This window comes from Budorcas taxicolor, chromosome 11 (assembly GCF_023091745.1).
Source record: "Budorcas taxicolor isolate Tak-1 chromosome 11, Takin1.1, whole genome shotgun sequence".
In the NCBI taxonomy this organism is placed as follows: Eukaryota; Metazoa; Chordata; class Mammalia; order Artiodactyla; family Bovidae; genus Budorcas; species Budorcas taxicolor.
Genome location: NC_068920.1, coordinates 38827461 through 38890557, shown reverse-complemented (window position 1 = coordinate 38890557; position 63097 = coordinate 38827461). Strand labels below are relative to the sequence as shown.

The 63097-nt window shown below is 41.9% G+C and overlaps 1 protein-coding gene across 1 annotated transcript; it reads left to right on the top strand.

Annotated features, from left to right (window-relative positions):
* The first annotated feature begins 23130 nt into the window (after window positions 1-23130).
* OPN5 (opsin 5) lies at window positions 23131-55818 on the top strand. Its single transcript, XM_052649690.1, has 6 exons — window positions 23131-23260; window positions 27254-27373; window positions 33407-33577; window positions 36884-37218; window positions 52049-52290; window positions 55755-55818. Exons 1-6 carry the CDS (start codon window positions 23131-23133, stop codon window positions 55816-55818), a joined length of 1062 nt encoding a protein of 353 aa, XP_052505650.1.
* The last annotated feature ends 7279 nt before the right edge of the window (window positions 55819-63097 follow it).

Below are 63097 nucleotides of genomic sequence, written 5' to 3'. Positions count from 1 at the left end.
ATCAAACTCTCGATTTTTGTCTTTGATTATGGGATATTTGAAAGGCATTTCTTTTGTTTCAAGAACATTTTGAACTGGAGTTAGCATACAATAAATACTCATAAAAATCTTCACAAATTCAACCAATGGACATTCGCAAAGAATACAAGAAAATTAAACTCATTGGTTTTTATTTCTTTCATTAAATCCACAAATTGGTGATGCATTCTGGCATTGGAATATATATAATAACTGTGTCTATGATACTTTTTATAGAGACTATTTCCAAAAAGTGAGGAAAAATATTTTCAATATTTATCACACGTTGGAATGAAGCAGTGAGGAAAGCACGAGCACCTTGTTTATGTTTAATTTCAATAAACATGGATTTTATGCTTATGTTTAATTACAATAAACATAGATTTTGATCTAAAACATCCAGAGCACTGTCTGTTGCGGCAGAAACCAATTTTTCATATCTGGTAGAAATTTTTCTTTGACATATGGGAAAGATTTGAGAAAACCTGTGTCACCAGCTCAAATTTTTTAAGCTGTGGATTTCCAATGCTTTTTTGATAAATTGGTTAAGTCTTTTGAGACAATGCATACCCAAAATATTCATTGGGCAGAGTCTGTTAAACTGTATGACTCATCTAAAGCTAAAGAGAAGTATTGCATTTCCACGATATTGCCATACAAATCCTTGTTTAACAAATCCTTCGCCTCCTGTTGGATTTATGCATTATCCTCTGGTTTTGGCAGGATGCTGAGCTTACAAAACAATGATTTAAAAAAGAACTTTACATGGGACTTCCCTGGAGGTCCAGTGGTTAAGAATCCATCTTCCAATGAAAGGGATATGGGTTCCATCCATGGTTGGGGAACTAAGATCCCACATGCCGAGAGGCAACTAAGGCCAAGTACTCTGAAGCCTGCACACCTCAACAACTGAGCCCACACACTCTGGAGCCCCTGAGCTGCAAGGTAAGATCCTGCGTACTGCAGCAGAGATCCTGTGTGCCACAAAGACCCAACAGAACCACACCCTCCCCCGCCCCGCTCAAATCTTTACAGTTTAGAATAGCAACTAGAAACAAAGAAGGTTCAGTAAGGATATATTATAGTCTTTTTAATAATGTAAATGTCATGATCTGTACATGAGTTGGGAAAGAATTTCCAGACATGAAGCAGAATAAAAGGAGAATAAAGTTTATTAGAGCAGTGGAGGAAAGGGGGTAGCTGCCAGTAAAGCAAGGAAACTTCCTGATAGCCAAAGAGAGCCGACCCCTCAAATGTGGGTCCTTGGTCTGTTTTTATAGCTAGGGGACAAGGAGCAGGATAGAGGTCTTGCAAGATATTTCCTGATTGGATGAGGTACATATACATTCCCTACACAGGATGGGAAAAGAGTAAGGCAAAAACGTTTTTCTCAAATGGGGTAGGAGCAGAGATAGACCATGCTACTCAGGAAGGCTTAAAAATTCTGCAATGGTTACAACATTGGCAGGAAGGGCAATAAGGGTCTGTTTTTCTTCTGCTCCTGCATTTCAAGACCCTTCTTTCTCATCTGGTCTTTGGTCTTTGTGTGTTAATCACTTAGTTGTGTCTGACTCTTTGCAGTCCACCAGGTTCCTCTGTCCATGGAATTCTGGAGTGGGTTCCCTTCTCCAAGGGATCTTCTGGACCCAGGGATCAAACCCAGGTCTCCTGCTTTGCAGGCAGATTCTTTACCATACGAGCCACCAAGGAAACTTTCATCCTTGGGGCTCCACAATAGTTGTTTTAGTTTCAAAAGAATAAAAAAATGCCAGTAAGATACCAGTAGAGCAGACATAAAAAAGACTCAGGCACTTAATTTAATTGGACTCTCATTAAAATGATAATTTTGACTTGTGATATTGTGATTTATACTAAGAAACAGATATTTGTTTTTTTCCTTCATTTCTGGCATAAAACTCCTAAGACACTTGGAATTTCCTAAGTGATAAGAGCAAGAAAGGTGCCTTTTGCTATGTTAATGATCAATTTGGAGAAAACACCTAAGGATGGGGGCTGGTTGCCTGTGGAATCAATCTGTGATTAGATGGTTAGTCCATTCAGTCCCACCCTTCAACCTCTGGGGAGAGCAGATGGGCTAGAGGTTGAATCAGTTTCCAGTGGCCAGTGATTCAACTGCACTCATCTCACATGCTAAGAAAGTAATGCTCAAAATTCTCCAAGCTAAGCTTCAACAGTACGTGAACTGAGAAATTTCAGATGTTCAAGGTGGATTTATAAAAGGTAGAGAAACCAGAGATCAAATTGCCAACATTCACTGTATCATAGAAAAAGCAAGAGAATTCCAGAAATGCATCTACTTCTGCTTCAGTGACTACACCAAAGCCTTTGACTGTGTGGATCACAACAAACTGTGGAAAATTCTTCAAGAGATGGGAATAACAGACCAGCTGACCTGCCTCTTGAGCAATCTGTATGCAGGTCAAAAAGCAACAGTTAGAACCAGACACGGAACAACTGACTTAAAATTTGTATATTGTCACCCTGCTTATTTAACTTATATGTAGACTACATCATGTGAAATGCTGGGCTTGATGAAGGACAAGCTGGAAGCAAGGTTCCCAGGAGAAATATCAATAACCTCAGATATGCAGGTGACACCACCCGTATGTCAGAAAGCGAAGAGAAACTGAAGAGTCTCTTGATGAAAGTGAAAGAGGAGAGTGAAAAAGCTGGCTTAAAACTCAGCATTCAAAAAACAAAGATCATGGCATCTGGTCCCATCACTTCATGGCAAATAGATGCGGTAACAGTGGAAACAGTGACACTTTGTTCTCTTGGGCTCCAAATTCACTGCAGATGGTGACTGTAGCCATGATATTAAAAGACGCTTACTCCTTGGAAGAAAAGCTATGACAAACCTAGACAGCATATTAAAAAGCAGAGATATTACTTTACCAACAAAGGCCTTTATAGTCAAAGCTGTGGTTTTTCCAGTAGTCATGCATGGATGTGAGAGTTGGACTATGAAGAAAGCTCAGTGCCGTAGACTTGATGTTTTCAAATTGTGGTATTGGAAAAGACTCTTGAGAGTCCCTTGGGCTGCAAGGAGATCAAACCAATCAATCTTAAAGAAAATCAGTCCTGAATATTCCTTGGAAGGACTGAAACTGAAGCTGAAGTTCCAGTACTTTGGCCACCTGATGCGAAGAACTGACTCACTGGCAAAGACCCTGATGCTGGGAAAGACTGAAGGGAGGAAGAGAAGCGGATGACAGAAAAGATGGTTGGATGGCATGAGTCTGAGCAATCTCTGGGAGCTGGTGATGGACAGGAAAGCCTGGCATGCTGCAGTTCATGGGCTCACAGAGTCAGACACAACTGACAGACTGAACTGAACTGAACTAATGATTCAACCAATCATGCCTGTGTAATGAAAGAAAGTGAAAGTGTTAGTTGCTCAGTGGTGTCAGATTCTTTGCAACCCCAGACTCCTCTGTCAATGGAATTCTCCAGGCAAGAATGCTGGAATGGATTGCCATTTTCCCCTCCAGGGGATCTTCCTGACCTAGGAATTGAACCCGGGTCTGCTGCATTGCAGGAAGATTCTTTACTGTCTGACCCACAAGGGGAATCCCCATGTAATGAACCCTCCATAAAAACCCCCCAACAGGACAGGGTACGGAGAACTTCAGTCTGGTGAACATGTGGAAATTTGGGGAGAGGGGCAAGCTTGCCCTAAGCATCTTTCCCATTTGGCTGTTCCCCAGTTGCATCCTTTTACAATAAATCAGTGATTTAGTAACGAAAATATTTATCTGAGTTCTGAGTGCTGGTCTAGCAAATTAATCCAGCCTGAAAAAAGGTCATTAGAACTTCCAATTTATAGGCAGTTGGTCACAAGTACAGAATAACCATCTGGACTTGCAGTTGGTATTCTGAGCTAGGGTGGGTCTGGAGCCTCCAGTTTGTAGTCAGTTGATCAGAAACAGATAACAACCTGGGCTTGCAACTGGCTGGTATTTGAAGTGGGGGGTGGAGGATAAATGACCTTCTTCTTCCTTGACCTGTGGGATCTGAAGCTCTCTTCAGATTGATAGTGTCAGAACTGAGTTGAATTGCAGGACATCCTGTTGCTGCCTGGAAAATTAATTACTTGCTGGTGTGTGTGTGTGTGTGTGTGTGTGTGTGTGTGTGTGTGTGCATGCATGTGCACACTGGAATTGGTCTCAGAACCAAAGGAGACTAAATAGCTTATGTGATCTTAGTAGCCATTGCCTTCTTCAGGGAATCTTCTGGACCCAAGGATTGAATCCAGGTCTCCTGCATTTCAGGCTGATTCTTTACTGCCTAAGCCATCAGGGAAGCCCTTTTAATGCAAAGTTCCCTCTAATCTTTGATCAGTTTATTTAGGAAACAATAATTATTTGAGGATGAATGAGGACAGTGAAAAGTCAGTCCTTTCCAAGATCATTGCCCACATATATAATAAGGAGCTTCGGATTTTGACCTTTAAATGCAGATTGGTGACGAGAATGAGCAATAGTACTTTCCAGGAATGTTTCCCCTAGGACATCATGCTCATAGTTATCTCAGGGGGCTAAGGGTTCTAAATTAAAAGTGGGGTTGGACAACAAATGCTAACTTTCAATTTTGTACAGTTGATGAATCAGAAAAGTGCAATCAGAGTAAAATTCTTTAAAGGACATCTGATCAATCCAGTCTTTAACATTCTTACTCTGACCATGAATTTCTAATATACATATAAGACATAGATGTCAATGATGAAGGTTCAGAGATGGGGTGGAAGGGAAACAAAGACCCTGGTGTTTTTCATAGTGTGAAATGATCAATAACAACGACTGTTTACTCAGTATGCTTTTTTGGAATGTTTACTATGAAGCAGACAAGCTGAAGGTATGAGGTATACAAAGATAATGAGCAAAACACAGTCTGTGTATTTAAGAATTATGCAGAGGAAATAGTCAAGGGCACAGGGGATTAACTAAGGTACAATGGGATGTATGCTATCATAGTCAGTATAATAGTGGTCAATATAGCTAGTGAGCAATTAGTGGTTCTCTGCACTGGAATGTGATGGTGAGAATGGAATGGTACATATAGTGACATTTAGCTGATCTTGGAGGCGTGAGGAAAAGTGTTCCAGAAAGCAGAGTAAGAGGCAGAGAAAGATCATCTCTTTGACAAAAGTCACCTTCTAGCTAGACAAAAAGCCATGAGGCTTGTGATACTATTCAGACTTGAAAATAGGTAAGTATGACCTGTCTGGGAATGCAGGAACCATAAGAGACATGGATTCGATTCCTGGGTCAAGAAGATCCCCTGGAGAAGGGCATGGTAACCCACTCCAGTATTCTTGCCTGGAGAATCTCATAGACAAAGAAGCCTGGTGGGCGTAGGGTCGCAAAGAGTCAGACATGACTGAAGTGACTTGGCACAGTAAAAGTATGGTTTAAAAGACTTTTAATAATGCAGTTGCAATCAAAGAGATTTTCTTCCTTGACAAGCTTAGTTGTTCAGTCGTGGTCAACTCTTTGCAACCCTATGGTCTGTAGCCTGCCAGGCTTCTCTGTTGACAGGATTTTCTTGGCAAGAATATTGGAGTGGCTTGCCATTTCCTCCTCCAGGGGATCATCCCAACCCAAGGAGCAAACCCTTGTCTCCTTTGTCTCCTGCACTGCAGGTGGATTCTTTACCACTGAGCCATCAGGAAAGCCCTTTTCTTTCTTTAGTTAGACAGAAAATTCTTAACAATTTTGTCATTAGGAAAGACCCTAATGTTAGGAAAGATGAAGGCAAAAAGAGAAGAGGGTGGCAGAGGATGAGATGGTTAGGTAGTCTCACTGACTCAAAGGACATGAATTTCAGCAATCTCCAGGAGACAGTGAAGAACAAGATAGCCTGGCTTGCTGCAGTCTATGGGGTTGAAAAGAGTTGGACATGACTTAGCTACTGAACAACAATATTTATCTTCTGGATCCATACATCTATCGATGGACACTGAGTTTACTTCCTTATGTTGGATATTGTAAATATACCCACATAGAAGTACATGTATTTTTTCAAATCAGTGCTTTTGTTTTCTTTGGAAAAATACCCAAACGTGAGTGAGATTGCTGGACTTATTAACCTCCATAGGCATGTGAGTCAATTTCTTCTAATAAATCTCTCCCTCTTCATACACACACACACACACACACACACACACACACACACACACACACATACACACAGCCCTCTTGATTTTCTTTCTCTGGAGAACCCTGACAAAGACATCATCTAATCTCTGTTCTTCCTTCCTTTTTTACTTGTATGATATCATCTTATTTCCTTTGTTGGCTTATTAGCTACAACTCTTTGTTTTGTGATTTTAGTGGTTGCCTTAGAAATTATTACACACATAACTGATCACAGTCTACCTTTAAAGGATAGGCACTCTGCATATAACATAAGAACCACATGGTATTATATTTATTTTTCTTCACTTCTAATCTTTGTAATGTTTTCATTCACTTTACTTTTATATAAACTATATATCCTGCACTACATTTAAATAATAAGAGAAAATTACATATATAAAATTATATTTTTTCTGTTTGTTTCATTTATGAGTTTCTATTGCTTTTTCTTCAAATTCACCATCTTTTCTGATCTAATACTATCGTGCAGAGTATTTTTTTTAATCTCAGGCTTTGCAGTTTTCATGTTCAGAAGTTTGATTAGGGACGTTTTTATACTTTCCATGTCTCTAGTTAAGTTTTGAGTATACATATATAATAGAGTTATAATAATTGTTTTCATGTCTTTGTTAATTCGAACATCTGTGTCAAGTCTGGGTCAGTTTTGATTGGATGACATATGGCTCCATTAGAGATGATATTTTCCTACCTTTCTAAACTCCCTATTCAGTCTCTTCAACTCAGAGTGTTTGGATTCTTCCTCCCTGAGTTATATCTGGAAGGTATATCTACCTTTCTCCCAAGGTAGAAAGCTGGGCATTTTTATATAGTTGACCAGGGAAGAAACACACTGTAAAAAGGTCATTGGAGTAGGATATGAAGGAAGTGAGAGAGTAGATATCTAGAATACCTAGAATGGAACCATCCAGCCAAAGAAAGGAGAAAAGCTCTGAAGAGGGAATAAAGAAAATTTTAAAAAATAGTCACCTATAATAAAACTTAAGTATTGCACTAGTGTATTTGTTACAGGGCAGGGATGCTCAAAATAGTAATTGCACATTCCTTAAGATGACTTAGATTTGAGTTTATTCTCAGCTAAGATGGAAGTAGTCCTTTAAAAGTGTGGAACCAGGGAGCTGGATGCAGGCTACTATTCTGGAAAAAATGCCACTAGATACATTATTCATAGTAGCTCAGTTGACAAGTCGGATTATTTCAGTTGAGATACATAGGTTTTTTTGCTTCCTGTGTGGGAAAAACATTCATTGAGATGGATTTTTTTTTTAATGGTGATTGCTTTCCTGATATAAAAGGAGACATAAATCTGCATTTCCCCTAATGCCCAAGTTTATATGTTAAATTCCAGGGAAGCAGCATTAACTTACAACCATCTGCTTGAGTATTATTGGTGTTAAGTCAAAATGACAGACAAAGAAGATTAAGGACAAATAAGTGGATGAGAAAATCTTCCTTTATCAATATCTGGGGCCCAAGAGCTTATAACTGAAACGTTGCACTAGAGGATCTGAAAAATAGCACCATGACTAATAATCAGAACAATTCAGAAGCAAGAGAGAAGGGATAAATGTCAACTCAAACTCTTACTCTATTTTCTTCAAGAGGGAACAGGGGGACAGTCAACATGGTCCAGTCTCGCTGTGCAAGACCTCTGCTGTGTCCACCCTGACTCCTTGCCTTTTGGTTTCAGTTCTAACATGGAACAGCTCCCTCTTCATTGATTGATTCACTCAAAAAACAGTTACTGAGTGCCTACTAAATATGCTTCTGATGGTGTGCTTGGTCCTGGGGGCACCCTTGGTCACCAAGAGTCACAGTTCCTGGAGCCATGAATTTTTCTGTCAGGCGGAAGAGACATGCATTAAGAAGGGAGCTCTATGAAAGAGAAGTTCCAGATTACCTGGGAATGTATAACAGAGAACACAGGCTTCCCAGGTGGCTCAGCGGTAAAGAACACTGTCAATATTCATACAGCCAGTGCAGGAGAAGCAAGAGACAAAGTTTTGATCCCTGGAGGAGGAAATGGCAGCCCACTCCAGGATTCTTGCCTGGAGAATCCCATGACAGAAGAGCCTGACAGGTTACAGTCCACAGGGTCACAAAGAGGTGGACACAACTGAAGCAGAAAGTATACACACACAGACACACACCAGAGAACGCAACTCAGTGGACGAGGTGCTGGATACTGTTGTCCTGGGGGCGGTACTGAGACCTTTTCAGCTGAGACCCAGAGAAGAGTGAGATGTGCACCTCAAAGGTTCTTGTCTTGGGTTGGATATCAGGAGGACCCCTGGCAGAGGCTAAGTGCTGGATCTGATAAATGACAGCTTGTCTTGCATCTGAGGCTTTTCACTACCCCAGTACCTTATCAAGGCACATCTGTTACTGAAAGGTGTTGGATCTGGCTGCCTGCCACTCAAATGCCAATAAACCAGCCAGATTGGTGGAAAGTAAATTTTGCTTTATTTCAGATGCTGGCAACTGGAGCGGAGGGCAGACCTCTGTCCAAAGGCCAACTCCCCCCATTGACAATCAGAGGGGAAGAAATTTATAGACAGAGGGAGAGGGCTACATGCAAAAACAGCATAGTCATCTCTGGCAGACATTTTGAAATTGATCCTCAATGGTCAGACCAGCATCATCTTGGTTGTTTTCAGTTCAGTTCAGTTCAGTCGCTCAGTTGTGTCCGACTCTTTGCGACCCCATGAATTGCAGCACACCAGGCCTCCCTGTCCATCACCAACTCCACAGCTAATCTTCAGTTCCAGGGTCGGTTTGTTTCCATTTCTTTGAGGCCAGTTTTTGGAACTGCGGCAGCTTAAGTCACGGCTATAGTCTGGTCATCATGTAATTATTAATGACTTCTTCCACCTGGTGGGGGATTTCAGTATCTATAAGGTAGCTCATAGGAAATGGCTCAGAATATTATCTATAGCCCTTGTGAAGGAACTAAATGTGCTTAACTATGTTTGATGACTACATTATCATCATTTAGTTTCCTTGGAATGTTTCCCTGGACTGTTTCCCTTTGTTTCTGCATGTTCTTATTTCTCTGATTAAACTTATTCTTTGATTAAAGCTTTCCACAGATGAAAGGAGGCAGAGGACATAGATGGAGGACCATAGGGTCCTGCTGTTTCATACTCACTTCCCCTGGCCCACCTCTAAAATAGGGACTTCCCACCACATGACTTTAGACACTTGTAATTTCTATTAATGCTTACCGAATAAGTGCTTATCTCAACAGTAATTAAATACATTTTTGTAGTGATCTTGTGCCTCCGTTAAAATGGAAACTCCATGAAAGAAGGAACAAGCTTTGTTGTTTTACTGTTTTACTCCCAGAACCGATTAGATCTGCATGGTAGAAGAACAGATATTCTTTAATTTTAGAAATAGATAATACCACCCAAATAGTTTTATGGACACTACTATATTGCATAGAAGGTGTCACTCTCTTCTAAACCATTCATGTCTTCCTTCTTGGAATCCAGCATTTGGGACTCTCCTTGGACACTTAACTCTGATTCTCTGTGGTCATTAGTTACCTTTTTATATCAACAATAAGCATAACTAAAGAGCTTCCCAGATGGCACTAGTGGTAAAGAACCTCCCCGCCAATGCAGGAGATGGTAGAGATGCGGGTTCTATCCCTGGGTCAAGAAGATCCCCTGGAGGAGGATATGGCATCCTACTCTAGTATTCTTTCCTAGAGAATCCCAAGGGCAGAGGAGCCTGGCAGGCTGCAGTCCATAGGGTCACAAAGAGTCAGACGTGACTGAAGTGATTTAGCACACATCTAAGTAAAACTAATCCTGGATCTTGGGTCTCTTGAATCCACACAGAGATTTCATTTTGTGGCAAGAATGAATCTACACAAAAGACATGGCCTGGCATTGGTAGAGAATCCACACACAAATTTAAAAATCAATGTCTTTGTACTGTTTCTCCCCTCCCTCCATTTAAGCCATCCTTTCATTACTTTTCTCATTCCAACATCTATCTTTGGAGAGACATAATGATTTGTAAATTTCAAAAAGTAAATAACTGGGAATTTTCTGGTTGGTCAGCAGATGGGAATCTGTGTATTCACTGCCCAGTGCCCAGGTTTGATCTCTGATTGGGGAACTAGGATCCTACAAGCTGTGCAGTGCAATCAAATTTTAAAAAATAAAATAAATCACATGTCTTCAATAAAGATAGATTGGTCCTTCAGGTCCAGGTTTTGAAAAACAAGGTATCTGACCTTCAGAAGGGGGGTGAGTGGGTGATGGGAAATGAGACATGTTTATGGTGAGAACATTTTCAAAAGTGAGATTACAACAGTAGTCAAGAGATGGTAGCAATCAAAGTATCCATCAAAAGTTGAATGGATAAAAAGGATGTGTAAATATGCACAACAGAATATTATTCAGCTGTGAGAAAGAAGGAAATCCTTTTGTGCTAACATGAAGGGACATTGAGGGGTCAGAGGAGACAACGTGGCGGAGTAGAAGGACGTGCGCTCATCTGCGAGGACTTCAAAATTACAACTTGCCACTGAGCAACCACAGACAGGAGAATGTTGGACCCCACCAAAACCAGATATCCCACGTCCAAGGGCAAAGGAGAAGCCCCAGCAAAATGGTAGGAGGGGAGAAATCATGTCTAGAATCAAACCCCATACCCACAGAGAGGCTTGGAGGGCTCAAACAAAACCTTGTGTGCACCAGGAGACCCCACAGAGACTGAGTCAGACCTGCCTTTGAGTGTTTGAGTGTGTTCTGTGGAGGTCCAGGTCAACAGTGGCCTGACTCAGGGGCAGGAGCTCTGGGTGAAGCAGTTCTGTGTGTGGCATAAGACCTCTCGGAGGATGTCGTCGATAACCCCACTATAGAGCTGCCAAAACTTACACAGGACTGGGGAAACAGACTCTTGGAGGACACAAACAAAACCTTGTGTGCACCAGGACCCAGGACAAAGGAGTAGTGATCCCACAAGAGACTGACCCAAACTTGCCTATGAGTGTCCAGGAGTCTCCAACAGCAGTGTGGATTGGTGGTGGCCTGCTGTAGGGTCAGGGGCACTGAGTACAGCAGTGTGTGCATGGGACCTTCTGTAGGAGGTTGCCATTATCTTCAGTACCTCCACCATAGTTTGGCCTGGGTAAACAGGGAGGAAACACAGCTCCATCCATCAACAAAAAGTTGGATTAAAGATTTAGTGAGCATGGCCCTGCCCATCAGAACAAGACCCAGTTTCCTCCACTGTCAGTCTCTTCCATCAGGAAGCTCCCATAAGCCTCTTATCCTTATCCCTCAGAGGGCAGATAGAATGAAAACCACAATCACAGAAAACTAGTTAAACTGATCATATGGACCACAGCCTGTTTAACTCAATGAAACTATGAGCCATGCTGTGTAGGGCCACCCAAGACGGGAGGGCCATGGTGGATAGTTCTGACAAAATGTGATCCACTGGAGAAGGGAATGGTAAACCACTTCAGTATTCTTGCCTTGAGAACCCCATGAACAGTATGAAAAGGCAAAGAGATAAGACACTGAAAAATGAACTCCTCAGGTTGGTAGGTGCCCGATATGCGACTGGAAAAGAGTGGAGAAACAACTCCAGAAAGAATAAAGAGATGGAGCCAAAGCAAAAACACCACCCCATTGTGGATTTGACTGGTGATGGAAGTAGTCTGATGTTATAAAGAACAATATTGCATAGGAACCTGGAACGTTAGGTCCATGAATCAAGGTAAATTGGAAGTGGTCAAACAGGAGATGGCAAGAGTGAACATTGAACTAAAATGGACTGGAATGGGGGATTTTAACTCAGATGACCATTACTTCTACCACTGTGGGTACGAATCCCTTAGAAGAAATGGAGTAGCCCTCATAGCCAATGAAAGAGTCTGAAATACAATTCTTGGGTGCAGTCTCAAAAATGACAGAGTGATCTCTGTTCGTTTCCAAGGCAAACCATTCAATATCACAGTAATCCAAGTCTATGCCCCAACTAGTAATGCTGAAGAAGCTGAAGTTGAACAGTTCTATGAAGACCTACAAGACCTTCTAGAACCAACATCCCAATAAGATGTCTTTTTCATTATAGGGGACTGGAGTGCAAAAGTAGGAAATCAAGAGATACCTGGAGTTAACAGGCAAGTTTGGCCTTGGAGTACAAAATGAAGCAGGGCAAAGGCTAACAAAGTTTTGCCAAGAGAAGGCACTGGTCATAGCAAACACCCTCTTCCAACAACACAAGAGAAGACTTTACACATGGACATCACCAGATGGTCAATATTGAAATCAGATTGATTGTATTCTGTGCAGCCAAAGATGGAGAAGCTCCATACAGTCAGCAGAAACAAGACCGGGAGCTGACTGTGGCTCAAATCATGAACTCCTTATTGCCAAATTCAGACTTAAATTGAAGAAAGTAGGGAAAACCACTAGGCCATTCAGGTATGACCTAAATCAAATCCCTTATGATTATACAGTGGAAGGGACAAACAGAGTCAAGGGATTAGATCTGATTGACAGAGTGTCTGAAGAACTATGGATGGAGGTTCATGGCATTGTATAGGACACAGTGATCAAGACCATCCCCCAGAAAAAGAAATGCAAAGTGGTTGTCTGAGGAGGCCTTACAAATAGCTGAGAAAAGAAAAGAAGCTAAAGGCAAAGGAGAAAGGAAAGATATATCCATCTGAATGCAGAGTACCAAAGAATAGCAAGGAGAGATAAAAAAGCCTTCCTCAGTGATCAATGCAAAGAAATAGAGGAAGACAATGGAATGGGAAAGACTAGAGATCTCTTCAAGAAAATTATAGATACCAACGATGGGCACAATAAAGGACAGAAATGGTATGGACCTAACAGAAGCAGAGGATATTAAGAAGAGGTGGCGAGAATACATAGAAGAACTATACAGAAAAGATCTTCATGACCCAGATAATCACGATGGTGTGATCACCCACCTAGAGCCAGACATCCTGGAGTGTGAAGTCAGGCGGGCCTTAGGAAGCATCACTACGAACAAAGCTAGTAGAGGTGATGGAATTCCAGTTGAGCTATTTCAAATCCTGAAAGATGATGCTGTGAAAGTGCTGCACTCAATATGCCAGCACATTTGGAAAACTCAGCAGCGGCCACAGGACTGGAAAAGGTCAGTTTTCATTCCAATCCCAAAAAAGGGCAATGCCAAAGAATGCTCAAACTACTGCACAATTGCACTCATCTCACATGCTAGTAAAGTAATGCTCAAAATTCTCTAAGCCAGGCTTCAACAGTACATCGACCATGAAATTCCAGATGTTCAAGCTGGATTTAGAAAAGGCAGAGGAACCAGAGACCAAATGGCCAACATCCATTGGATCATCAAAAGAGCAAGAGACTTCCAGAAAAATATCTACTTCTGCTGCATTGACTATGCCAAAGCCTTTGACTGTGTGGATCACAACAAACTGTGGAAAATTATGAAAGAGATGGGAATATCAGACCACCTGACCTGCCTCCTGAGAAATCTGTATGCAGGTCAATAAGAAACAGTTAGAACTGGACATGGAACAACGGACTGGCTCCAAATTGGGAAAGGAGTATGTCAAGGCTGTATATTGTCACCCTGCTTATTTAACTTATATTCAGAGTACATCATGAGAAATGCAGGGCTGGAAGAAGCAGAAGCTGGAATCAAGATTGCTGGGAGAAATATCAATAACCTCAGATATGCAGATGATACCACCCTTATGGCAGAAAGTGAAGAAGAACTACAGAGCCTCTTGAAGAAAGTGAAAGAGGAGAGTAAAGAAGCTGACTTAAAACTGAACATTCAGAAAACAAAGATCATGGCATCCAGTCCCATCACTTCATGGCAAATAGGTGGGGAAACAATGGAAACAGTGAGAGGCTTTATTTTTGGGAACTCCAAAATCACTGCAGATTGTGATTGCACCCATGAAATTAAAAGACGCTTGCTCCTTGGAAGAAAAGCTATGACCAACCTAGACAACATACTGAAAAGCAGAGACATTACTTTATCAGCAAAGGTCTATCTAGTCAACGTTATGGTTTTTCTAGTAGTCGTGTATGAATGTGAGAATTGGACTATAAAGAAAGCTGAGTGCTGAAGAACTGATGCTTTTGAACTGTGGTGTTGGAGAAGACTCTTGAAAGTCCCTTGGACTGCAAGGAGACCCAACAAGTCAATTCTAAAGGAAATCAGCCCTGAATATTCATTGGAAGGACTGATGCTGCAGCTGAAACTCCAATACTTTGGCCACCTGATGCAAAGAACTGACACACTGGAAGATCCTGATGCTGGAAAAGATTGAAGGCAGAAGGAGAAGGGGACAACAGAGAATGAGATGGTTAGATATCATTATTGACTCAATGGACATTAGTCTGAGTAAACTCCAGGGGTTGGTGATGGACAGGGAGGCCTGGCATGCTGCAGTCCATGGGGTCACAAAGAATCAGACACGACTGAGTGACTGAATTGAACTGAGGGCATTCTGCTTTGTGAAATAAGCCAGAGAGAGACAACTATTGCATGATATCATTATATATGGAATATTAAAGAAAGAAAAGGTCAAACTGATAGAAACAGAGAGTAGAAAAGGGATTGCCAAGGCTGGAAGCTGGTGGAAATAGAGAGAGGTTGGTAAAAACGTAGAAACTTTTAGTGATAAGATGAATAAGATCTGAACCTCTAACATATAACATGGTGACTGTAATTGAAATCTAACATTGTATTATATAATAGAAATTTACTAAGAGAATGTAAGTTAAATGTTCTCACCAAAAAACAAACAAACAAACAAAAACAAACCAGAGATAAATATATAAAGCAAGGAATGTGTTAATTAACTCAATGGAAGAAAATCCTTTCACAATGTATGTTAAATCACCATGATGTACACTTAAAATATCTTATAATTTTGTGTGTCAGTTATACCTCAATAAGTCTGAAATTAAAAAATGGGATCTCATGATTGAAAAAGCACAATTATTGTGTTGACAGGATAGAACATTTAAAATAGAGATTATATTGGAAATTCTGGGAACATTTCTTTTTGGGACTGCTCTGCAATAGTCTTATTTTTTAGGAGACTTGCCTGAAATGACTGTGTTTATTGACACATACCCTTTTCTTCCCCTTTATTATACATATAATTTCTCCCCTTTGTCCGTGAAAACATATTTGAAACAGTGTTCTGTGTGGGTTAAATATTTGTTCGTTGATTTAGTCCACAAGTTTTTAATGAGATTCTACTAGGAGTTGAGCAGTATAACTTCGCATGCGCTGCTGAATTTCTCTAAATCTCAGTATTCTTTTTTTAAATTTATTTCTCATTTATTTTATTTTTTGGCTCTGCTGGGTCTTCACTGCTGTGTGGCCTTTTCTCTAGTTGCGGTGAGCAGGGGCTCCTCTCTAGTTTTGGTGCAAGAGCTTCTCATTGCAGTGGCATCTCTTGTTGCGCAGCACAGGCTTTAGGGCGCGTGGGCTTCAGCAGCTGTGACTCCCGGGCTCTGGAGCACAGCCTCAACAGTTGTCATGCGCGGGCTTAGTTGCTCCGAGGCATGTGGGAACTTCCTGGACCAGGGATCGAACCAGTGCCTCCTGCATTGGCAGGCAAATTCTCTACCGCTGAGCCATAAGGGAATCCCCAATCTCAGTATTCTTACTGACAGAAAATTATTGTTGTGGAGCTGTAATGGAACAAGGCATGTGGGACACTAGACATAGTTCCAGTTGTGCGAAGACTATCTGATCCACGCTAGGATCCCATAGATGCTTAACCACAAAAAGCAAAAATCCTCGACTTTAATTTTGTAAAACTTTAGAGCTGTAAACCAGGCCAGGACAAAGCGTTAAGGTTTATGCTTTAAAAATTATATGTGAGCTTCTCTTTTTCTATTTTTGTGCTCTCCTTCAGGAAGTTATGTGAGGTAATTGAAGAGAGTGTGCTTTGATGTTTTTAAAAAAGCTAAGAAGACAATTAATAAAAAGCTCTAGGATTTAATTCTTGGTCTTAAATAGTAATCTGAGATTTTAAAATCTGGAAATAAAAAAGCAAGCATATGGTGTTTTAAAGTACAGTCAGCAAATAGCGTTATTCTAGTTTCTGATCAATATCTGGGCCCAGTAGCTGCTGCTAGGTTTTTAATCACCAATAAGTTAAGCTTCCAAAAATTACATCTCTTCTCAATAATTCAATAAAATGAGATTATTTTTTCCAAAGATATGATTGGTCCTTTCAGCAGAGGGGTGGAGAGAGCAGGAAAGTCTAGAAAATGAGTACCTTTCACTTGATACTGTTTAAAATCAGCTGGAGGGGAGAGTACCTAGTGTTTTGAAAAGAACCACTAGGAAGACATTGCAAGATCTGAGCAAACCCAGCCCGAGAAGCCCAGGGAAAGACATTTCTTTTTGGCAGGCCCTTAAATTGGTGAGTTTTAACAAGGGGGAAAAAATATGAAGAAACAAAAAATTCTAAGATGTTTGTTGGGAAAATAGGACATTTGAGTTGAATGGTTAGTTAAAGGGAATGATAAGGATGGCCGAGGCTGACACAGAGACTGCGGTTCTTAATTCACTTGTAGGGGACGTCTCTCCTTCCTCTTTGGGGTTGTAAGAACTAGGAGCAAGTTAGAGCCATTCTGTCTGACTCTTTATGCTGAATGCCACTGTGTAATTGATGAAGCGAACTGGATTTTTTTTTTTTTTTCCCTCTTGTTGAGTTTAGGGTGAAATCTATCAACTAATGCTTATCGACTTATGCTTAAAGGCATTGCAGAAACAGAATATTGGGTCTGGAATGCAACAAGGAAGAACAGTAGAACAATGAGAGATTGCAGTAAAATTACAGTTTCGGATCTGTCTGAAGCCCTCCGAGTTTCCTGTCAAAGTAACTGTGTGTCTAGCCAGTTTGTTCCTCCCATTTTTCTTTAACCCTCATGTGGTATGGCTGATTTCTTCTCAAAGGAATATGAATAGATTCATTTGCTGAAGATTCTGCATGTGCTTCATGTTGGCCATTACTATTCCTGAGGGCAACATTGTCAATAGGAATCTCAGCTACACGATCAGATGTGGAGAGTCGGATGAGCTCAGAGCCTGCAGGACGTGAATTTGGAAAGGAAGCAGGGGATTTTGTATCCCTTTTTCAAAGCCATTTTATTTTGCCCAAGGTTCTTTTTATCCTAGAGTTTAAGAGCTGGGGGGAGGAAATAAAATGTTCACTGTGAGGGTATGGACAAAACTATTCCCCACTTGACAAGGGTTTGCGGACCTGGTGTCCTATCATGATGCCAGTAGGGGTCCTGAGGTTTTAGCGTCCCCTCTGGGGCTTACATTTTCCTGTATGCTCTTGAGACAATGCTTACCTTGATAATCTGCAGAGGTCTGGGCTCTTTGATTGCTTCCTTAGGAAGAGATCCTAAGGTAGAGAGGATAGGACTACCCCAGGCAAAGAAAGAGGCAAATGTGCCTCAAGCCAGAGTTGGACAATGTTGTCTGGTACTTGTATTGAGTAGGTGGGGACTCTTGTCCTGAGAATGAGAAGTACTGAGAGCTGGGAATTAAAATAGTCATTCTTACATGAAATTTGTACTGCCTTTTGCCTGGGAAAAGTGGTTTGGAGAGAATGTGGGATATATTAATTTCAAACTCATTACTTAGAAGTTCAGAAGTGGAGAGATAGTTGAATTGGGAATTATGTGACAGCTGACACACCAAAAGTTAAGACAAATGATTTAAGACAGTATTAAAGCAGACTTCTATGGCTTACAATCTTCCCATTGCCTTAGATTTGTCAATTTGCTTCAAGCTGAACTGCTTGGAATAAATTGACTCGAAGGTTATTATTCTCAACAGACAACTCAGCCCCCTTTTTACATGGCTTAGGAGCTATTGAGTTGAATTGATTGCTCTCTTGCTGGTTTGGTTCTGCAGCAGAAAATATTCTTTGCTTCCTTTTCCCACCTTCACTTCCTCTCTTTTCCTCTATCCCTGTCTTCCTTATGCTTCTTGTCTTAAGTGGGTCAAAAAAAAAAGACTGTTTTCTTCTCTAGCATCATATTGAACGACGACAGGAAAATCTAAAGGGTGTTCTGTGCATTTCTGTTTGACAGCCAACCTCAGCTGATCACTAGTTTTCTTTGTGGCTGTGAATATTTCTCCTGTAGAGAAGGCAAGGATCTCATTAACACTTAACTAACTTATAAAGGTTATCTCTCCGGAGACCTGGATTGGGGTTATTTGAGCTCCCACATTATTATTATTTTTTTTCTTGATTGCCACTTTGTTGAAGCTCTTGCAGGGTCCTTCTTTATGCATATAGAAAACAAAAATACCATATCCTTAATACAAGGATGCCAGAATCATCCAAATTGCTTCACTAGGGTACAGATGTGGTTTACAACATGTTAGTATGAGTATTATCACTGCCTGATGCACATCAAGCTTCTGCAGCTGCTGACGCAGAAAAAAAAATCGCTATGAAGAGCATGGTTTAAGCTCATTAAATTTGCAGAACACTCAGTGAGCAAGAAGAGACTCAAGAAATGGAGAGAAAATTCCCAAGGTGTCTCCTGGGTCTCAGACCTGTGGCTGACACACATTCAGGCCAGTGCTAGGCACAGATCAGGGGTAGAGATGTGAGTTGCTCCCTGTGTGTGGTGAGATTTCAGGGCTATGAGTAGAGTCTTTTGCAGAAAAATCTAACTCAGCTCCAGCGAGGCACCCCCCCCCCCGCCCCTTAATGACAAAGTCCCAAGGGAAGGGACTCATGAACTCAGTAGAGGCCTACCATACAGCTTGTAGTTTGTAAATGTTTATATGAATGAATGGGTGTAAAATTTTCACAAATTTCACAAATAATCTGTAACAACTTCTATATTAAAATATAGATAATACATATTACAAAAGTAACATACCGCTGATACATAATTAGAAAATGAATATATCATCAAGTGATCTCAAATAAAAAGTAGAGGAAAAATTCCTCCTAATATCACTATGCGTAGTACAATACTACCACAATTCATAATAAAAAAATATAACCCCTCGATATATATCTTTCTATTTTTTCTCTGACTTCCCTGGTGGCTCAGATGGTAAAGCATCTGTCTATGATGCGGGAGACCTGGGTTCGATCCCTGGGTTGGGAAGATCCCTTGGAGAAGGAAATGGCAATCCACTCCAGTACTATTGCCAGGAAAAGCCCATGGACAGAGGAGTCTGGTAGGCTACAGTCCATGGGGTCGCAAAGAGTCAGACACGAATTTTCATAAGTCTTTGATAGTTTTTTTCTTCCCCACCAAATATATTGTGAACACTCTCCTATGTCAACCACATGTGTCAACTCCAATTTTTTGGAGAAGAATTTGACAGGAAAGGATAGGGTGGGGGTGATGGCATAAGGCACTGTGGGTCTCCAGTGGGAAAGGCAGAGCCTGAGATTGAAGAGGGCAGCAGAGAGGTGAGAACAAAGCAGGCAAAGAAAATTCCACCCCCACATCTTTAGTAGTGGTCTCCCTGCTTACAATGAGGGGCCCAGGCTGGCTGGTCATTGGGGCTGAGCTATAAGGAAGTTTGATCTCTAGTTTTTGGCCTCTTACTGCAAAACTCCAGCCTAGTGAGGGGCACACATTTCTGGAATCAATGTGTGTGTGTGTGTGTGTATTTTTTTCATCTATAGGAATTCTTTTAAAAGGTTTTGACAAAATTCGACACTTATTTATGATAAGAACTCTCTAGAAAGTGGGCTAGAGGGAATCTGCTGCTACTGCTGCTGCTGCTAAGTCTCTTCAGTCCTGTCCGACTCTGTGCAACCCCATAGACGGCAGCCCACCAGGCTCCCCCATCCCTGGGATTCTCCTGGTAAGAACACTGGAGTGGGTTGCCATTTCCTTCTCCAGTGCATGAAAGTGAAAAGTGAAAGTGAAGTTGCTCAGTTGTGTCTGACTCTTCGCGCCACCAGGCTCCTCCGCCCATGGGATTTTCCAGGCAAGAGTACTGGAGTGGGGTGCCATTGCCTTTAAAGGCCATATATGGAAAACCCATGACAAACATTATCCTCAATAATGAAAAACTGAAAGAATTTCCTCTAAGATCAAGGACAAGATGAGCGTGTCCATCTTCTTTCACCACTTTGGTTCAGCATAGTTTTGGAATTGAGGTTAAATTGAATTTAACCACAGACCTTTTGTCTTCTAGGCCTATTGTGGGTAACCTTTGAAGACAGTAGTAAAAATGGGCCAACACCCACTTGACAATGACCTAGATAAGCCTTCCATTGGACTTACAGGATCTTAAAATCTGTGCTTCCTTGCTTACATGATATCAGGCTTCATGAGAAGAAATTTGACCTCTAGAAGTTGAGTATTGCCAATTCTTGCTGCTCTTCTTGCTTTGACGTCCTTTCCCTAACTCTTGGGTGCTTCTTTGTTCACTTTCTGTATATTTCATGGCCTTCCGTGTTCTTTCAAGCATCACCACGCGTTACCATGTTTCCATCCTCCTTTGCGCCATAATTGATGTTACCTGTATCTCACTTATTTTCGGCTCCACTGGCTGCTACTGGGTACCAAGTAACCCATTTCATAAACTCCTTGACGTTAAAGATTTCATGGATGCTGACAGAGTCACATCTTATTTTCTCAGATAATACATGTGCATACATGCATGCTCAGTCATGTCCAACTTTTGGGGATCCCAAGGATTGTAGCCAACAAGACTCCTCTGTCCATGGAGTTTGCCAAGCAAGAATACTGGAGTGGGTTGCCATTTCCTACTCCAGAGGATCTTCCCAACCCAGGGATTGAACCTGTGTCTCTTGAGCCTCCTGCATTGGCAGGTGGATTCTTCACCATTGTGCCATCTGGGAAGCCCCTCAGATGGTATATACTTATAAATAAATGTGAGGTTGATAAAGCCTTCAGGCTAAAAAAAAGAGCAGCCCAGTAGGGAAGCCCATTTTGGGAAGAACACTTTCAGATCCTAGTATAAGTAGCTATCTACAATGTCCATGCTACCTCCTGCCTTAAACAGTGACAATTTAGCAGGTCAGAGAGAAATTTGTGGCCTAACATTCTTTGAAGATAATTCTAAGACCGGATAAAGTTGGATAGAATTAAATCATCATCCTTGATACTGATTGATAGTGTTTACTTCCTTTTAGTAGGTGACGATTCGCCATTCTCTTTTCCATATCTGCTAAATAGTCATTTGTAAATCCATTCAGTTTAGACAGGAGAACGTGGGTCTGGCTCCATCTCAAGTTACCTCTTAATTTTTATTGTGAAATCATAGAGGTCAATGCTAGTAACTCAAAAAATATTGAAAACTTTTACAGGTGATGAGTGGGGATGTTTTTAGACTTTTCTATAGTAAGCTGTTATGAGAACAGTTTTAAGAAGCATTATTCATGGGCAAAAGACCATTAAGTAGCAAATGTGAGGGTGCCAGAGTATATTTTATTGCTCAAAGGAATATCTGAATACAAATAATGTGATTAATGACATACAATTTACTCCAAGAGGTTTTATTTTTTTTTTAAAATCTTTGCATAGAATCATAAATCTAGGGGGTGGTGTCTTGAGCAGTAATTTATTTTATTCTTCACTTTTAGATAGGAGGTTTCTTTTGCAACTCTTGGCATCTTCCCTGAAATATCAGACTTTTCACAGAAGCATTTGCACTGTTATATGGTATTTCTATAGCAAACAGTGGATTTAGAGAATGGATTGGAACGGGTGGGGGTGGGCAATAATGGAGTTGCTTTCTGCTTTAAGAAACTTGAAACTCAAATCTGCCTGTGGATGAGCCTAGTGTTGTTGCTGTTATTACTCAGTCATGTCTGACTCTTTGTGACCCCATGGACTGTAGCCTGCCAGGCTCCTCTGTCCATGGGATTTCCCAGGCAAAAATACTGAAGTGCATTGCCATTTCTTTCTCCAGGGGATCTTCCTGACCCAGGGATTGAACCCGGGTCTCCTGCACTGGCAGGCTGATTCTTTATCACTGCACCAATTACAACCAAAATAGAGCTCATTTCTAAACGGTCTAATGTTGAAAGATATTTTGTTTTTAAATAACTCAGCTTTAAATTTTATTACTTTGTAAAATATTTTTTTTCTGTTCCTTTCCTGACAGTCTTTTAGTTCTTAACTTCATTTAGTGAAGATTCTATGTCTCTTTGTATTCAATGCTCTAATAATCAATAACTATTTTTTCTTTTAGAAAAATTCTGAAGCTCACTGAACATATAACTGACAGAGATGCTCCTCTGGGCAATTTGGATAAATTAAAAACCCACTGTACTCTGGCAAATTAAAATATTTTATATATTGATAGTATTTTAATAAATATTGATTGAATATGTCGTGTGTGTGTGTATATGTGTGTGTGTATCCATACAACATCTTTTCTTGGCTCAGACCTTTACAAGAATTGTGAGAAGCAACCTTATGTGGCAGCCTGGATGGGAAGGGAGTTTCAAGGAGAATGGATAGTCTATGTTTGGCTGGGTCCTTTTGCTCTCCACCTGAAACTATCACTACATTATTAATCTGCTATATTCTAATATAAAGTAAAAAGTTTAAAAGTTAAAAAAAATTGCCAGAAGCAGCAAAATGGATGAGATTTGGCCTTCAGCCTCTTATTCACCCAAGGAGGGTGTGAAGTGGCACAAACTGGGTGGCTGTGGGAAAGAAATAACATACACTTGGATAACCTACACATTGGAGAATTGAATATTGACAAATGTGGATACTGGAAGAAAAACGCTCAAGTGTTCACCACTTATTAGAGACTCAAGCATGACCCTGCGAACTTGATTTTCATTTTAAAGCTGGGGGCACTGCCGTGAGATGGGTCGGGCGGGCTTCTTCTGGGCTGTTGTGACCTGCACGCGTCTGCCTTTCAGACCGCTGCGCTGGAGGAGAGCATGGCTTTGAACCACACGGCCCCACCCCCGGACGAGCGCCGGCCGCCTTATCTTCGCGATGGGGATCCCTTTGCTTCCAAGCTTTCCTGGGAAGCGGATTTAGTGGCTGGCTTTTACTTAACAATCATTGGTAAGTTTCCTTGTTTTCTTTCTCCGTGCAAAGGCTGCATCTAGAAAATTCACAGGCTGCTATGTTGACTTTGCACAAAGATGCAAACACTTAAGTGACTATTTTGTGATGAAGAGTGGGAGGAAGCAGGAAAAACGGGTGGCATCCGGCCATATTTATGTTTCATAGAAATGACTCCATTATCTTTCTTATTAGGGATAAATATTCCCTCGATAATCCAAGAAGCTTTACAGCAAAATACTTTATCTTGAGACTATTTCATTTTGATTGCTTTGGTAGTAGGTTTGTCTACCAAATAATAAAATTAATGATAAGGAGATCTTATTTAAAATAGAGTGCTTTTACTTTTTGAAAAGTGTTCTTGATATGATGATAAGAGTATAGGCTCAAAATGGACCTTAGAATGCATCTAATTTAGCCTCTGTTTTTTGCAATGGAGGGAACTCTGTCCCCATGCTACCGTCAGGAGGATCACACTGAGTTTGCTTCACCTAAAGTCAAGTCTGGCCATGATAGCATCACCAAGTGATTTTGGTGAGAGCTGAAAAAATGTCTGAATAATAAGTGGAAGTCAGTCCAGGGTCTAAAGTCTGTGTGCCTGATTCACAACGTGGTGCATCTTCTTACTGGCTTTGGCATCCAGCATGGTGGCCGCGAGTGGCTCCTCAGTACTTCTGACTTCTCCAAATTGAGATGTGTGTAGTGTAAATAGAAATCAGATACTGAAAACACAGGACCAGAAAAAATAATATAAAATAGCTCATTAATAATTTTAAACAATCGGCTACAGGTGGTGCTAGTGGTAAAGAACCTGCCTTTCAGTGCAGGAGACCAAGAGACGCCGGTTCGATCCCTGGTTTGGGAAGATCCCCTGGAGGAGGGCATGGCAATCCACTCCGGGATTTTTGCCTGGAAAATCCCATCGACAGAGGAGCCTGGCAGGCCACAATCTGTAGGGTCGTACAGAGTTGAGCACAACTGAAGCGACTTAGCATAGCACGCACAGCTAACCCATTAGGTTAAATAAATATATTTTCAAAATAAATATAATATTTTTATTTTGCTCGATATGACTACCAGAAAAAAATTAAATATGCATGTGACTCATATTTCTGGTTTCCATTATATTTCTATTGGACAGCACCAGTCTAGGTAATTGGATTTAACTGTAATATTTTTCTTACATTTAAAATCATTGTTTTAAATTTGAGTAACCAGCGTGCAGGTGGGTTACATCTTTAGGTATGTCTGCCTTTAATCTTTTCACATGTTGGGTCAAGCTTTCTCGATTTCTTTCTTTCTCTCCTCTCCCTTCTTTCCTCCTCCCATCTCTCTCATCTACTTATTACTGGCTAAGACTTTCATTTAACCTCCTGAAATTAGCCAAACTCATTAGAAAAGTCTGGAGACCCCTCTATGGTCAGTGCTTGAGGAAAAGGAATGAATGAAATTGAATTAGAAATTCTACTGCAAAGGGTTTTCCTGAGTCCTTGGTTTTGTTATTAGTTATTTTTATACTGACTTAAATTCTGTTTCTTATAAATGGACCTCCACATCCTTTCAAATACAACTGTATGGGCAAAGTGCCCATTCTTTGCCACTGTTTATGTTGCTGGAAACACAGCTGTGAATGTAATGGGCAAACTGCTCTGCCCACGCAGAGACTATCTGATAGTAAAATCCACATTGCATTTTTATTAAACGTAAGTACCTTCAGTGATCAGAAAAGACAGAAAAATAGACACCTTATAAATAGAATTTGTCTCAACCAGTTGTGAGGCATGAATTACAAAGTAGCACCTGTAACCTGACAGATTTCTCCAGATGACACAAAACAGAGAGGATGATTAGGGGTCTGAAGGAAAATCTACTGTAATATTCAAGTGGGAGTGCTGAGGAGGTGCCAGGAAAAGAGGTCCCCAAAGAATCCGGGAACAAAGGGAGCCTCAGATGACTCAGGGAGTCGAAGGTGGGACCAAACATATGTTCCCAGGTCTCTGTTCAGGGTGCAGCCAGATTCAGCTGGAGGGAAGGGGAGGCTGGACTCATCCTTGACCCAGTTTTGGGCTTGGTTCTGTACCTGATTCCCCCACTTCTAGGACAGGTGTAAGGATGTGCCCGGATTCTTTTAAGGAACCAGTGGAGTGACATTCTTGTGAAATACTAGAAGTCTTAAGGAAAACGAAAAAATAATGTGAGTTTGGAATAGAGGAGAAATAAACAAGAGACCCACTTCCATCCTCTGCTCTTTTCCTAGAAACAGTTCAAGGGTCTATATACAAGATCTAACATTTTTGTATTCATAGAAAGCGTCAGGATTGCCATCATCAAAAAAGTCTCCCTTGCTTTAGCTTTTACCTTCTTCATCTTCTTCTCCTTTAACTCTCATTAAAAATAAGCTTGTGTTCTGTTAATATTCCCCTATTAATAACTTATATGTAGCTTGTAGAGAGTTGACTATTTTTTGATAAGCTTTGGGCACTGGGTGAAGCCTTATGAATCAGTAGTAAAAATAATTTAAGAAAGGAAAAGTAAGAAATTCAGTATTCTCAAAAGAGAAGAAAAAGACAAAGGATGTTTAAATGATCTTTGTGTATCAAATGCGTATGCATAGTTACTGCTTTTAATCTTTTTGGATATGAAGTAGAAGCCACGTGTTTCTAATTTTTCCAGCCATGTTATCACTTTTTAATTTCCCAGTGTGCCTTGCTAGCTGGTTCCCTTTAATGAGACCTGGGTTTCATTTCAGTTGGTTTGCTCTGGAATCTCCACAGTCTCTTCTATTTTTTGCCTCTTCTGTCTTAAGAAAGCTAAAGAGGTTGTAATGGCCCACAAGGCCGCTCTGACGCCTGGAATTCACAATTTCCTAAGAGCACAATGCAGTTAGTGCCTGCTGTTTTCATACCATCAGCTGAAACACCCAGCTGTGAAACACACGGCTGCCCCTCAAATGAATTGTGGTGGAGAAGTAGAAGTTAAGATAGAAAAATCTGGGTTTCTCCTGTTAATACTCTCCTTATTCCTTACTACTAAAGGCAGCTGTACCAGATTCTCATTTATACACAGCTATGAAGCAAGAATTCCTGAAGAAATCTACTCTACATGTTAAGCTATGGAAGTAGGTGTATTCTTTTCTTCACTAAAGTCAGTAGGGATTGGGTCTTTTTGGATTTAAACTGGGTTTGCAAGAGCTTTTGAACAGTTATCATTGTAATGCCAAAGCTGATCAGTCATTAATAAAAGGATATTAAAAAGTGGGAACACATGGATACCATTGTTGGTAGGTTGGTGGGTTGACGGCCACCTTCTCTCCCTTTGGTGGGAGGGGGAGAGCCCACGTTACCAGTCGTCACCCACTTCCCCTCCATGCCTAGTCCAGTAGCAGCGGCAGACACCCAACGTCCATGTCCGCAGGATGCAAAAAGCCCTGGATATGTCTCCAGGAGATGAACCCTGTCCTTGCAGGGGGCCATGCCAACCCAATCTGGCCTCTGCCACTCCTGAATGCCAGTTCCCCCTCAGGAGTCCACAAGGAGAGTGAAAGCACCTCAGCTTGTTTGGGTCACTTCGTCTTCAGAATTTACTGATAGCCAAGGGGTTCACCCTTCTCATCAGAGGGAAGGAGTTTTTTCTATAAAGCCAGTACTCTAAAGATGGCTAAGGAGATGCTCCATCCTAGTGGCTAGTACAAGTACTGACCATGGGGATTCCCTCACCCTCCTGAGCTTCACTGGGAAATCAGTGGTTCCTTTTTCTGGGTAAGTGCAGTTTAATAACCCCTGACTCCTATCCTTTTTGGAGGCAACCCATCCCTTGCCTGTCACTTACACCTCATGCTTTTTATTTCATCTTCTTAACTTAGATTTTTATTTAGAGTCCTCTCACTACCCTCTTAAATCAATGGTGTCCGTTTTTGAAATTGAGAAGTGTTTCATATCCGAGGGAGCTCTAAATCCTAGTCTTAATGATGGAAATTTCTATTTTTCCTTGTAGGGATTCTGTCTACGTTTGGAAATGGGTATGTCCTTTATATGTCTTCTAGACGAAAAAAGAAGCTGAGACCTGCGGAAATCATGACTGTCAATTTAGCAGTCTGTGATCTGGGGATTTCAGGTAACACTGCCATGCCATTTCTCCTTTGAGGGTTTCAATGCCCAGTTATAAAGTCCTCACTGGCTCACAGATCACCCTACCCTCAGCTTCTTTTGCTTCTCTTTTCACAAGTCATCTTTGCAGAATCTGTGGTGAGTCAGCAGAGTGGTGTCTGGCCATAGAGGTTGACCATTTAGGGTGTATCGAGTCTTTTCAGTGTGCCAGGCATGTTCCATGCTGAGGATACAATTTGAAATGATACATGATGCTTCAGATACCTCATATGGTACGAGGCTAAATGATTCCAAAAACACACTTACAGACAGGCTGTAGATCACTATTTTGAGCTCTGTCACACCCGTCCCACTCTTATGGAAATCTGTTAAGCATCAAGGGAGTAAGGTCTCAGGCTAAAAGATGAGTCTGAGAGGTGAGTCTAGGTCTAGGAAGGTGGGAGGGCTGCCCTCGTAATGACATACTTAAGTGTGGCGTAGGGACTGAGTGTAAGAATAGGAAACTTTTAGTTCAATAGCACTTGAATTTGGCTGTACAAAAATATCACCTGGGGAACTTAAAACAAGAACGACAACTTATGGCTGAGTTTCAAACCCAGAAATTTTGATTTAATGCTTGAGAATGTTACTCTGACATCAGATTATTTAGGATTCGAAAATTAAAGCTTCCAGGTAAATTTGTGATGCAGCCAAAATTTTGAACCCCTGGTTTATTTCTTGCTTTTTGGGCCTCTCTGATTACCCAGCAAGGAGGAACTGGAAGATAATTTGTCTTTAACTGTAATTCATTTTTACAAAGATGAATGATTTGGGGGTAAATCACCTCCTTTTGGGTTCATCTATACAATCCCAATGTTGCCTCAGTAGTTCAGTTCAGTCACTCAGTCGTGTCCGACTCTTTGTGACCCCATGAATTGCAGCACGCCAGGCCTCCCTGTCCATCACCATCTCCCAGAGTTCACTCAGACTCATGTCCATCGAGTCCGTGATGCCATCCAGCCATCTCATCCTCTGTCGTCCCCTTCTCCTCCTGCCCCTAATCCCTCCCAGGATCAGAGTCTTTTCCAATGAGTCAAATCTTCACATGAGGTGGCCAAAGTACTGGAGCTTCAGCTTTAGCATCATTCCTTCCAAAGAAATCCCAGGGCTCTTCTTCAGAATGGACGGGTTGGATCTCCTTGCAGTCCAAGGGACTCTCAAGAGTCTTCTCCAACACCACAGTTCAAAAGCATCAATTCTTCGGCGCTCAGCCTTCTTCACAGTCCAACTCTCACATCCATACATGACCACAGGAAAAACCATAGCATTGACTACGTGGACCTTAGTTGGCAAAGTAATGTCTCTGCTTTTGAATATACTATCTAGGTTGGTCATAACTTTTCTTCCAAGGAGTAAGTGTCTTTTAATCTCATGGCTGCAGTCACCATCAGCAGTGATTTTGGAGCCCCCCAAAATAAAGTCTGACACTGTTTCCACTGTTTTCCCATCTATTTGCCATGAAGTGATGGGACAGGATGCCATGATCTTCGTTTTCTGAATGTTGAGCTTTAAGCCAACTTTTTCACTCTCCTCTTTCACTTTCATCAAGAGGCTTTTTAGCTCCTCTTCAATTTCTGCCATAAGGGTGGTGTCATCTGCCTCTCTGAGGTTATTGATATTTCTCCCGGCAATCTTGATTCCAGCTTGTGTTTCTTCCAGTCCAGCGTTTCTCATGATGTACTCTGCATAGAAGTTAAATAAGCAGGGTGACAATATACAGCCTTAACATACTCCTTGCCCTATTTGGAACCAGTCTGTTGTTCCATGTCCAGTTCTAACTGTTGCTTCCTGACCTGCATATAGGTTTCTCAAGAGGCAGGTCAGGTGGTCTGGTATTCCCATCTCTTTCAGAATTTTCCACAGTTTGTTGTGATCCACACAGTCAAAGGCTTTGGCATAGTCAATAAAGCAGAAATAGATGTTTTTCTGGAACTCTCTTGCTTTTTCCATGACCCAGCGGATGTTGGCCATTTGGTCTCTGGTTCCTCTGCCTTTTCTAAAACCAGCTTGAACAACAGGGAGTTCATGGTTCACGTACTGCTGAAGCCTGGCTTGGAGAATTTTGAGCATTACTTTACTAGCATGTGAGATGAGTGCAATTGTGTGGCAGTTTGAGCATTCTTTGGCATTGCCTTTCTTTGGGATTGGAATGAAAACTGACCTTTTCCAGTCCTGTGGCCACTGCAGAGTTTTCCAAATTTGCTGGCATATTGAGTGCAGCACTTTCAGAGCATCATCTTTCAGGATTTTAAATAGCTCAACTGGAATTCCATCACCTCCACTAGCTTTGTTCGTAGTGATGCTTTCTAAGGCCCACTTGACTTCACTTTCCAAGATGTCTGGCTCTAGATTAGTGATCACATCATCATGATTATCTGGGTCATGAAGATCTTTTTTGTACAGTTCTTCTGTGTATTCTTGCCAGCAGTGTTGCCTAGATACACACAAATATGTCTTTGGATCCCTATTTTCTGCTACGTAGCATGTGGTCTTAAGTTACTAGAATTGGGGAAATTGAGTTTGAACTGGAGAATCCCAGGGATGGCGGAGCCTGGTGGGCTGACGTCTATGGGGTTGCACAGAGTCGGACACGACTGAAGCGACTTAGCAGCAGCAGCGGCAGCAGCACACATCAACTCATCTTTCCACCAGAAATGTTTTAGCAGTTTCCCATCTAAGCATCCTTTAAAAAATATTTCCTGGTATTTGTTTCTCTCTTTGTAAGTAGATTTTTCTGCTACTGCCAATCTCTAAAAACATGGCTCAGTGGTAAGTGCTGATCCACTGAGTCAATATTTATCACCCAGCAGTGGATGTGCTGCCCTCTTACTGAGTTTGGATGATCTTGGTGATTTGGGAAGACTTTTCTCAGCATGGACAGGCTGAATATCGTCAGTTCTTTGGGAAATACACATGCATACTAAGAGGAGCATGACAGACCCGGTCCCTTTCTGTGAAAATAATAACGTTAAGATGCGCCTGGGGGTGATTTGCGAGGCTGCAAAATGAGTGCCATTTTCCATTTGGACACACGATGGCGGTGTCGCAACATGAATAATCGCGCTCCCGCTCAGCTCACCATGCTGCCCCCTAGTGATGCTTGAGTGAAACCGGCCAGTTCAGCCACATCCTTCATTTGTAGCGGATAGACGCTTACAGTTGAATTAGACTAGTCTGGGGCTTCCCGGGTAGTTCAGTGGGTAAAGATTCTGCCTGAAATGCAGGAGATGCAGGTTCAGTCTTGGGTAGGGAAGATCCCCTGGAGAAGGGCATGGCAACCCACTCCAGTACTTTTTCCTGGAGAATCCCATGGACAGAGGAAGCTGGCTGGCAATGGTCCAAAGGGTCCCAAAGAATTAGACATGACTGAAGCGACTGAGCGCACACAGCACGCATAATTGGCCGGGTCCATTGAAAATGCTTTCAACCGCGCAGGTCTGCTCTAGGATTGTATAAACCACCTGCTCTGCATATCTCTTAGAGTAATTCACCAGGAAGCGTTTTCTTACATGGGTTAGTTTTCTCTGATCAACTCAGACCGTTTTTTCCAACCTCTGGATCTCTCTCTCTCTCTTTTTTAATTTAATTAATTAATATAATTTAATTAATTCATTTTTGGCTGTGCTGGGTCTTCATTGCTGTGTGAGCTTTCTCTAGTTGCAGTGAGCAAGAGCTGCTCTCCAGTTGTGGGGCACGGGCTTCTCATTGCAGTGGTTTTTCTTGTTGCAGAGCACGGCCTCAAGAGCAGAGGCTCAGGAGTTGCAACACAGTAGCTGATCTGAGGCATGTGGAATCTTCCTGGATCAGGGACTGAACCTGTGTCTCCTTCATCAGCAGGCAGATTCTTTACCACTGAGCCACCAGGGAAACCCTGGATATCTCTCAATACATTTTTTCCTTCCAATAAGTCTTAAAAATGTTTATTTTTAAAAAATGTTTATGTATTTTAAATTTTTTCCTTGCTTTAATATGTTCATTATAAAGCACCTTGAGAAACACATCCTAGAGACCAGATTTGTTTCATCTACACAACTAATATTTGTTGTTTAAATATCAATGGCTCTCAATCATGAATATGTATCACAATCATCTGGGGAGATAAAAAGTATACTGTAATGGCTTAGCTTTCTCGAGATAAATTAAATCAGATTATTTGGGAGGTGGAACTCTGGACACTGATATTTAAAATTAAGCAAAGCAAAGCAAAACAAAACAGGAAAATACTCCAGTGATTTTAATGTGCAGCTGGGGTTGGGGAGAGACATTTCCAAAATATTCATCAAATCCCTTTGGCGTGGACTTCCTTGGTGATCCAGTGGTTGAAAATATGCCTGCTTACACTGGGGACATGGGTTCGTTCCCTGGTCTGGGAAGATTCTACATGCCTCGGGGCAACTAAGCCCATGCGCAGCAACTCCTGAGCCCCCTGAGCTCTAGAGCTGCCATGGCAATGAGCAGCCTGAGCACCGCAATTAGACAGTAGCCCCCACGCTCTGCAACTAGAAAAAGCCGCACACAGTAACAAGGACCCAGTGCAGCCAGAAGCAAACACACACACACACACACAAATAAATAAAATGTAAAACAGTGCTTTGACATCCCAAAGGTTCTAGATGACATCCCAGAGGTTAAAGGCTCTACTCTAGACAGAAGCCTAACATATCTGTTTTGCTGACGGATCCCAGACACAACAGACATTACTGTACTCCATCAAGTCACTGTCAATTGCCTTTTTTGGCTGCCTTTAGCACCACCCATGGTGACCCCAATCCAGTACTCTTGCCTGGAAAATCCCATGGGTGGAGGAGCCTGGTAGGCTGCAGTCCATGGGGTAGCTAAGAGTCGGATACGACTGAGTGACTTCACTTTCACGCATTGGAGAAGGACATGGCAACCCACTCCAGTGTTCTTGCCTGGAGAATCCCAGGGATGGGGGAGCCTGGTGGGCTGCCGTCTCTAGGGTCGCACAGAGTCGGACACGACTGAAGGGACTTAGCAGCAGCAGCAGCAGCACCGCCCAGCAGACCCTTAGCTCAAACTCTGAGTTTGCTGTTGGCCCTGCCTAGAATGTTTTCCCTCTAAACGTTTGCTTGAGTTCTGGGCCACTGATTTAGCATCCACCTACACCTCACATTCACAGAGAGGTCTTCCCTGATCTGACTGAAAACAGCAGATTCTGTCTCTCTCCTTCCTCTGTATCATTTTTCTTCCCACCACTCAGCATAAGCCAGCATTCCGTCATATCGTATCTTGCAAATTATTGTTTGGTCTCCTCTGTTAAAAATGAATCTGTTCATCTTGATCTCCACATTGTCCTCTAGCACCATGTACATAATGAGCATTAAATAATTATTTGTTGAACAAAACAAGAACTCTTTTACATTGGGTTTCCCTACTGACAATGGAGTGTAGACCCAACAGGATTAGAAAGCTCTGAGATGAAGCTGCTCAGTCTAGTTAGTTGCAGTATGGCACCGGCTGTGTAGACAGCTAGAGGTGATGTGTGTCTAGCTTATAAAAGCACCCGATAAAGATGAGTTACTTGATTGAACTAACAGTGTACCAAGGGAGGGTACTCCTGGGAAGGGTGGAAGGGGCCAGCATTTGCAGGCTGTGAATGTCAGTTACTTGGGTTTTCTAACGCATGAAGGTTGGGGAACCCTCTTTTGATAGGTGGATCAGATACAGGCTTTGGAAAGCTTCCTCAGCCGTTCTCTTCAAGAAGGGGGGAGATTGAATATATATTGGATAAGGAGGGTGCAGGGTGTCAATTAAAATAGAAGACTGCTTTCTAGAAAGAAACAAAACAAGCTGATGAAGGCTAAAGGGATAAATAGTTTAAATCCTAGAGATCTGGGTCTGGTTGTAAACAAATTGGACCTAATGTTTCCCAAAATAGCTCCCTCGTGTCTGCCTAGGATAAGACTCCACAACGAGTTGGATGGGCGGGGTAGAGTTTAACCAGAGGGAACGTCCCTTGACAAGTCACTTGGCGCTCTAGTTGTAGGCAAACCGTTCACCATCATCTCTTGCTTCTGTCACCGCTGGGTGTTCGGCTGGATTGGCTGCCGCTGGTATGGATGGGCTGGATTTTTCTTTGGCTGTGGAAGTCTTATCACTATGACTGCTGTCAGCCTGGACCGATACCTGAAAATCTGCTATTTATCATATGGTAAGTAGGAAGGTTTCTATTCCCTGAGAGTCGAATCTAGGTGGATTGTCAGAGCGGTACCTGTTTTACCCAGAGATAATAAACAAAGATTATGAATACACTCAGAGACTAGGAGTATTTCTACTCATAGCCTATCTTGTTCTAACTTACGCTTAAAGACTCGAACCTGTGTCCATGTAGGTTTCTTTCAATGCTATTTTTTATAGGAATGTCTGGTGTTTCGCTACGATGCTTTTATGAGAGTATCATCTCTTTGTATAAAGTGTGTAAGCTTTTACTGTGTTATGCCATGTAAGCAAAATAAATAAAATGCACTGAAAGGATACTGGGTCCAAGATGTTTTAGCTGTTTCCCCGAGTAGTAAGTATAATTATATGGAAAGATTTTTCTGATTCTCCTTTAGCACTCAGGCTCCCCGTGGCTGCAGAGATGAGGAATTCTCCTCCAGGTTAGAGAACCAAGCCTGCAGGAAAGGACACACGTACGAAATACCAGCCAACATTCTTTTTGTGGTCTTGGTATGTAGAAAGAGCAGTGGGTAAGAGAATCGGTTAGGGGTGAGCCAGCCATAAACACCCTTTCAGAGTCTAGTGATCAGATTTTAATGATAAGACCATTCTACATGGGAAAAATAAATTTTTAATACTTTGGCTTCTTGGGCTTCTGGAAAAATTGTTGAACCCGAAAGAGACACATTTGGCCCTTTAAATTTAATATTGAGAACTAGGTGCAACCAGAGAATGATACTGGTTCACGCTATACTGCTTTGTTCATCAGTCTCAATCAGCTTGGTGATTGTCACCATGGAGACAGAACATGGCCTGGAGCCCAAAATGGAAAAGATCAAGTTGATGTGACACTCTCAATGGGGTAGAATTTTTCTTTATATTTTAAAAGTTTACAAGCCTAAATTAAAAACAAAATATACAGGAGGTTGGGGTGGGGGATAGGGTCATGGTCCAATGTGTGCACCATCCAGCGCTCATCTTTAAGAAAAATTTCGCATCGCTTTTTCTAACAGTTTAGAATCTGCAACAGAAATAACTTGAATCAAAAATTCCAATAAAATACAAAAAATACAATTATACCTATTCTGGATGATATCAGAGTCAATTTTTTTCTAAAAACTTATTTTTGATCATGTCAAGTAAATTTTAAATATACCTATAGATTTTACAGATGAAGAAGCAAAAAGTTCAATTTCCTGAAGATATTTGAGGAATACTAAACCTCAATGTCTCTGCTTTTTAAATATTTTCTTAACTTCAGGCTTCGGGTCCAATATAGAGATAATGTTGCTCACCCCCCAGAATCACTGCAGGGCACAACTCCCGTGGGAACTGTATATGCTTTCCAGCTTCTTCTAAGATTGATTCTCGATAGTCTGGTTTCATCATTTGATTTGTTGCACAATTAAACCCTCCACACAGTATCTTGGAATGTTGGAATTAGAAAGTCGCTTGGGGCCATGCAGACCTTTCCCCCATGCAATGGGATAAAGTGTTTTAAGGCATCCCTGACAGACAGCCACCTGGCCTCTTCTTGAGTAATTCCAGTGACCAGTGACGGGGAGCTTACTACTGCACAAGGCAGCCCATTCTCTGATTGGTCTGCTCTGGTTGTTACAATGTTATTCCTTATATTGAGACAAAACTGCTTCCCAGTAACCTCCACCCATTGGTCCTAGTTCTGACTGCTGGAGCATCACAGAACCAATCTACTAATCTACTCCCTCCTGTACTTGACAGCCTTTCACCATAACCGAATGTAAGTATAAAACACCTCACCAAGCAACCCTCACCGTAAACGCTTCTACATATGCTTATGCACGTTCCTGTAAATTTATATAATTATCCGTGCCAATGTTTTCTGCGTTATAATGGATAACCAAGAGCTGACAGATATCGTGGCTACCTGATTGTTACTCCTATCTGGTGGGTCCATGAGATTTGCATTTTATGACGATGTCTATTTGAAAAAAAAATAGAGACGAAGGAAACCATCTGTTACGTTTCTTGTTAGTGCCAAATGAAACCAACACAGGAGTGAATATTCATGTCAACGTAGTCCTTCATAGTTTGCAAAGGAGACCTGGCATGGTTCATTTCACCCTTCTCGAAATCTGTAAGCAGTAGATTTTTATTTCCTCCATTTTACTGCTAAGAACACTGACGTCTGGAAAGGTTACGTGAAGCGGGTCAAATACTAGAAATGAGAAGGATTAGGCCCTTCTGATTTTCTCAGACCTCACGTGACGCTAAGCAGAGTCTGTGCTGAAGAAATCATTTGGCTTTTATTAAATATGATTCAATATTTCTTCTCTGCTACCAAAACCCAAGGCAGGTAGGAGCCACCTCTATGGCTCTTTGGGTTCCAGGCAATAAATGGGGTGGAGGTAACTTCCTGTAGAGGCTGAAGCCCTAGAGCAGGCTGACCTGTCTTTGGTGGTGGTATTGAACTTTGTAAAATGATCACTAGTGCGTTACAGCTTTCCTTAACTGACTGCACTGTTTCTGCCTCTTGGAATGATCTTTTGGCTAACGGAAACCAGTGCTGAAACACGGAGTGTTTTTTTTTTTTTTCCTTTGTTTTTCTGAAAATATTTTCACAGAATTACTTTTGCAGAGCATGGTATGTTCTACCTAGGTTCCCCACTTCTCCACCTTTGGCTGTGAGTGTGACTGTTGTGTTAATAACATTGGAAGAGTGAAAATCTGCTCTCACCCAACCCTTATGACATTACCCCACTCGGTCATGACCCTGGCATCCACCCCCACTCCTCGAGTTCTTAGGTGAGAGGCACACAAGCCTTTTGGAAGAAGGATATTTTAAAGACACAAACAGTGTCTTCTCATTTCTCCCCCAAAGGACTCTACCTCTGATGAACCCTTAACACATGCTTTTTGGGGCTCCATTTGTATATTCCGCCAGTTAGCCTCTTATCCTGGATAAGAGCTCCAAGGTCATTCTGGATATTTTCCCAAGATCTTCCACTGTCTTCAGCATTCTCTCATCTTTTTACCGCCACCTCTCCCCAGCTTTTGTCACGTCCCCCTCCCAAGGCTCCCAGATGCCTAGAGAAAACGTTCCCTGTGAAATCACTTCCTGTTTTATTCTCTTGGAAAAAGAGCCCAAGCTCTGGAGCTCTCCTTCCCTCCACCCAACTCTCCCTCCGGCTTTGGTTACTGACCACGTCTCCCAGAATCCAATGGATCAACTCTTTGGATGTGGAATTTGACCTGTCGAGGGGAGGTGTCTGGGTGGAGGGCAGATTACATCCTGATAATGCTCTTCTTCCACCTCCAGGGATTTGGCTGAAAAGAAAGCACGCCTACATCTGCCTGGCGGTCATCTGGGCCTATGCTGCCTTCTGGACCACCATGCCCTTGGTAGGTCTGGGGGACTACGCACCTGAGCCCTTCGGAACTTCCTGCACCCTGGACTGGTGGCTGGCCCAGGCCTCAGTAGGGGGCCAGATTTTCATCCTGAACATCCTCTTCTTCTGCCTCTTGCTCCCAACGGCTGTGATCGTGTTTTCCTATGTGAAGATCATTGCCAAGGTTAAGTCCTCATCCAAAGAAGTAGCTCATTTTGACAGTCGGATCCATAGCAGCCATGTGCTGGAAGTGAAACTGACCAAGGTAACTGCAGTCATAATTTATAGACATGTTCTGTAATCAATTAAAACTTCACAGGGAGAAGAAGCTAGGGAATGTTGAAGACTGGGAGAACTTCAAATGCCCTCTGTTTATGTCCTTCTGAACTTGGTTTTTATTTATTTAAACCTTTGTAGTATCCCTTGTGTCTCTATCAGTCTCATTTACACACACTTTTAATATCTACCAAATTTATACAGTGGATCTACTGGGGGCTTATTTCCTCTATTGAATAGGATATTATTGATTTTTAAACATTATTTCACCAATAAGAATAATAACTTTTATGACTCATAAAATGCCTCGGTATTTAATGTTTCGTATGGACTTTGGTCTGGAGGAGGGCATGGCAACCCACTCCAGTATTCTTGCCTGGAGAATCCCATCAACAGAGGAGCCTGGTGGGCTATAGTCCACAGGGTCACAAAGAGTCGGACACGACTGAAGTGACTGAGCAGGCACGCACACATGGACTTTGATGGGCATGATTATGGACATTCCTTATTTATACAGTAAGAGCTTACTGTGTCTGCTTCCCTATGGGTTCTTCACACAAGAGGAGTTTCTGCAGCATTGAGTCCCTTGGCAAATGCTAGTCTCAGAGTTGGCAGTCCTTCAAATATGAGTGTTAGTTGCTCAGTCATGTCCAACTCTTTGCAACACCATGGATGTAGCCTGCGAGGCTCCTCTGTCCATGGAATTTCCCGGGCAAGGATGGGTAGCCATTCCCTTCTCCAGAGGGTCTTCCCCACCCAGAGATCTAACCCAGGTCTCCTGCACTGCAGGTAGATTCTTTACTACCTGAGCCATCAGATATTGTGGTGCCTGTAAAAGAGCAGATGATCTGGAAACAGACAAGGGTTTGGATTTTTTGCAAGGCTTGTGACCCAGAGGTAGATACTTTGAATCTTGTGTAACGGGGATAGTAACATCTGTCTCTCTGGGCTGTGGTGGGAATTCAGTGAAATAAGCCTATTATCCTGTCATCTGGTGCGTAGATGATGGTAAAGACACCATCGGTTGGTTGGTTTAGTCGCTAAGTTGTGTCCGACTCTTTTGTGATCTCATGGACTGTAGCCTGCCAGCTTCCTCTGTCCATGGGATTTTGCAGGCAAGAATACTGGAGTGGGTTGCCATGTCCTTCTCCAGGGGATCTTCCTGACCCAGGAACTGAATCCTTGTCTCCCGCATTTCCTGCACTGGCAGACACTTTGAGCCACCAGGGGAGCCCAAAGAAACTGTAGCTCCGCTTTTCTTTCCTGACTTGTAGGAATTCAAGTAAAGCCTAATGCAAGTGGTGTGTACGCTTTCATTACACCTGACCTTTACATTGAAAAATAGTTTTCAGCAATCTCAATATAAATGCCATGTTGCACCATCAAGTTGTTTTTTTTTTTCTGTTTCTTTTCTTTTTTTAATTTTTTTTATTGAAGGATAATTGCTTTACAGAATTTTGTTGTTTTCTGTCAAACCTCAACGTGAATCAGCTATAGGTATACATACATCCCCTGCCTTTTGAACCTCCCTCCCATCTCCCTCCCCAACCCACCCCTCTAGGTTGATACAGAGACCCTTTTTGAGTTTCCCTGAGCCATACAGCAAATTCCCGTTGGCTATCTATTTTACATATGATAATGCAAGTTTCCGTGTTACTCTTTCCATACAGCTCACCCTCTCCTCGCCTCTCCCCATGTCCATAAGTCTGTTCTCTATGTCTGTTTTGCCATTGCTGCCCTGTAAATAAATTCTTCAGTACCATTCTTCTAGATATATGCATTAGAGTATGATATTTATCTTTCTCTTTCTGACTCACTTCACTCTGTATAGTAGGTTCTGGGTTCATTCACCTCATCAGAACTGACTCAAATGCGTTCTTTTTTATGGCCGAGTAATATTCCATTGTGTATATATACCACACTTTCTTTACCCACTCATCTGTTGAGGGACATCAAGGTTGCTTCCATGTTCTAGCTATTGTAAATAGTAGTGCAGTGCACATTGGGATGCATGTGTCTTTTTCAATTTTGGTTTCCTCAGGGTTTAGGCCTAGGCATGGGATTGCTGGGTCGTATGGTGGTTTTATTCCTAGTTTTTTAAGGAATCTCCATACCGTCTTCCATAGTGGCTGTATCAATTTACATTTCCACCAACAGTGCAAGAGCGTTTCCTTTTCTCCACACCCTCTCCAGCATTTATGGTTTGTAGACCTTTTGATGATGGCCATTCTGACTGGTGTGAGGTGATATCTCATGTAGTTTTGATTTGCATTTCTCTAATAATGAGCGGTGTTGAGCATCTTTTCATGGGTTTGTTAGCCATCTGTATGTTTTCTTTGGAGAAATGTCTGTTTAGGTCTTTTTCCCACTTTTTGATTGGGTTGTTTGTTTTTCTAGTATTGAGTTGTATGAAAGTGAAAAGAAAGTGAAGTTGCTCAGTTGTGTCTGACTCTTTGAGACCCCATGGACTGTAGCCCACTGGGCTCCTCCATCCATGGAATTTTCCAGGCAAGAGTACTGGAGTGGGGTGCCATTTCCTTCTCCAGGGGATCTTCCTGACGCAGGGGTTGAACCCAAGTCTCCTGCATTGCAGGCAGATGCTTTACCGTCTGAGCCACCAGGGAGTTGTATGAGCTGCTTGTATATTTTGGAAATTAATCCATTGTCAGTTGTTCCATTTGCTACTATTTTCTCCCATTCTGAGGGTTGTCTTTTCACCAATCAGTGTTTTTAATATTGGTACACTCTAGTTTCTGTCTTATAATTGAAAGATAAAAGTTGATGTAAGGACTTCCCTATGGGTTCAGTTGTTAAGACTTCAAAGGTTCAAGTATGGGGAGTGTGGGTTCAATCACTGGTTGGGGAACTAAGATCCCACATTCTTCATGATGGGGTCCAAAAAAAAAAAAACCAAACAAACATGGAAGTTCTAATCCTTCTGGTATCCCAATCCATCATGTTGATTGATAACCATCTTCAAGTTTCCTTGCAACCTACCCTGGAGACTGCTGGCCTCAGGACCCAGGAGTAACACAGTTCCCTCCAGACCACAAGTAGCTTCCTACTAAGGCAAAATTTTTGTCCAAGCAATAGTTTTCGTCCCCCATTTCAGAGTTCTTAATGTGCAAGGACCTATTTGTTGCACAGTGTGAGCTAGAGATTTTTTCTTTTTTCTTTTGGCCTCATTACGTGGCTTGTGGGATCTTAGTTCCCCAACCAGGGATTGAACCTGGGCCAGGACAATGACAGGGTCAAGTGTTAAGCACTGGACCACCAGCGAATTCTCATGAGCTAGAGATTCTTGATGGTTCCAATTGATCTCTACTCCCTAAACTCCACATTTGAGTAGGAGGCAGTCTGAAAGAAGTTTTCATCATTATAAATCTATACTGATAACCTTAAAATAGAGCCAAAAGTAACCTAAAAATAGATGCTGGACAAAAATGCAGCATCAGGAATCATGATCTACTTCTAGCTTATAATCAGGTGTTAAGTAAGAAAAATATTTCCATAAATGCAGGATCGTGAATTAAGCTCCTCATTTCCCATTCTTCCTTTAGCTCTTGTCTGTGATGCAAAAAAAAAAAAAAAAATTAATGCCAATAAATTAATCCAAGTTAAATGTGGATTTCACTTCCTCCAAATATTACTTGGTACCAAGTTTGTTCTAGGAGGGCTTCCCAGGTGGCGTGAGCAGTAGTAGTAAAGAACCTGCCTGCCAATGCAGGAGACATAAGAGACACAGGTTTGATCCCTGGGTTGGGAAGATCCCCTGAAGGAGGGCATGGCTACCCACTCCCATATTCTTGCCTGGAGAATCCCATGGACAGAGGAGCCTGGCAGGCTACAGTACATAGGGTTGCAAAGCATCGGACATGACTGAAGCGACTTAGCACGCATACGTTGTTCTAGAAACTGGGTGAATACAAAAGAGATAACGTGTTTGTTTTCAACAGTTCGTGGAGGTATGCCCAGGGAACAAGATGATGTCTGTCACACGGGTGTCTGATCTCAGTTAGCCTTGCAGCCCTGTATGTCATAAAGGCATGACATGAAGCTACTGAGATGTCACACGGCGTCCTCTCCTCCTTCCATCCCTCAGGGTTACTGGCTTTGAGACGTTTGGCTGCTCTTGAGCAGTGAGTCTAGATCCACCTACCCATGAGGTCCTTCTCCCGTTTCTCTGAGTCTGTTACTCATCAGCCTCTCTCTCCTTAGTTGAATTCCTCGGCTCAACCTACTAATGGCCAGTTTTTACCAACATTCTAGAAATTGGTTCTTTGTGTACTCTTGAGGGTAGGCAGCTCATTAGAATTTCTGAAGCTCATTATGCATATACATGCAAGCACAGTGGTGTACAGTTTAATGCATTTTTTTGGTATTTATTTTTATGTAATTAAAAAAATTTATATTGGGGTATAATTGATTAACAATGTTGCTAGTTTCAGGTGTACAGCAAAATGATTCGGTTATACATATATATGTGTCTATTCTTTTTTCAAATTTTTTTCCCATTTAGGTTATTACAGACTTTTGAGCAGAGTCCCCTGTTTTATACAGTAGGTCCTTGTTGGTTATCTGTTTTAAATATAGTGGTATGCATATGTCAATCCCACACTTGACATATTGTTATCATTCTCCTTAACCTGCGCTAAGTAAACCAAACAGTCAGGCTCACCGAGACCAGATTAACCAAAGTGATGCTAAAGGAAAACTGTAGGCATGTATGTGTATGATTTTATTTTATATGTAGTTTCTAACATGTATTCTAAATGATACTATATTATATATGATGTCTATATTAGATATTGGGCTTCCGTGGTGGCTCAGATGGTAAAGAATCTGCCTGCAATGTGGGAGACCTGGGTTTAATCCCTGGATTGAGAAGATCCCCTGGAGAAGGGGATAGCAACCCACTCCTCCAGTATTCTTTCCTAGAGAATTCCATGGACAGAGGAGCTTAGCAGGCTACAGTCCATGGGGTTGCAAAGAGTCGGACATGACTGACATTTAACACATGTAATATTATGTATTACATCTATAGTTCATTTGTATATATAAAGTCTGTATCAATATAATCTAAAAATACATCTCTAATTATTCTCATTTGTGCAAAAAATTTGTCACAGTTCAACCCATATTGAAAAATAAACACATCTTTCTACTGTGGCACCTTCTTTACTAAATTTAAGCTGTTTTAAAATACTATTTAATTTTTATCTTTTTTTTTTGTACTGAGTAAAAATAAGTAGAAAAACCTTCACTGGACCTTTTCATAATTTTAGAAACCTTGTCCTCATTCAACTACCTCTTGGGATCAGGAGTTTGCTTGTTCACTTGGCGCTTTCTGATCTCCAGAATGGCTTGGTCTAAAAGCTTATTACTTAAAGGCCACTTCACTGCATTATGGGATCAAAATCATTCATTTTTGATGTCCTCTAATTATTTCTAGGTGGGTAATTATCTAGGCCTACATTTTGCCAGTCTGATCTCATCAGCTTAAATATGGATGTTCTAGCTATAAACCTTTCTCCACATTATAATTTCCTTCTGATTAATTAAAAAATGGTTTTGCCAGACTTTTATAGCAGGGTGAAATTTCACAGATTACCAAAATTGCAGAGGTGTGCAAAATAAAAAACAAAGAAACCAACAAAACCAAACAAAACACCTCTTTTCTTCTTATGACACAATACAACCTCATTTTTATGCCTGCATTTGACCTTGTAAAACAAACAACATTACAGCATCAGGATAAATTCAGTTGAATCAGGTTTTCCGCCTCTTCCTAGACTCTATGTAAGTTCCAGAGAGGTCTCTGTAACTCTGTGGGACCCGTGGGTGGGGCTCATGGTTTGGTTGTTGTCAGTTTATTGACCCTAGCTCCTTCTGGCCTCAGGCATCCATTGTCATAGGTCACTTTGCATCCTATCTCTTTCAACTGTTAAGGGCTCTTTGGGCGCATCAGAAATTTGAGCTACTTCCCCATCCTTCCATGGCAACCCACTGGGTGGATTTTGGGAGCTTGGCTGGCACCCTAGGAAGTGAGGCACAGAGCTTTCTGCTCTTGCAAATGTATTGAGAGTCTATTGCTCCTCCCTGTGCTTAGTTCAGTGAAGTATTTTCAGGACAGCTTCTCAAGGTAAGTTACTAGCTCCTCTAAGGTTCTCCCTTGCTAAGAGCTACAGGCCCTTGACTCGCTGTGGGCTTGGAAAACTGGCTCCTAAATCCATGTACATCCCTTTGACATGTCCACACAGTAAGTACACTTAATGCCTCTAGTTTTACGCGTCTCTGATTGTAAATACTCACAGTCATTTTTGTCATACTCAAAACCCTTTTCTCTCAACTGTTTCCTCTCTTGTAAGTTTCAAATTTCTATTTTGAAATTCAGAAGCTGAAAAATGAATGTTTTACTTCTTTGGGCATTTCTGCTTGTAAAAATCTTTGTGCTGTTGTAGTGAACACTTTTGCTGCTGCTTTAACAAAGGGGATGGTAGGGTAACAGGAAGGAAATAAAAGAAGCTTTGATGAATATTTCTGTATATTACTATGTTGTGTATATTTGTACCTCATATTTATTCACTTGACACATACCTGAGGGCTTTCCTGGTGGCTCAGTGGTAAAGATTCCTCCTGCCAATGCAGTAGATGTGGGTTCAATCCCTGGGTTGGGAAGATCCCCTGGAGGATGTAATGGCAACCACTTCAGTAGTCTTGCCTGGAAAATCCCATGGACAGAGGAGCCTGGCAGGCTACAGTCCATAGGGTCACAACGAGTTGGACACAATTAAGTGCCTGAACATGTACACAACACACATAGATTATCCACAGTATCCCAGGCCTGTAGTTAATATCTAGATCCTGTGGACACCTGGGTGTCTCTTAATGTCTCTTTCTAGCAGGAAACCTCTCTGATCCCTCCTGGCTTGTTGAAGTCCCTCTGCTGTGGGCCGTCAGAGCACTTGGCCTATCCACTCTGGTTTTGTTTTGGTGACTCTCTGTGGCCTGTGGAACTTTCCCTGCCATGGACTGAACCCATGGCCCCTGCACTGGCAGCTCAGTCTTAACCTCTGGACCATGAGGGAAGTCGCACGTTCACTTTTTTGAATGACACAGCCTTGTGGCTCTTTTTTATGAGACAGTAGCTGGATGAGGGCAAGTGCTGTTTGCTCTAGTTCTCCAGTGCCTGGCATCTGTGAGATGCCCAATCAGGATTGGTGGGATGACCAGTAATTGAATACACTGTGTTAACATAATTACCTTGATCAGTGTTAACCGTTCTCTTGACCCCTGGCTTGAGGGCGTCTGTCCCTTGTATACCCAAGGAGGTATTTTGTTTTGCTTTGTTTTTTTCATATTGACTGTGAAGCCTTTTTAAGATAACTTTGTTTTTATTTGGCTGTGCCAGGTGGCACATGGGAGCTCAGTTCCCTGACCAAGGATCAAACCCATGCCCCCTGCACTGTGAGCAAAGAGTCTTAACCACTGGACCACTTCAGAAGTCCCTGAAGTCTTTTTAAAACTAAAAAACCTCTGCTTCCTTCAAAAGACTCCTCTTCAGTATTGCTCATTGAATGATTTATTATTGAGGGTTCAGAGTCAGAGGACCCCCACGTGGACTCTGAGGGCAGTTGGTGGGAAAGCTGAATTGTATTTCTTTTTTAAACTAATTAATGAATTCCTTTTTTCTGGTTCTTCTTATTTGTTCTTAGCTTAAATGTTTTTTTCCCATAGAAGCAGTCTCTGAATTGAATTCAAATCCTCCTGTATAAATGTTTCATTGTTGCTTTTACATTTTCCTATTAGAATTTGCCACAATTCAAAATTAATTTGCAATTGCATACCTATTTTGTGATTGTTTAGTCAGTGTCTGTCTTTGCTACTAGTCAGTAAGGCCCATGGGGGTAACAGCCATGTCTTTTGGTTCATTTTGTGTCCCCAGGACTTAATACCATGCCTCAAGAGAATGAATGGATGTGTGGACATGGTTGGGAGAGGAATGAGGGTGAACTGGGAGAATGGGACTGACATGTATACACTCTCATGTGTAAAACAGGCAGCTCTTGGGAGCCTACTATATATTACAGGGAGCTCAGCTCAGTGCTGGGCAAGTGGGCAATGCTGCCCATGAAGCCCAGCTGGGGACCTTGGTGCCACCCTCAGGTCCCCTGTGTGTCCCCCCGCCACTGTGCCGTGGCCTCCCAAATGAGGCAGGCCCCTGGCCCCAGACGTCAGAGTGGCAGCCGTATGCAGCTTGAACCCTGAGAGCTGATGCACCGTATCAGTAACTAGCTGCGCAGTATCAGTGACCAGATCGGGGCTGGGTCAGATGACATTGTCCGGGTAAACAGAATTCCTGCTGGGACCGCTGTGTTTGGTGGCCCCATGTGTGGATCGGTTGGGGTGGAGGGGCCGGGCGGGGTGTTGCAAGGTAGCTTCTGGGTGTGCGATTCTAGGGGTGGGGTGAGGGGACCCAGAGAATGATGTTTGTAGAGACAGGAAGGCAGATGGGTGATGGGGGCCCAGTGGAGGCTGGAGCCCAGAGCTTCTGCTCCATGGAATTCCCGGCTGTCCTCAGGCCTCCCTGACCTGCCCAGGGAGCTGTTTCCTCCTAGTGGATCTGCGCTCCTTTGTCCCTGAAATCCCACCAGGTTCTAAGAGGCAGCTCTTAGGGGACTACGTTGAGTGACAGCCACGAAATACAGAAAGCATTGCTATGGAAATGGCTAGCGTGCTTGGGTGGTTCAAAAGTCTGCGGAAATAGCTTTCGTTACTAGTATCTCTGGGCCTTTGGACTGTGCATGCGTTGGCCTCTGAATAGCCGTAACCCCACCTCGGAGGCCTCGGTTCATCTGGAGTGAATAGTGAGGTTTCCCTTGTTGGGTTGAACTTGGTATTTAGAAATCTGTATGTTCTGTTCTGTAAGCCAGCCACTGCCTCGTCAGGGAATATTATGTTCAGTTTTAGACTCAGAGCCCCAAACACAGACGCGCAGAGTGACATGACCTAATTTACATCCGCCGCTTCTGGTCACAGCTTTCGCTTGTTCATGGAGTAGTGGTATTTCAAGATTTGAGAAAACTGCAATTGGGAAGTGAAGACTCCTCCTCTTTCTCTACTTTTTTTTTTTTAAAAGTATGAATTAATAGTTTCTAGTTGGATTGCAACCAGGGCTAACAGATGTAACGGGGCTCTCAGAAAAAAAATTTTTTTTTATCAGTGTATGAAGGTGGGCCTGAGACAGTTGGCCTTTGTCATCATTCTGCTGATGAAATAGAAGGAAAGAGGAAACTCAAACTAGACGTGTTTGGAATGGTCAAATTACTTAATTTCTTAAAGGTGATGTGAAAGCGAAATATTACTACCCCGCTTTTGTATAGATGAGGGAATAGAGGGCCAAGGAAGATAGGTCACCATTGTCCAGCTCCCTCTGTGCCATCTCTCAATGGCAGGCTGCCCACATGTGGAGGACTGTAGTCTCACAACTGGCACTTATCACTGCAATGCTATCTTTTAATATCATTTTCCCCTCTGGTTGGGAACAAATCCATATACTTGCTGGCTAGACCCCAAAGAGGAAAACCAGATCTGATCCCGCCTGTGCTCCTGCCAGCTGTAGGCTTTCTGTTGGCAGGTGGCACCCCCTCCCTGTCCTGTCTTTCAATGCACAGATGTGGTGATTTCTCTTCTTGGGACCTGATCTCATCCCAGCTACTGAAATTTCTTTGTTATCGGTAGTCTATCTCGTTGTGGAGTGTGATTCAGCGTCGTTCTTGGTGGGGAATTTATCCCATCTCTTTGGCCCTGACTCAGGGCCTTCACTTTCACATCAAGTCATCTCCTCATCTCTTTTGTTATCCAAGGTAGCACGCAGCTTCAAGTGTTGGCTGAAGTCTTATTTATATCTGGGCAAAGGAGGAAGGAACTAAGGTGGCAGGGCTTGTGAGTCAGGGAGTCCCTCACAGTGCTCAGTGGAGATGAATGGGGATTGGAATCCAAACCCCTGAGCACTTCCATGTCAGAGTGTGTGTGTGTGTGTGTGTGTGCATGTGTGTGCGTGTGTGTGCGTGTGTGTGTGTTTGTGCTCACTCAGTTGTGTCTGACTCTTTGCAACCCCATGCACTGTATCCCTCCTCTATCCATGGAATTTTCCAGGCAAAAATCCTGGAGTGGGTTGCCATTTCCTCCTCTAGAGGATCTTCCCGGCCCAGGGCTTGAACCTGAGTCTCCTGTGTCTCCTGCATTGGCAGGCAGATTCTTTACCCCTGCACCACTTGGGAAGCCCACCTCCATGTCAGACTTTCCCACTATTCCACGCTGCCTCTGCACACCAACAAGACAGAGGACTTTCCTTCTTGGAAAACTCTGCTGTAATGTCTCATGTCAGAGGTAGAGGCTTATAAAGCCTTTTCATCCCTATTCTATTCTTGCTTTAATTGGTTAATTCACTGGAATTGATCCATGGTGGGCAGTTTTGCTTGTGTGACACTTAATACCAGCTTGAACCATAGCTGTAACATACTGGTATTTCTTGGTCTTCTGCAGCAAGATATATTTAAAATCAACTGGGTTGCAGATGTGTGATTCTTTTGTAGAAGCTAAACACATATTCTGTGAATTTCCTCCCACAAAAATGGTCTAATTTAAGAATTTGAAGTTTTACTCCTCTCTCAGTGAACCAAAAGACAGTGATAAAAATGAAGCAATTAAAAAATAAACAACTTAGAAGAGACTGATGGTACAGGTGCCTGTATTAGAACTGGTTTACAGATACTTAGGAGAGAAGTTTTGGAAAATAGAAATGAAGACACATTTAGAAATGTGGAAAGTAAAGAACAGACTGGTGGGAAGATTAAATGTGTTCCAAGTTAAGTAGAAAGTTTTGGGGAGGGACTACCCTGGCAGTCTAGTGGTTAAGACTTCACCTTTCAATTCATGGGGTGTGGGTTTGATCCCTGTTTTGGGAGCTCAGATCCCACATGCCACACAGTCAGAAAGCCAAAACATTAAACAGAAGCAATATTGTAACAAATTCAACAAAGACAAAACAATTTCTGGGAAAACTGTCACAGTGAAAGTTTTGCAAATTTTTGTAGTCTCTCCTAAAGTAACTTTCATATTTAATATTTCAATGTTTAACATTTTGTGGAGTATATTTTGACATGAGAAGATTATAGAAAATGATTGTGCCTCGTGTTAACTGCATTTTCACTTCAAAAACATAAGTAACATTATGCAGTACTTTGAGATCTAAGTTTTTTCCCCTCTTTCTACTTTAAAACTTGAATTCTAGTCATTCAGTTTAAAGTATTTAGCTTTATTCAAGTCTCAGAAAAACCACATGGGTTCATTTGCTATGTATTTAAAAGGTTTGGTATATTTTAATTCTCTTCTCTCCTTTTAAAAAGGATAACAAAATGCAAATGTCTTAAGTCTTTACTGTTCCCCATTGCACACGCCCATAAAAAAGGAAATATGTAAAATGTAGAAAATATTATGGACTAAGAGCTAGTCTATTTTTTGTCCATGACTTTGGCAGCAACACAGAAAACAGCTTTTGAGATACTGTGAAACCATCTTATGACTCACCAAAGGAAAAAGGATGGAGCTATGTTAAGTTTCCAGACGACATCTGCAAAAGCAAGCTTTATTTATATTGTTATTGTTTATTTGGGGATTTAAGAGGGAAAAAAAAAGACCCTCACTGTGAGCTTTGAGGCATCCAGTCCATTTACAAAAAAAGTCACAGACCAAACCAAATACCATTTCTCCTGGGTTAGCTTCTGCAGAAGGGTGGGAAAGCAAGCAAGCTGGAGAGTTGCACGTGTACTTTAGGTCTTGATAACTGCTGAGCACAGGTGAGAATTTTGGTCCAGGACCCTAACTCGGGGCTTCAGGATGTCCACGAGGTCTGGTCTCATTTGATTCATCTGCTTGGGATTTCGATTGTCACAGCAAAATGGATATTGCTGAGGTTTTTCTCTGCTGCTGTTAATATTTAGAGATGAGCCTGAACTTTTTGGGTAGAACTTTAGAACCTGAGACTTTCTGGTGGATTTCTTATGCTTCCTCCTTGAGACTCCTGACAAATATGGGGTTCCCAGGGCAAGCACATCCTACTGAGAGGCTGTTCCACAGGTCAAGAAGACTGAGGGGTACAGACCATTTCTTGCATACAATAGCTCAGCTCTGCAAAAGCATACTGCACACAGATGACTTTGTTATAAGGAAAACTTTTCCAGTTGAATTTCAAAAACAAAAAAACATGCACAAATATTGCCACTTTAACTATTATTAAGAAAACATTTGGTATCTCATTCCTCATCCTTGATCCTCCACACCAGCTTGTTGTGACTTTATTGATGGGAACTGTTATTTTACTTCTTTTAAAAAATATTTATTTATTTAATTGCATCAGGTCCCCGTTGTGGCTTGCAGTCTCTTCGTTCGTAGGCATAGGCATCTCTAGTTGTGGTGGAGGGGCTTAGCTGCCCTGTGGCATGTGGGATCTTAGTTCCCTCATGAGGGATTGAACCCACATCCCCTGCATTGGAAGGCAGATTCTTAACCACTGGACCACCAGGGAAGTCCCTATTTTACTTCTTAAATGAGGGCATGGGGCCTGAAAGAGGAAGCGGTACCTGACCTCAAATAGTTCCATCCTCTCATCCTCCCAGGGCTGTAGGGAACTCAAAGATAAAAGGAAATCTGACTTTTCCTAAAACTGCTTTATGAAATCGCAAGGTGGATCTGATTATGCTGTTAATAGTCAAAAGTCCAACCTTGTTCCTACGACTGTAGCCAGGAGCCCACAGTCCATTGGTTAGACTGGGCTCATGTAATTCCTATGACACTAACTCCACAAAAGACTATACAAGGCAGAAGGGATGTTGGCAGTGCTAACCAAAGGTACAAGGGAAACAGGAAAATAAATACAAATGAACAACACCAGATCTTCATCACACAGAGGGCATGTTTGAGTATATTTCATTATTCATTTTACAGAAAGAATAGTCTAGTAAGATAACAGTGTAAGGAAGCTTTGAAGTCAGGTCACCTCTCAACTAGGGCCTGAAATAGCTCCAGATTAAAATAAAACCCAAGGCTTGGACTTCCTTTTCAAGTCTAAAGAACTCTCATGAAGATCCCTCTTGTTTCTTGTTTAGATTACGGCCTTAACAAACCTGCTCAGAATGGAAATTCTAGGCGAGGAGGGATGCATCTGCTTTGTTCATTATCCTCAACACAAACATGCAGGAGATGCTCCGTCATGCTTGTCGGCTGAATGCATAAACAATGACCTTTCTGCTTCCTGTGTTTTCCAGCCGCATTTTCTTTTACGGGTTAATCTTCCTAAACACGCCTCTCATATGTCTCCTGCCCAAAATCCTACTAGTGCTTTCAGGCACATGGAATTCAGTGCAAGCTCAGTAGTAGGTTTTACAGACCCTTGAGAGCGTGGATATTATCTTTCTTTCCAGTCTCATCTCCCTTTGTTGTTTGCTCATACACCAAAGCGAAGCTCACTAGGTCCTGTACAAACCTCACACATAGCTGTCTTTGCCTTTGCTTGTTCTGGTCTCATGTTCCTTTGTTTCCACTTGCCAATGTGTAGGTTGAATTCCACCTTCCTCCTGTGATTGTTTCTTACTTTTCTCCATAGCATGTAACTTTGTCCTCCTCCAAGCTGGCACTTAAACCATATTCAGCTTTGTTGAGCTGTTGTTTGTGTTTTAGAGAAGGGGTCCTCAACTTCCGGGATCGAACATCGGATGATCTGAGATGGTGCTGTTGTAATAGTAATAGAAATAAAGTGCACAATGAATGTAAGTGTGCTCGAATCGTCCCGAGACTATCCCCCTCACCGGTCTGTGGAAAGATCGTCTTCCATGAAACTGGTCCCTGGTGCCAAAAAGGCTGGGGACTGCTGTAGAGGGGTGGAGCCAAGGCGGGAAAGCCTGCTGGTGTCCCCACAGCACCCACACAGTATCTCACACAAAATACTTGCTAAAGAAGATTTGTTGGATTCAAGTGGGATAACTACAGGGTCAGACTACTGCAGGGTCAGACTACATTCTTAAAGAGACCGAATTGGAGGTAGTGAGAACCTAGTCAGGTGGGTTAAACCTCATCTCCAACTATTCTTTGATCTAAAAGTTAAGAGGTTCCTAAAGGTAAATATAATTTGGTGAAAGAGAAAAGTACTTTCTGGGAAAGTCTCACTTCATAAAAAGTCACTTTGGTTTGAATTCACTGACTCTCTTTTCCTCTGTAGCGAGTGGATTTCTACTACCTGAGCCTCAGACTTGAGAAAAACTTGAGCCGAAGGAAATTACATTTCATAGAAATCTCTGAAGAAGATTCCTATTAGAATTTCAAACAAAGGCAGAGTTTCTAAGTTTCCTGAGGCAAATGTGGGTGATTTAAAATTTCATCAAGGTGAACATATTCTTCATCTAGTTTTCAAGTGAACGTGGGTTGAGAAGTCTGGAAATTTCAGGTGCACAGATGTCTTTTTAGCATGCTTTTCCTGCTCAATGTAGGCACATTCTGACAGCTTTTATAGGGTCAAACGTTGGGTCTTTTGGGTACGCTCAAATTCTGGAGCGGAGAATGCAGTGAATAGGGTAAGAATAGTCATTACTTTTTCTGGCTGAATATCTCAGAAATCCATATGATATGATTCCCACTGGCAAGATAAATAAAAGGATGGTAGACAGACTTCCCTGGGTGTGAACAGGCTACCTGCTCCTCCCCACCCCCTATCATTTCCACCAAGTGTCTCGATTTTGTTCTCTGTCGCTTTCCCTCACCAGGTGGCGATGTTGATTTGCGCTGGCTTCCTGATTGCCTGGATTCCTTACGCGGTGGTCTCTGTGTGGTCAGCTTTTGGACGGCCAGACTCCATCCCTATACAGCTCTCTGTAGTGCCAACGCTCCTGGCAAAATCAGCAGCAATGTACAACCCCATCATTTACCAGGTCATCGATTACAAATTTGCCTGTTGCCAAACTGGTGGTTTGAAAGCCACTAAGAAGAAATCTTTGGAAGACTTCAGGTAAAATTTCAGAAGCTGGAAATGAATGACACCCTCTTTGTTTCAGAATTCCGTGGGGGTTCAAGCCACCAGGACATGCTGCCTTCTTAGGGTTAGAGCTCATTACTTAGGATGAATGTGAGAAGGACTTTATTTTCTGTTCACCAAAATTCCTGAAATCAAGTAATCAGATATGGAGGAGTTGGACAACAGGAGTGGAGGGTGAGAGCAGTGATTCGGTTTTTTATTGTGGAGCAGCTAAGATACGGAGCTATGCCCATTTGAGCATCCATCATCTTCCTTATGTGGAACCAGATGCAGCTCACTCCAAGAGTACTGAGCACATGTCATTGATCCCAAATTAACTTTTCACAACAGAAAGGAGTGTCTACTTTGATATAGTATAATTAAAAAAAATTAAACAGGAAAAAATATCTACATTTTTGTACTCCCTTCTCCTACATTTTGTGATTTTGATGTCCTGTTTTACATCTTTTGCTACACAATGGACCAGGGAGTTTGGGGATCCAACATCATTTTTCCTAAAGGCTGGAAAGGCTCAGACTGAGTCAGCATCTTCTAGATTCAATCAGGGACAGTCTTCTTTGAAGGTGGAACAGGCTCCAAATGGCAGGTCTGAGGAGTGTTGAGAAGTCCCCTTAATTGTTACTCATTTGAGGTCCAGATAGTTTTCATTTTCCTTGAGTGAGTATGGAGCAGCAGAAAAAGGTGGAACTAATGAGGAAGATGTGGGTTGTGACCCTGATCTTTCACTGTGCTTGAGCAAGGGACAAATCTTTTGACCCAGAAGTTCCTTAGCACATAGGTACAACATCAAATAAAATAGATTTAAAAGGCACGAAACAAAAGTAAGTGTTGTCATTGCTGCTGTGGTCTAGGGGAAGGAATACACAGCCTGGAGGTAGGAGAGCACTATTTAAGAAGGATTTTGCCATTTATAGGGCTTCTTCTTTGGCTCAGTGGTAAAGACTCCGCCTGCAATGCAGGAGATGCAGGTTCAATCCCTGGGTCGGGAAGATCCCCTGGAAAAGGAAATGGCAACTCACTCCAGGATTCTTACCTGGGAAATCCCAAACAACAACTATATCTTTGGGAAAATGAACTACTCAGAGTCTTGGATTGGGATGACCTACGATTTCATCTTTCAGGTTGTTGTAATTACAGAAAATGCCCATGTAAAAAGAGCTAGGTGGTGTTAGTGTTCTTTTCTTCCACATTGCTCGTGGTTATTACCATCTCTGTTGAACTGAATGAAGTGAAGTGAAAGTCACTCAGTTGTGTCTGACTCTTTGCGACCCCATGGACTATACAGTCCATGAAATTCTCTGGGCCAGAATACTGGAGTGGGTGGATAGCCTCTCTCTTCTCCAGGGGATCTTCCCAACCCAGGTCTCCCGCATTGCAGGCAGATTCTTTACCAGTTGAGCCACCAGGGAAGCCTAAATTCAAATGCTAAAATGCGTCTACTTTGGATGTAATGTCACTTTGCCCTCATTAGCTATTAATACTATTATGAATGCAGGTGGAGGGAATAGTTTTAATAGAGCAGTTGTGGGAGAAATTAGTGAGGTATTTTTTCTTCTGAAGGAGATGGGAATTTGACAGGCATGGCTGAAGGCAAATTTCACGTGCCTCGTAATTGTGCTTCAGACTGACTCTGTGTTCTGTATATTTGCTCACAAGTGTAGCACATAAATATTCAACACCCCAAAATAAAAGGAGAAAAAAATTTATGTGGAAGAAAGTGACTAAGGGCCACAAACCTTTGGAAAAATCAACCAGGCAAGAGAGAACTCAGTTCACCTGCTCCTATTAGCCATTTATATGAAATATAGAGGAAGGCAAGGATGCCTTCCTTACTCCAGAGTTTCAGCTTTTGGTGGAAAAATCAGTTACTGGTGATAAAACAGGGTGGAGCCTAGAGCTTGGAGCATCTTCAGGGAACAAATGCTGAAGAGGTGTGATGAGTTTCAGAGTCTAGAAAGATCTATTTGGGGGAGAGCTAGAAGATGGAGAAGTGGCCACCAGAATTTTCTTTTTAGCTTTCCAAAGAAGACACACAAAAGGAGTCTTATTTGTCTTTGTTTTTATTAAGAAGCTAAGAAAATAGGTAATGTGGAGGACTATAGAGTAAGGTGTCGTGATGGGAAACCAGTCCAGAGTGGTTCATGTGCTACCAGAACAACTCAACTGAATTAAACTGGATTCATTTAATCCTTGGTCTTTCCTTTTCTGAGCTCTAAAATGTATTTACTCCTACTGGGAGACCCTCTTGGGAAATATTTTGAATTCAAATAAAAGAGCTAATGTGTTAAATATGAGATTGTAGAAATAAATTTTGAGTAATTGCAATAGTTCATTAAAAGTTAACTCATTTCTCCCCCCCTCTGAATTGAGGTCTCCTGAGATTTCAGTAGCAGCTGATGCACTGAAGGGGAAAATGTGCCCAAGAGCCCCTTTTTAAGTGTCATTATTCACTGCACTGTATTATCCATAATGCTTGCCTGGTGGCTCAGATGGTAAAGCATCTGTGTGCAGGGCAGGAGTCCCAGGTTTGATCCCTGGGTTGGGAAGATCCCCTGGAGAAGGAAATGGAAGCCCACTCCAGTACTCTTGCTTGGATGGAGGAGCCTGGTAGGCTACAGTCCATGGGGTACATTATCCATAATAGCCTCCCATATTTTCTAAGCAGGGTTTCTGTACCTTGGCTGTGTATTAGAAACACCCAGGGAAATTTGCAAAACTACTGCTGCCTAGATCCATCTGCAGAAATTTGGATTTAATTGGTCTGGATAGGGTCCGAGTTTCAGTTGTTAGGTTGGTTATTTCCCCTGGATAATTCACACACGCAGCCATGACTGAAAGTCAGTGAACCAGAGTCTGAGGAGGGAAGACATTGACACCGCAGCTCTTGAAGTCATAGGCCTTCCACCTCACCTAAGGACCGACGAGTCCACTCATCACCGGTAACAGGTGACCCAGACTTCAGAGGCAAGGCCAATTGTAGATGGAATAGACATGTTCAGAAGACTCTGGAGGTGCATAGTGAAGGACCGAGGTGCTCTACGTCCCTAATATCTTAGTAAAGATGAAGAACAAAGCCCCAAACTCTGGCATTGCTTGTATTCAAGCCTCCCCTGACCACCTTAGCTGGGTGAGTCACTGGGCCCAACTGAGTGGTAGGTTGTGTGCAGTGAATTTTGTCTTAGAGGATGAGAAAGTCACTAGGGCACAGGAAATGTGCCTTGCTTTTGGAAAGCTCTGCTCAAGGAATTTCTTGAGTTTGAATATTCTAAATTGATTACTATTTCCCATCTCTTTGAAATTCAAGTTTTGTACAAATAATCTTCATGGTACTCAAGTTTGACATCATCATCATATTGATGTGTATATAACTGTGTGTATATATACAAATATGTGTGTGTGTTATGTATTAAATTGCGTTTTTCTTCTCCTGTATCCAGGCTGCACACTGTAACCACAGTCAGGAAGTCTTCTGCTGTGCTGGAAATCCATCAAGAGGTATGAAGATGGACACAGCATTATTCATGGACACGATGATTCACTTACTTGCCTCTTCACTGCTCTTAATGTTTGATTGTGACCACACTTTTCTCTTGATATTATATTTTTATATTTTGTACACTTTTCCTTTTTTTCCTTGCTAGGACTTGCTGAGAAATCCAATGGCCAAATGGAAACTAGATGATAAGTTACTACTTTAAGGAATATTAGTAGGATGAGCCTCCCTGGGTTTTTTTTAAAAATTCTATTTTAAAGCCTATGTCATGCAAAGTATCAAGCCTGAGATATTGAGGACAATGTTTAAAAATTTTATTTATTAGGGCATACTTAATTTCATTATATCAGCATTATTATTATTAATGGAGGGCCAGGGAGGCTGTTTCTGGGGCTCATGTAGGTGGGTGATTATAGAGACTGTGTGTTGGACAGTGACTCTTTGACCGGGAGATGCTCTTGATTCTTGCAGCCTATCTCTTCTCCTGCCGAGAGAGGTCACACTCTAATGGTAGTGATGCCCCAAAGCAGTCCTCTAGGGAAACCAATTTGCCTTCAATCCCTAAATGGAAAACAGTTCTATCTCAGAATTTGAGGACCAAAATAATTCCCACTGATGATAATTTTAATCACATGGAATTTTTCTCATATTAAGTTCTGCATACTAATACAGTGGGTGATACAGAGTATTACTAGTTATAATCTTTAGGAAACAAATGCAGCGAACATAGCCGTGTTGTTCCTTTTATTCATTTGTTCTTTGTCACCTTTGTTCTTTCTTTCATTCATTCTCTTTTTCCTCTGACAAATACCTTGTGAGGTCTGCAGGTAAAGAGATGCAGTTAAAAATGGCATAGAGTGATTTCACTGTATGTTTTCATATCTCATATATTGGTGCAATTTCTTTACAATAGGCAGATTTAATTTGTCTTCATGTTTAAAGCAGCTTTAGAGATATATTAGCAAATTGAGTTGGGAAGGGGAAGAGCTTGAGGGTAGGATACTGAAGGGGTCACTGATGTCTGCCAAACAAAATATCTTAAAGACTGTCCAAATGTCAGAGGGTGTTTTATACAGGGAGACCTCAGAGGTACTGTGGACTGGGTTCCAGACACTGCCATCAGTTGACTAATTCAATAAGGCAGGTCGCACAACTTTTGTAGTTTCCCAGCGCATCTAAAAGTTATGTACACTGCGCTGTAGTCTCCTAAGTGTGCAGTAGCACTGTGTCTAAAGCAACAACGTACATACTTTAATTAAAAAATACTTCATCGCTAAAAAAAGTGCTAACCATCATCTAAGCCCTTAGTGAGTTTAGTGGTAACATTCAAGAGCACTGATCACAGATTACTACAACAGATACAATAATAATGAAAAAATTTAAAATATTGTGAGAGTGAGAAAAACGTGACACGCAGAGACACAAAGTGAAAAATGGACAATCAGTGACCCTGGATCTGCTCAAGGTGGAGTTGCCACAAACGTTCAGTTTGCAAAAATGCAATATCTTTGAAGTGCAGTAAAGCAAAGTACGATAAAACGAGGAGCGCCTGTATGTCATTATAGAAAAAATGTTAGGGAAGATCACATCAGCCTTTGATTCAGTAACTAGTTTTGTAGAAAGTGAGCCAGATCTATTACTCAGAAGGCCAAAGAGTTCACCAGTCTGCATTCCTCTTGTGAAAAAAGGGGCAAACATCAAGAAATATAACAACCAGAGAGTATTTGACAAGAAAACACATTGGAGGGCATGTCGAAGTTCAAACACTTAACCTCCACCACAAAGTAAAACCAAGGTTCCCCACTGTGACCTTGAGTGATTTTTCAAAGATTGTACAACTTTTAATATATATGTTCATTGGGTTATGAAATTGTGTGGAGTATATTCTGAACAGTTGCATCCAAGAGATTTTAATCAAGACAAACATTGCTAATACTTTTCTCAGTTACTTTGAACTTGCTTTTCTGAACCATGCTAGAGTAATTGTATGTAAGGGTCTTCCCAGATTGATCATAAAATAAACTATATATATTTATATATAGTTATATATGTAAATACATTATATATGTAGTTATATATATATAAATATTAACCCTCACATGTATTACAGCCTCTAGAATAGAGAAGCATACATTATATGCATTACATGAATTTGAGAGGAAAAGTCATTCAGTCTGTACAAGTGCATTATTATTGCTTTTCTTTCAGTTTGGGTTTAACGTTGACCCAATCTGTGTAGGCAAATACTGCATTCTCTCATTCAGCTTTGAATTCCAGAAGCTTCTATTAAAGGGCCTATCATCTACTCTGTCCTGAATGTTTTGGGAGACACAAAAGAGAGGGAGGCTGTGCTTTCAGTTCTCTAAGAATTTGGGGGTTCTGGCAAAATCTTGACCTCTATCTACGTTATAAATGCTTTTAAAGATTATTTATTTATTTATTTTTGGGCGCGCTGGGTCTTCTTGCTGCACGCAGGTTTTCTCTACTTGCGGTGCGTGGGGGCTACTGTCTTGTTGAGGAGCCTGGGCTCTAGGGCTCATCGAGTCAGCAGTTGCGGTGTGTGGGCTTAGCTGTCACGTGGCATATGGGATCTTCCTGGAGCAGAGACTGAACCTGTGTCTCCTGAATTGGCAGGCAGATTCTTAACCACTGTACCACCAGGGAAGTTCATATAAATGGTTCATATTATCTTTATTAATAATAATAATTTTTAGATGGGGATCTGCAGACACCAGTAGGGTTTACTTTGGTGGGATACTTTGAGAAAATGCAGAGCGTCAAGACAGATCCGGGGAAGCTGATTTGCATAGGTGCCTCTGTGCCCCAGATGTAGGGGAGAAATAAGGGGTTTCTACCGTCTTCCAGAGCTGAATTCTTTCCTTGCCCGAGGCAGTAACCTGCTGTAGACTCTGGATATTTGAACGCTTGGTTTGAGCAAAGGAAAAGTTCACAAATCTTCTTTTCCCAGGTTACGTCAAAATTAGGCTGATAAGCGGTTTGAGGGCACAGTGAATTAAGCATTGTCTCCCCAAAACAAAGATTAGAGCATCAGAGAAACAGCATCGGGTAGAAGTACAGGGTACAGATGTTCACTTAGCCAGAGCTAATCTCACACTCAGGTCCTGTCATTTACCAGCTGCTTGGGCCTGGGCAGATAACTCACTCTGTCCTGTCCTCATTTATCCTAGCTGCAAATAGGGACAGTCTTACCTCACTGGAGTTTGTTGTGAGTGATTTAAGTTGGCAAGGTTCTTAGGACAATTCTGGCCCTTTGAAATTATACCATAAATGAAAGCTGCTATTATTAACATAGCTAGTGTTAAGAATACCACCTTGGGGATATGCTTACCTGCCTAAACCACAGCTGGGGGTGGCAGGTGGTACATTAGACCAAGAGAGTAGAGGTTTGCTGCATTCCAGTAGGCACCCTTCTGGAAGGAGAAGGAGGCTGGAGTACCTTGTCTATTTCATTCTAATGGAAGGATCGAGAAGACCAGCCCTTTATAGATACTTCACCGAAGTGAGAACATAATTTCCTGCTATAGATCTTTTTGGAAATAGAGGCAGACTCAGAAATTCTTTTTGAGGCTCAACTAGTTATAACAATTCTCACATAGTTACCTCAGGTTACTAGCTGGAGAGTAGACTTAAAGCAGAGAAATTTTTATTTTGAAGGCTTAGCTAGGATTTTTAACCACTTAATGTCCATGTATGATATATGGAGTATGGTCTAAATCCTTGTTGCCTAGAGTATAGTCTTCAGAACCAGAGCTTGGGTGTTTTTTTTAAAAATTGGAATATAATTACTTTACAATGTTGTGTTAGTTTCTGCTGTACAATGCAGTGAATCAGTTATATGTATACATATGTCCCTCCCCTCTTGAGCCTACCTCCCACCCACCCACCCACTTGCATTATGCCCCTCCAGATCATCACAGAGCCTGGAGCTGCACCCCCTGTGCTATACAGCAGCTTCCCACTAGCTATCTACTCTACGAATGGCAGCGTATATATGTCAATCCTGCTCGTCTAGCTCGTCCCTCCCTTCCCTTCCCCTTTGCGTCTGCATCTGCATTTTCTACGTCTGCATCTCTGTTCCTGCTCTGCAAATAGGTTTATCTATACCACCTTCCTAGATTCCATATGGTGGTTGTGGTTTAGTCGATAAGTCGTATCCAACTCTTTGTGACCCCGTGGACTGTAGCCCACCAGACTCCTCTGCCCACGGGATTTCCCAAACAAGAATACTGGAGTGGGTTGCCATTTCCTTCTCCAGGGGATCTTCCCAACCCAAGGACTGAACCTGCATCTCCTACGTCTCATATGTTGGCAGGCAGATTCTTTACTGCTGAGCCACCAGGGAATGCATTAATATATGATATTTTCCAAAGCTGGTTAGATTCTCCTTCTTAGGAAAGCAGGGGAGGGGAACACGAGGCTGGTGGGTGAGTCGACACTTTCCTGGCCTACAGGGATGTTGATGGGGATAGACTACTCAGAACTAACTTGTTCAAAGAGAAAGAGATTTTCCCTTGATACAAAGAGTCACACTTTTGTAAGTATTTTCTGTTTTGAATGTAGCATCCACTTGCAACACCCACCCTCCCCAAATACACACACACACACCCCCAAATGAACAAAATCTAATTTTGTCAGAGGAAAAGAAAAGCATCTGATCCATCTGAAAAATGAGCCAAATTTGGCAGCAGCCAGCTTGTGGGATTTATCCCAACTGCCCAGAATACTATCTGAATCTACAAATTTTGATCTTCCATGCATGAAGGAAGCATGGCCATAGATGAACCCAGGTTGATAGAACCTTTTAAAGCACTGGGAGTGAAGAGTAACAGCATAAAGTAGCGAGTCACTCTCAACACTCCAGGAGAGTGGAGACACTGGCAACCTTCACTAAACACAGGACTAGACCTGATCACGACACAGATACTTTCAAGCTAGGGTTCTGCAGGAACTCGCTGTCATTGGGGAACTGGTAGGGCATTCATCCGAAAGAAAACCTAATTCTGCTGTTGAGTCTGATGGTGGGTCAGAGATGAAGAGATGAAGCCCTTAGCTCAGGATGAGGATGAAACCAAGAACTCTCCAAAGATGATACTTCTCCCAGGATAGGGATGATGGCCAAGGTGAGAAAAGGTCTGCCCATTGTTAGCAAATCGAGTCCCGCTGCTTGCTGGTTACAAAATCAGTATTCACAAATGTTGGTAGAAAGTAAAGGTGCCTGGAATCAGGATGCTGGCTATCTGGGGAGATGGTAGGCTAAGCACTCCCCCGCCCCCACCCAACTACCTCTGAACATTCTATTCAGCCATGAAAGCCTTTAAAGGGAAACAGGGAAGGACTCTCAGTTAATCACTGAGATGAAGGGTCAGAGCCATTGCCACCCCTCACTGGGTACAGGCTTGACAACTCGTGGTCTTCTTCTAGAAACTTGTTCCCACGGTTTGATCACACATTTTGGGAGATTGTTGAAGGGGAAGCTAGGGAAGAGATCTGGTCATCTGTTAATTACTCATTCTTCATGTCTACTCCTTTGATTTACAGAAAGAACCAACCAGTCAGGCCAGGTATTGTGTGATTAAAAGATCTGAAAGGTGTTCTTGGGCTGGACACGAGTAGAGGATGGAGGTGCTGGCTTAAACCTTAGTTATTCAATGCAGTATAGTTTTGCTAAAGTGATAAGAAAAGGGGCCTCCTGCTGAGGGCAGGTTTCTGCAAAAAGAGCTCCTTACAGCACCATCTCTATTGAGCCTTTTTCTGGTACCTTTTTAAGGTAGCTGAGCAGACTCCCAGGAGGAGCTTGTAATGAAGAATATGGGCCGGGAGAAGGGCAGTTCTGAAAATCAGCAGTTGGATCAGCCTGGATTCTTGAGACCAGGCAGGTACCCCTGTGAGAAGCAGCTGGCTCCATGGTAATAATAGTAAAGACCAAGCGCCTCTGGACTGTAATAGGTTGAGCGGATAACACAGAAATGAGAGCGGAGTGGAGGGGCAAGAGACAGTGAATGAACAAGGGAATTTCATGTCCCTTTGCTGGGTTGAAGCAGCCGCTACTGGCCCAGGGCTGGCAAGGGGACACACCATTTGGAGGATCTCATAAACTGGGGACTTTATGGGCAGAGGAGAGCAGCAATCCTTTCAGGCAAACTACAAAAAAAAAAAAAAAAAAAAATTGCTTGCAAAAGTTGATATAAAAAGAAAGACTTCTTTAAATTTATTTAAAAATTATTTATATTGAGCTCCTGGTGAGAGCTTCCTTGGTGGCTCAGCTTTAAAGAATCTGCCTACAATGCAGGAGACCCGGGTTTGATCCCTGGGTCAAGAAGATCCCCTGGAGAAGGAAGTGGCAACCCACTCTAGTACTCTTGCCTAGAGAATCCTATGGACAGAGGCGCCTGGAGGGCTCTAGTCCATAGGGTCACATAGAGTTGGGCATGACTGAAGCTGCTAAGCAGCAACAGCAACAGCTCCTGGTGACAACACCAGAAATGGTTAAATCATTGTGAGCATAATGTAATAGCAAAACAAACACCCTGACTAGAATATCTAGCTTTGGTCACCCTGAATTTCCTAGGCGGGGCACCAAGGCTATACCTTTGCTGGTCATAATGAACTGAATAATTCTGAAGGTTATGTATACATAGATGTGATGCTGGAAGGTTGTAAAGGACTAATTTACTCCATATTCAGCAGTGTAGTGCCTTGGTTCTGCTTGGTGTTGTCTTGATTTAATTTAACACGGTTATTAATTAACATAGTTTATCATTCAAAAGTAATGATTTTCAAATTTTCATTTCAGTCAGGCTACTGCTTTTGTTGTGTCTTTCCCACTGAAGTGTCTTAAGGGTTTTTTCAAATTGTTTTGTAGTTTGGAATGGTAGAAGTTACAGGGAAACTATGTTGTCCAGAAAATACCCCATCGGTTTTATTTCATAAATGAGAAGTGGTGGGAACTATGATTATCTCTTGCGAGTCTGCTCTGGCACCCTGTTTTGTATTGATTCCAATTAGTACAAATAGGTTAGATGTGTTCTCATTATAGTGGCAGCTACACAATTAAAAGTTGTATAAAAGATCAGAACTTGAGTTATGCACCAAGATGTAAATTTCTCCAAGGAAAATAACAACAGTGACAATATTATTAAGTTTAACATGTGCAAACATTGCTCTGGTGCAGAGGTCAGCAAATGACAGCCCGTGGGCCAAAGGCCAGTCCACTGATGGTTTTTGTCAATAAAGTTTTATTGGAACATAAACATGCTTAGTTGCTTA

Excerpts from the sequence above, each read along its gene's own strand:
- OPN5 (XM_052649690.1), top strand. The coding sequence starts at position 23,131 with ATGGCTTTGAACCACACGGCCCCACCCCCGGACGAGCGCCGGCCGCCT. Across the intron at positions 23,261-27,253 it reads CTTTTACTTAACAATCATTG|GGATTCTGTCTACGTTTGGA; the intron begins GTAAGTTTCCTT and ends TTTTCCTTGTAG. Across the intron at positions 33,578-36,883 it reads AATCTGCTATTTATCATATG|GGATTTGGCTGAAAAGAAAG; the intron begins GTAAGTAGGAAG and ends TTCCACCTCCAG.